Source organism: Orcinus orca, chromosome 3 (genome assembly GCF_937001465.1).
Source record: "Orcinus orca chromosome 3, mOrcOrc1.1, whole genome shotgun sequence".
NCBI lineage: Eukaryota > Metazoa > Chordata > Mammalia > Artiodactyla > Delphinidae > Orcinus > Orcinus orca.
Window position 1 is genome coordinate 144,403,917 of NC_064561.1, and position 72,089 is coordinate 144,476,005.

The 72,089-nt window shown below is 39.9% G+C and overlaps 1 protein-coding gene and 1 pseudogene across 2 annotated transcripts; one reads left to right on the forward strand and one right to left on the reverse strand.

The window, feature by feature from the left end:
* LOC101276604 (serine/threonine-protein kinase PAK 1-like) overlaps positions 1-1,281 on the forward strand; it is a 6,142-nt pseudogene extending 4,861 nt beyond the window's left edge.
* A 21,167-nt stretch (positions 1,282-22,448) lies between these two features.
* On the reverse strand, positions 22,449-29,077 carry FST (follistatin). 2 transcript variants are annotated; one of them, XM_004275129.4, is made up of 6 exons: positions 28,612-29,077; positions 26,508-26,699; positions 25,863-26,081; positions 25,319-25,543; positions 24,377-24,607; positions 22,449-23,633 (listed from the first exon to the last, which is right to left on the reverse strand). In XM_004275129.4, the coding sequence occupies exons 1-6, from the start codon at positions 28,694-28,696 to the stop codon at positions 23,551-23,553; spliced, it is 1,035 nt and encodes a 344-aa protein (XP_004275177.1). In that variant the 5' UTR covers positions 28,697-29,077; the 3' UTR covers positions 22,449-23,550. The 2 variants fall into 2 exon arrangements, with proteins under 2 accessions (XP_004275177.1, XP_004275178.1); XM_004275130.3 differs by having other exon boundaries at positions 22,449-23,910; positions 28,612-29,059.
* Between the last annotated feature and the right edge of the window lie 43,012 nt (positions 29,078-72,089).

Here is a 72,089-nt window from a genome sequence, read left to right on the forward strand (position 1 = left end):
AGCAACAATCTTGGCAAGGAAGAGCGGGGAGAGGAGACCCCTCTGGCTGTAAGAAATGTCTTTGATAGGAAGTTAAAATTATGGATTGATTAAGAGACTTTTAACTGGAGGTAACCGTTAATTTTTTTTTTTTTAATAAACAAGAGAATTTTATTTCTCACAGTTCTAGAGGATGAGAAGTCCAAGATTAAGGCCCTGTCTGGTGTGAGCCCACTGCCTGGTTCATAAATGGCCAACTCTTTGCTGTGTCCTCACATGGTGAAAGGAGCAGGGAGCTCTCTGGGGTCTCTTTTTTATTTATTTTTTTAATTGGGGTATAGCTATTTTACAATGTTGTGTTAGTTTCTACTGTACAGTGAAGTATACAGCAGGCTTTTATTAGTTATCTATTTTATACATATTAGTATATATATGTCAATCCCAATCTCCCAGTTCATCCCAACACCCCCTCCCCCCACCTCCTGTTTCCCCCCTTGGTGTCCATACATTTGTTCTCTCCATCTGTGTCTCTATTTCTGCCCTGCAAACCAGTTCATCTGTACCATTTTTCTAGATTCCACATATATGCGTTAATATATGATTTGTTTTGCTCTTTCTGACTTACTTTACTCTGTATGACCCTCTCGAGGTCCATCCACATCTCTACAAATGACCCAATTCCGTTCCTTTTTATGGCCGAGTAATATTGCATTGTCCTTTGACAGACATGGTAACAGAAACCTGCATGGATGAAGGCCAGATTGCAGCTGTGGGCCGTGAGTGCCTGCAGGCTTTGGAGTTTCTGCATTCGAACCAAGTTATTCACAGAGACATCAAGAGCGACAACATCCTGTTGGGAATGGATGGCTCTGTCAAGCTAACTGATTTTGGATTCTGTGCCCAGATCACCCCAGAGCAGAGCAAACGGAGCACCATGGTGGGAACACCATACTGGATGGCACCAGAGGTTGTGACACGGAAGGCCTATGGGCCTAAGGTTGACATTGGTCCCTGGGCATCATGGCCATCGAAATGATTGAAGGGGAGCCCCCATACCTCAGTGAAAGTCCTCTGAGAGCCTTGCACCTCATCGCCACCAATGGGACCCCGGAGCTTCAGAACCCAGAGAAGCTGTCAGCTATCTTCCGAGACTTTCTGAACCGCTGTCTTGAAATGGATGTGGAGAAGAGAGGTTCAGCTAAAGAGATGCTGCAGCATCAGTTCCTGAAGATTGCCAAGCCCCCCTCCAGCCTCACTCCACTGATTGCTGCAGTAAAGGAGGCAACCAAGAACAATCACTAAAACCACATTCACCCCAGCCTCTTTGTGCCAAGGCTTCTGTGAAATAAATGCTCATTTTGAAGAAAAAAGATGTGGTATATGTACCACATCTTCTTTATCCATTCTTCTGTTGATGGACATTTAGGTTGCTTCCATAACCTGGCTGTTGTAAATAGTGCTGAAGTGAACATTGGAGTGCATGTGCCTTTTTGAATTATGGTTTTCTAACTTTATCTAGAGACTAAGTTTTTCTTCAATTATCAGTGGCAGTGGGGACTCAAAGACAAGATGAGATTATTTGAAATAAAGAAATGTATAATCTGCTGTACATCTAAGTAGTATTGGGTACATTTCAACCCATATTACAAAAGTTTGGAGAATTGTTTTTACTGTCTGGGAACCTAGACCTTATTAAGCATATTGAAAAAGTAAGTCACTATTCATCTCACTGGATTTAGGCATGGTTCTACAGCAAGTAAGGAAGTATTGCTTGAACCCTCCAGATGCTTGTAACCTAAAGCCAAGACTACATAACACTGGTCATTACAAGCAAGTCATGATCTTTGGGAATGGGGTTCCTTGCAGGACAGAAGTTTCATAACTAATATGCTTTCAAACAGCACTAATGCAATGCTTTAGAAAAGCTCTTCTCTAAGCCTTTTTTACTACGGTGTTGTACCCACCAGGCTGGCTCTCTCTTCTCTGCCTTTACTTTCCATGTTCCCTGTCTCAAATACCTCTACCCTCCACTCTGATACCTGATTCTATCCACACTTCACAAACCAATGTATGTTCTCTCCTTGCTATGAATCATGCTGGGACTTGTTCAATTTAAATAAAATTTATTGTGTGGTTCACATTAAGTGGCTTAGCTCTTAATTATATACTCTTTTGTATTATTTTCTAGTTGTTTTCTTTGTGAATTTCTCATCTCACCATTAAATTCTTGATCTACTATGGGAAGAAACTTACCTTTCTTTTATATATCTGATGCATTCAAAAAGTGCTGGGCTTGAGATTAATCCTCAAAATATACTTGTTGCTTGAATTGAATCAACTAAATAGTCTATGATGATTCAATTTGAAAATTAAAGTAGCCAAATATAGTCATACTGTCTTAGCATAGAGATGCATTTACAGAATGAGGAGTGCTAACTGCAAACAGATAATTATATGGAATTAATATTCTGGGCATTGCAGAGACAATTTTGATTCTATCTTCTTTGAATATCCCGAGTTGAGAAAAGCTCCTGACTTATATTCTTCCAACCATTGTTCATAAAACTGTTGATCATTTCTTCTTAGCTGCAGTGAGAAAAAAAAATGATCACTATCCGTAAATGATTCTGCTCTTTGTCATTTATTTCTTCCACTAGTTCCTAAAATGTGCCCTTCCTCCTCAAGTATTTTAATATCCAAATGAGTACAGCTCTGGTAGGTATATTTCTCCTGATGAGTCAATGGGATCACTTCCAGTACTACAATGTGCACATCTTTTATCAATGACAATGGGCTGAAACTATTCACCAGAATATGAAATAAAGGCTCACTCCCAATTTTTGGCTTCACTTTTCTTTTGGCCACACCACAGAGCTTGCAAGATCTTAATTCCCCAACCAGGGATTGAACCTGGGCCAAGGCAGTGAAAGCACCAAGTCCTAACCACTGGACCGCCAGGGAATTCCTGTCTTCACTTTTACCATGCTCAAGAAAAGAAAGAGTTTGTCATGCCCACGCAAATGGAGGCAAAGTAAGTAGGGCATATGATGATGTATTACAACTGACTCATTAGGAGAAATATGCCTACCAAAGCAATATTCCATGTGTTTTACACACACACACACACACACACACACACACACACACACACGTTTTAATATGAAATACTTCAGAGACAACAGTGCTATAATACATCAGTGCTACTCAAAGCAGTGCTCAAGGAAGTATGCGTCTAATACTCTGGGGAGTCGTTTAAGTCCTTCTGGCACATTGTAAGATAATAAAGATATCTAAATAAGTTTATAGCCTCAGTTCTGATTTTGGATGACTTCACAAAACCTTGAGTTTATCATTTGTTTTTAATCATAGCCCTTTAACATTTGTCAGGCACATGGCTTTTTCTCGTTTCATCTTGAGAATTTTGATGTTGATATTCTGTCATTTAAAATCATCTTTATGCTGTTTATTTTTGTGTGTGTGCTGAAATAATAATTCTTTGACTAGAAAGGCTTGTACACTTTAGATGGGGAATTCAGTTCAAAGGGAACTGGGCTTGGTCAAAGAAATAGATACTTTAGTAATTGTGATATCTATAGATCCACAGAGTTAGAACTTCTCAGAGGCTTCAAGGAATTATTTCAAAGCTGAGTAATTCTTTTAAATGTGTTTAGTTTTTTTAAAAAAGGAATTTTGCCTTTTTAAAAAAAATTTATTTATTTATTTATGGTTGTGTTGGGTCTTCGTTTCTGTGCAAGGGCTTTCTCTAGTTGCGGCAAGTGGGGGCCACTCCTCATTGCGGTGCGCGGGCCTCTCACTACCGCGGCCTCTGTTGTTGCAGAGCACAGGCTCCAGACGCGCAGGCTCAGTAATTGTGGCTCACGGGGCTAGCTGCTCCGCGGCATGTGGGATCTTCCCAGACCAGGGCTCGAACCCGTGTCCCCTGCATTGGCAGGCAGATTCTCAACCACTTCACCACCAGGGAAGCCCTTAAACGTGTTTTTTAAAATATGTATTTCTTTATTTTGACTGCGCTGGGTCTTAGTTGTGGCATTCGGACTTCTTAGTTGCGGCATGCATGCAGGATCTAGTTCCCTGACCAGGGATCAAACCCGGGCCCCCTGCATTGGGAGCGTGGAGTCTTACTCACTGGGCCACTAGAAAAGTCCCTAAAAGCTGAATAATTTCTTTATGTGGGTTCAACAATGGGGAATAATATGGGCTAGTAGATTAGGCAGGTAGATGGCAATGTTTTGGAGTGAAGAACTATATACAAAAAAATAGGGCTTCCCTGGTGGCATGTGAGCCATGGCCACTGAGCCTGCACGTCCGGAGCCTGTGCTCCGCAACGGGAGAGGCCACAACAGTGAGAGGCCCGCGTGCCGAAAAAAAAAAAAAATATATATATATATATATATATAATGGAGTATGTTAAAACTATTAACATAATAGCTAATTATGTTATGTTATGCAGCTATTCATTTCACAAATATCTCTTGAGGGTTTCCTATGTGCCAGCAGTTTCTTAAATGGTAGGTAAGCTGTGACGAACAAGACAGACGTTGTTCCTAGGGAATTACCTGGTAGTCCAGTGGTTAGGACTCTACGTTTCCACTGCAGGGGGCAGGGGTTGGATCCCTGGTCAGGGAACTAAAATCCCCACATGCTACGTGGCAAGGCCAAAAAAAGACAGACATTGTTCCTAAACTTGGGAGTTGAGAATTTAGCAGATACTTGATAATTGAATGGAGAAATAAAGTTCTTACTCTTATCTTAGGTGACCGGAGGTTTGCTGGTACATGCAATGTTCCTTAGAGTGCGGCAAATAAAACATCAATTTAGTTTCCTTTTTCAAATTCCATGTAAATGGAAATGAAGGTTTGAGTCAGGTACATTACATCCTATAATATTACATCCCATAATATTTAGCTTCATAACAAAGGAAGCATAAAATCTCAAGTCCTTGGCTAGTTTAGGGGTTTAAAGTGCAGACTGATGGCTTGAAGGTTTGTTTAGATTCCTTTTCAGTCTAAATAATGTTTCATAAGAGACGCTTCTTTTTTTAAGCTGTCAAAATTAGGCTTGGGGAAAGTGCATACTCCTTTTCATATCTCATCCTTCACACATTTCTAGAAACTTAGATAAACTTTTAAGTATTGAGAAAACATGAGATTTTTTTTTTAAGTCTTGATTCTTTGATACCCTCGGACAACTAAGATATTGACTAGGATCAAATATGAGGTTGAGGGAGCATGTTATGTCCATACAGCAAATAGATAACAAGTATCTCTTAAGAGTGTTGCTAGTTTTATAATCTTCTTTATAGTCCAGATAAACTGTGGATATGACCTTCATTTGAATCTGAAGCATGTTGCAAGTCAGCACAGAGAACAAATGTAAACGTTTAGAATTTTTTTAAAGAAAAATTGCCACGTTTGCAAAAGTTATTGCTTTGAAGTTTTTTGTTTTTAGATAATGCTCTATGTAGAATCAAATCTTTTTTTTCTTTTTTTAAAAGATTTATTTATTTATTTTTGACTTCATTGGGTCTTCCTTGCTGCACTCGGGCATTCTTTAGTTGCATCAAGTGGGGGCTACTCTTCGTCACGGTGAGCAGGCTTCTAACTGCGGTGGCTTCTCTTGCTGTGGAGCACGGGCTCTAGGCACGTGGGCTTCAGTAGTTGTGGCACGCGGGCTCAGTAGTTGTGGCTCACAGGGTCTAGAGCGCAGGCTCAGTAGTTGTGTCGCACGGGCTTAGTTGCTCCACGGCATGTGGGATCTTCCTGGACCGGGGCTCGAACACGTGTCCCCTGCATTGGCAGGTGGATTCTTAACCACTGTGCCACCAGAGAAGCCCCTAGAATCAAATCTTGAAAAAAATAAAGAAGGCAAATGGAAGGAACATCAGTAAGTGTATAAGGGTATAATAAAAAATAAATGAACATCAACTGTTTGTCCTTACCAAAGGCAACTAGATCTGAGTCTAATAAGCAATGTTCTCCAGTCAATGAAAATGAAATGGCATAAATCATGACCTAGGTGTGGAAAGGAAACACAAAGGAGAATAAGGAGACTTTACAAGAAAGATCTCACTCTTTAATATATTTTCCTTGTTTTTACTTTCTCCAAAGAGAACAAGCAAGGAGTTTCTTCAGCATCTTAGAGTATGGCTGGCATGGGAAGCAGCAATCCCTATGTAGGCAGAACACAAGTAGGCTGTGGGGTTTCCTCAAATAACCTAAAGCAGAAGCCAACAGTGGTCATGTCCCTCCTCTCCCCTCTTTCTCTTCCCTCTTCCTCTATCCCTCTTCCCCAATTCTGTGGACAATAGAATTTTTAAAATTGAAATTTGATGGTATCCTTGACCTGCTTGAATTCCTTAATGGTTTGCGATTGCTCTTCAGATAAAATTTAAAATCCTACAAATTTCTGCATGATCTGGCACTCACCTCTCCAGCTTCATTTTCTACCTTTCTCTGCCTTCCCCACTGAGTTTCAAACTCAATGACCTGCTTGCTGTTTGTCAAATAAACAAAGCTCTGTGATCCTTCAGAGTATCACTGTTTCCGTCTGTGTGGGAAAATCATTACCACCTCCAGCCCTCCCCAGGCTACCACTGCCAGCTAGTTCCTCCTCAACCTTCAAGTCTCAGCTTTAGCGGCTCGCCAGCCTAGGTTAGACTACATATTATTATCCTTATTATTTTAATTAATTAATTTATTTTTGGCTGCGTGGGGTCTTAGTTGCGGCACGCAGGATCTTTCATTGCGGGGCACAGGCTCTTCATTGTGGTGCACAGGCTTCTCTCTAGTTGTGGTGCACGGGCTCCAGAGCACGTGGGCTCTGTAGTTGTGGTGCGTGGGCTTACTTGCCCCATAGCATGTGGGATCTTAGTTCCAAGACCAGGGATCGAACTGTCGTCCCCTGCATTGCAAGATGGATTCTTAACCAATGGACCACAAGGGAAGTCCCTAGGCCACATATTATTACAGTATCCTATACTTTGCCTATACACATACTACTTGTATAAGTGAAACTACTCAAACCAATAGTAATTTTAATAGAAACATGATGAATTATTTATTGTCTATCTTTTTTTTTTTTTTAATGTTTTGGCTGCACAGTACAGCATGTAAGATCTTAGTTCCCCAACCAGGGATTGAACCTGTGCCCCCTGCATTGGAAGCACAGAGTCTTAACCACTAGACCGCCAGGGAAATCCCTATTGTCTCTTTCTCACTAGATTTTAAGCTCCTTGAGGGCAGGGATTGTGCCTCTCTTGTTTATTACCGAATTCTAAATACCTGCACTGTGTCTGACAGAGTTGGTGCTTAATCAATATCTCTGAAATGAATGAGGCTCTGTTGTATGAGAGGGCTCAGTGGGAAACCTCGTCATTGACTGTTCACCTTGAACCAGGTGAACATGGTTTTTGCTTCATCTAAAAGTTCAAATCTAAATCACCTAAGAATGTGAATAATGTAGATTTTACTGAATGCTTTCGGGGGAGCTGAAGAAGAGAATGACATCACACACCACACAGCAAAGTTTTACTGAACATTCCTATTAGACTTTTCTATTCTTCCCCTCAAAGTTCCTTTTTAGGGTGTTGTCTCCCCCTTTACCTTTCAAGAAACCTGTCCAGCTTTACAGACTCAGCCTTCACCACTCTGATTTCACCAAGCCAACAGAGATCTTTCGCTATTCCTTTTCTAATGTGGAACATTATAGCCTTCATCCTTCTATAAGCTTGTAAGAACTGACATAAATACCACAAACTTGGTGGTTTAAAGAACAGAAATTTAGGGCTTCCCTGGTGGTGCAGTGGTTGAGAGTCCGTCTGCCAATGCAGGGGACACGGGTTCGTGTCCCGGTCCGGGAAGATCCCACATGCCGCGGAGCGGCTGTGCCCGTGAGCCATGGCCACTGAGCCTGCGCGTCCGGAGCCTGTGCTCCGCAACCGGAGAGGCCACAACAGTGAGAGGCCCGCGTACCGCAAAAAAAAAAAAAAAAAAAAAAAAGAACAGAAATGTATTGTCTCACAGTTCTAGAGGCTAGAACTCCAAGATCAAGGTATGGGTAGGACTGGTTCCTTCTCAGGGCTGTGGTGGGGAATCTGTTCCATGGATTTAGCTTCTGGTGGTTTGCTGGCGATCTTTGACATTCCTTGTCTTGTAGAAGCATTACCCTAATCTCAGCTTTCACCTTCACATGGCGTTCTCCCGGTGTGCATCTCCATCCAAATTTCCCTTTTTATGAGGACACAAGTCATATTGAATTAGGGTCCACCCTAAATGGACTCATCTTAACTAATTACATTTGCAGTGACCCTATTTCCAAATAAGGTCACATTCTGAGGTGCTAAGAGCAGAACTTCTACATATTAGTTTTCAGAGGACACAATTCAACTCATAACAAGCTTCCTGCTCCTCATTCCTCTCTATAAGAAAAAACTCTTCTTTTGACTCTATCTTCCCTATAAAAGGGGTTGGAGGGAATTACAGATGAGGGGAATTGTTTATAGTGAATATATTTTATCTGTCCAAAATAATTTCCCTTACAAGTGACTGAAAAACTAAGAAATTAGTCAATCTTTTCTGTGGATTTATCTTCCAAAAATATAGATCAGGTGACATCATTCTCTTGCTCAAAGACTGAGGGTAGACAATATCTTATCTCTCTTGGTGGCCACTGCATCTCTAGTACCTGGCTCATGGCTAGTTGCATATTAGGTACTTATAGATATTTGTTGAATGCAATTGAAAAACTTTAATGGCTGCTTTTCACTTGCAGAACAAAGACCAGATTCATCAGCCTAGCCCACAGCAATCTGATTACAACTTATCTTTCTAGCTTATCCTACCATTCCACGCCTTACAACTATATACCTTTAGCCATAAAAACCATTCTACAGGGCTTCTCTGAGTACACTCTTCACTTTCATGCCCATTCTTTAACTCAACCTTTTCCCTTTGCCTGGAATGTGTTTCTACCTTCTAGCTAGCCAGCCTATAAGGCCCAGCTCAGACTGTCTCCACCTCTTTTGATGATAAGCCTTTTTCCTCTAGGTAGAATTGATCTCTTTTTCAGATAGCCTCCTAGTACTTTGTATTCTTTTCACAGTAGAACTCATGGTAGAATTATTTTGAATTGTGTCTATCTCCCAAGTAGATTAAAATTCTTATAGGACCAAGAATATGTCCTATTCATGTTGTTATCATTCACAAAGTCAGGCATACCTCTTTGTACTATAAGTATCACCCAGCACAATTTTTATTAGTGAGTTTTAAAATTAAATGCAATTGATTTTGGACTTCTTCCCCTAGGTTAGCTTTTTCTTTTTCTTTTTTTCCAGTACAAGGACTCCTTTGTAATCATAATTTTGGGATTTTTCTGAAAAACTGTATAATGACAAAAAAGCTACGATAAATTTAATAGTATTTTAAAATAGATTTGTGTTCTACTTACCACCAAAGCATCTACAGACATAGGGAAAAAATGGATGTTCGTCTGTTAGCAGACATATTATAATGTTCGGTGCGTATGTGGATCTGTGAAAAGTCAGTGGCTTACAAATTGCAGTTTTCTAGAAAATAAGGGCCCATTGCAGATTTTTGATTGGGTAATGACAAAGGAAAGTTAAACCACATAAAAATGAGATTACTTTTTTTCAAAATATTCTGCCTTGCATTCATACCTTTATTCATTCAATGAATATTTGTTCAGTTCTAGTTATGTGCTAGACAACATCCTAGGTGTTGGCATACAAGAGGGACCAAGGTGGTGTCAGTGGAGGTGATGAGAAGTGGTTGGATACTGGACATTATTGTGAAAGTAGAGCCAACAGGATTTACAGACAGATTAGATGTAGTGTGTATGAAAGAAAAGAGTAAAGGATGATTCCAAGGTTTCTGACTGGAGCAATTGGAAGAAAGGGGTTTGAGCATAGGGGGTAATCAGGATTTTGCTTTTGGACATATTAAATTTGAGATGATTATGAGTCAAGAGAAGATATCTTTAGACATATGCTAATGTAGGTACCTGCTCAATGAGGATAAACACAATTAGAGGCATGCCAGAGCTGGTGCATACCAGCTCACGAGAGCTGATTGTAATATTTTCAGGAATTTTGTAAGCCAATTGTTAGAAGTTAACAAGCTGTTATTCAAAATTAAGCTATGTAAGTATACGTGTATTAGTTAAATTATACCAAAACAAAAGTAATACATATTTTAAAACCCATCACTTCCTAATCATTTTACTATTATCTATAATGATGTGGTTAATTCTCTTGTATCTGTTCAGAAAAAATACTATAGAATCGTACATATCTCTTTCCAACTCTGGGTTCAGTGGCATCACATTGGTAGCTTGAAACTGACTATGATACAATGATCAGCAAATGCCACCAAGCAAGGCTTTTTCTCCCTGGAAAACTTATTGTTAAATCACACTTCCCAGTACACCACTGAAAAATCCTCATGAAAGCAAATTGTCTCTTCACCCTCCTATATCCTTATGTCATCATCATCATCACATTTGTTCTTACCTTTTCTGCTATATAAGTGAAAACGAACAAATAAATCAAGAAGGTGACTAGGAAATAAAAGGCGAAGGAAAAATAAAGTGTTGATGAGTAGCTAGCACAGGATACCCAAAACAAGAAAGGTCTTAAAAAATAGCCTAAGTTATGGTATATCTATGTCTTTTTTTTTTTTTTTTTTGCCACCAGGGAAGCCCACATCTATGTCTTTTAACACTTTATCTTCTTTTTTAAAAAAATGAGCCAGCTCTATACCGATATGGAACAATCTATATCCCATAAGATATAAGAAGTGGACAAGCAAACTGCACAAAAATACAGTACATGCTTGCTTATGCACTGAGTATTTTTGAAAAATATACAGGAAACTGGTACCATTCATTGCTTCAGAGGAGGGGAACTTGGTGACCAGGATATAGGGGTGGGAGAGAAACATTCAATTCCCTAGATATCCTTTTGTTCCCTTTGAATTTACTAACACGTGTATGCATTTCTTATTCGAATCAAACACACATGACTTTTTTTTAAAAAAAGTGCTTAAGTGGTTTTAAGAACATGAGGTACAAATAACCTTCAACCTAGTGTGGGTGGGAGGAGACGCAAAGCTCTTCCACTTTAAGTTTGTACCAATTTTGTCTCTTTTAAGCACAATTATATTTCTTTATAAATGTCATTAACATTTATAAGGAAATCTTCTGTGATATGCAGCTTCCAAATATGAAAGATTTTTGGTTAACAATTGTAACCTATAAACTACAGGTTATGTTAATCTCCAGGCATGTTTAAGAAACTGTATGTGTTAGAATATTTGTTATACAAAATTACATTTATTCACTTAAAGAAATAAATACGTTTGTCTTAGTAATTTGAATTTATTTAACCTACTTGTGGTAATTAATACATTGACTATGACCTCACTGGTTTTATTATAATGATTCTTTCCATTATTTAAATAAGATAAGCTCCTTTGTTAATCCAAAAATGTAACAGATTCTGAGTCTAGGCTTTTCTCCTCAGTTGAGCAAGGAAATAAAGCAGTGCTTATAGCAGACTCATTATCAAAAACACAACTGAAAAACTTGTGCTTTCAAACAGATTGGTGCCATGGTCCTGGACACAAGTCTGGACAGAGAGGGTGGTGGAATAGATTGCTTTAGCCCTGAAACTGGAGTGTGCTGATATAACAAGTGAAGAGGACTCAGGAAACCTCTTTTGGTTTTCAGTGGAAGTTGCCTGTCTTTGCTGCTATTCCAATTTGAGAGTGTCAAATTGCTGTATTCACTGAATTATGTACCCTAAAAATGCACACGTTCACGTGTATTGAGTAAGGATCCGAAGTTTAGAAGCAGTGTTAGCAAAAGCAGTGTTTTTCAATGAAATGAGGCAGATCAAACTGAGAAGCAGTCATATCAGGCTGTGGTAGAGAAACTCTTCTCTTCCTGAATGTTTTCTTCCCCCCTTTTCCTATATGAATTCAGGATTGATCAACCAAAAATCAGGTCTGAATAGGAAGTCTTAGAAGACTCCTGTGTCTGTCAGGTTGAGGCAGGAAGAGAGAATGCCCGGTCCCTGGCCCGAGAGTTTGATCAGAAGCTTCACACAGGATAGGACTCGTCACAGTGGTGTTGCAGGGGTAAGGGAATAAGCAAGCAATGGCACCTAGACAAGTAAAAATAGGAAGACCTTACTTTCCTTAGAGAAGAATGAGGGCAAGAAATAGAGTTTCTGGACTGAAAGGGAACTGGAAATGTATAGATTGGGCCGTCCTCCTTCTCCTGGATGGTAATGGAGGGAAGCAGCAACTACCAGAGAGTTGGTGCTGAAACAGGGAGCGAGCAGGGAACCAGTACCCCACATCTCTTTCCTCTGCTTTCTTCTCATTGACCTGGCCAGACCTAGAGGTAAACCAGCCCCCACAGGGGCATTCTGTAGGGCTCAGCCTTCCAGGACACAGAGCAGGAGAGAAAAGGATGGAGAATGGGTGGGAGTGGAAGTGCAAAAAGAATAATCAGCATACTTAGTGTTTCCTGCCTTAAAACCCTCTGGGCAAATTCCAAGATAGAGCAAAAAGTGTAAGTGTTTCTCTTGACAGGTAAGCTATTAGTAACCTTTGTCTGGCCAAACCCCAACTAGCTTTGGGTGATTATGGGAACCCTATGTGAATTGAAGTAGAGTTTTAAGGGAAGAGTCTCTCATTATATATGCATAAGCATCATTGCCATAGTATGTTGTATATCATACTTTGAGATATATAATTAATATTCTAGATAAACAAGAAAGTGTTTGCATAAAGTCTCAAGTCCCTCTCCCCAAAGGAATCGAATGATCAAATTAAAATCTTTAAAAAAAAAAGCACACACCAACTTTAACTAAAGAATAAGAATCTGAGTTAAGATTGGAGGATTTTATGAAAGATCAAGATCGTATAAAGGAGAAAAGACATAGTTAACTCTTTCCTTCTTTCACATTCTGAAAGGGAAAGCTGCAATTTTAAAACCGTAATTAGTGAAAAACAATTTAATTTAATTTAATTAAAGAAAACTAGCATTCAGATGGTAGAGTCTAATTTTCCACTGAATTTCTAAGTGGAAAATAAAGCATATTTATTTGCGGAGTGAAAATTTTTCTTAAGGAACAATTTGCTCTAATCGGAAAGAATGAGTGTGCATAAATATATTTGCCAAAAAAGTTGCAAGCTTTTCATTTCCAAGATGAAGTATAATAAGCAACACTAAAATATGACTACAGATTAAACTCTTGTATACTAGTAATTCTCTTTTCTAGCATCACTTTACACCCAAAAGGGGAAAAAATTAACTTCTGTGCTTATAGAAATTGGCAGCACATCAATAAAAACATGTGATAACATAATTATTTGCCTTAAGACTGTTTGACTGTGTTAGTAGCCAGGTGGAACCAAAATTATTCTCTCTTTGGGTAAAGTTTTTATATAAATTTATTAATTATTGTTCTTTTAATTTTATCTTAAATGTTTTCAGTGAAAAGTAGGATATGATAAGACTGGGATTTTTATCATTTACCAAGTCTAGAATTTTCGTAGTAATGTTAAAAGAAACTTGCATTGGTAAATTAAGTCTTTTTTTCCCATAGAATTCTGACTCCATTTCTCACCATCTCTATGGCAATAAAACTGGGATGAAAGTATGGAGTATTATTAATTCATGAAAAGATTTCTACTGAAGCTAAAATGACTAAATTTTCTAGAGTTATAATTTCAATACTTGGTTTATATTTACCACCATCAAAACTGATATTTAAGGGCATAGAAATCTAGAGTAAATATGAGTACACAACTAGAATGTGTAAAGATGTAATAATGTGTATCTTTTAAAATCGATTCTTGTAAAACTAAAACAATTTTATTTTATTTACTTTTTAATTTTATTTATTTATTTTTGGTTGTGCCGGGTCTTAGTTGTGGCTCGTGGGCTCCTTAGTTGTGGCTCGCAGGCTCCTTAGTTGTGGCATGCATGTGGGATCTAGTTCCCTGACCAGGGATCGAACCCGAGTCCCCTGCGTTGGGAGGCAGATTCTTAACCACTGCACCACCAGGGAAGTCCCTAAAACAATTTTAAAAGTAAGCCAAACTATGAAATTCTTCCATTTAAATTATCTTGGAAGTTATTAAAAAAAAAATCCAGCTTCATTGAGATAAAATTCATATACCATACAATTCATTTATTTAAAGTGTACAATTCAGTGGTGTTTATATATTCACAGAGTTTTGCAATCATCACCACAATCAATTTTAGCACATGTTCATCCCTTCAAAAAAATCCTGTACCAACTAGTAGTCACCCCCTGCCCCCCCAATTTATGTCCCATTCCCCCAGTCCTGGACAACCACTAATCCTTCTGTCTCTACATATTTATCTATTCTGGACATCTTGGCTAATTTCTATATATTTATCTATTCTGGACATCTTGGTGCAATATTTCTCTGACAAATTCTGAATTTTATATTGATTTATTACGTATAGATATAAATCTGTTTCTGTTTTCTTTCTAATTAATTACTGGAACTTTGTGTTAATTTAATACTGAGGTCATATATAAGATTTTTGAAAAAATTATAGTTGATTCCCAACTATAAATAAATGATACCTGTGGGTTTTTGTTGAGGTGTAATTTTGGCCCATAAAATGGAAAGCACTTCAGGAGAATTTTAACAGATTAAAAAATCAGTAAATCAAATAAAACAACTTTCAAAATGTTGATTTAGTTTATATTCATTCCCTCTGCCCCTAGATATTGGTGAAGGGAAATGTGTATCTTGATCTGGTCCTTTTTCTTTTGTCACCTAGATCTCTGTCCCATGTCATCCGTGCTGGAGATCGGACATTCCCATATAAGGATCTTTGCTAATGTCAGAGAATTCTTAGTTTTCTACCAGTCTTTGCTTGAGGTTGAGTTCAGACTCCTCAGTCACATATTTCTAAGTATGAGCTTCTGCTCTGGTCCACTAGAGGCTGGAGGACAGAAAGCTTTCCCTTGCAAAACATTCTGCTAAATGCTGACTGCTGTTCATTATTTGGGAAATCGCTTCTCTGTCTGATGTTGTTGTTCTCTGGTCTATTTCTCTGCCCTCCCATGTTCCTCCCAATTGTGTTGGTATAACGCAGAGTGTTTGGCAGCAGCCATTTTATTGGGTGGAGTATTTGACTGGTAGTAGATTGGGAACAGCTTCCTGGTTGTTGAGTGCTTCTGAGAAAATACTCTTGAACCTTGCTGATGTTGATGAATTCTATACTCTCTCTCTGGCTTCAGCCACTTGCAGTTCTACTTTTAACAACTTTATAACTATCTTTGTTTAGATTATCTCGTGGTATTTACCTGTCATTGTGGCTGCCAAGATCTCTGGGACACTCCCTCTACTTTATGCTGAATTATACTTTCCCAATTTAAAATTTAACCCTGCATTTCCCAGCTTCCCTGTTGGGGACTTAGTTTCACAAATCAGATTTATTCCTATAAGATTCTGATTTGGAAGGAATCTGTGTGAGGAAACAAGCAGAGTGAGGGGCATCCCTTTGTTAGGGGCAGTAGGTAAAGGGGCAATTTCCTGACTGTAGAAGAAAAGGAATGATCTGAAGCTCAATCAAATGTCAGGGCTGGTCATAGCAATCTTCAGTCACCAGCATTTGGATTGCAGTGAAAACCATGACAATCTGATGATATTGGAATATTGTGGAATACATAGAAGACTGTGCAGACTGAAAGGCGAGGGGACGGAGGATGGAACTCTTGGCCAACAAAGGGCAGTCAGATCAGGTAGATGAGTGAAACAAACCAGGTGAAGGACAACAGGCGACATGGGAGGTGCAGTGAACTAGGGGGCATGTACCCATCTAAAGAAAGTGTTGCTAAAAAAAAAAAAGAAAGAAAGAGTTGCTGATGTCTGCTCTGCTCCTGGTGATTGTGTGGGATCACAGGCCCAGTGATATCTGGTTCTCAGATTTTTCAAGAGAAAGTAGAAATCCAGATTTTGGGGTGGGATTTCCTAATTTTAAAATATTGTTAACTAATTCAAAATTATTTTACAGGTGTGGGTGATCAAATAAAATATAAATTGGATACAGTCCATAGGTTGCCAGCTTTTGATCCTACTTTACTGGTGAGAAGAACACGGCGCGTGAGGAAGTCCCATAAGAATGGTGTGATAACGGGTGGGGGAAATTAAAAAACCAGGGGAATTGAGAAGAGCAGAGTCCGGTTGACAATGTGCAAATCAAAGAGTGATTCATTAGGTAAGGACGGAGTTAACCATTGTGTCCATTGTACTGGGAGCTTGGAAGTCATGGATAATGTTTGCCAAACATATTTAGATGAAGAATAGGAGGAAAGACCACATTGCAGAAGGTTGAGGAATGAGGGAGAGGTGAGCTAGTGGAGATAGAATGGAGATTATGCCACAGGTTGTGTCTAGAGGAAGACATAAGAAGGCTTTTTTTTTTTAAAGGGCTAGCCAAGGCTGAAGCATTTATGTGTGTGTGTGTGTGTGTGTGTGTGTGTGTGTGTATGTGTGTGTGTGTGGCTTGAATTAGGCAAACTTTACTAATTATTTCAATTTTCCTATCCTTATTTAGAAACATTTTTATGAAACATATTTATAGGCTCAGGTTAATAAAACCACCATAGAGGGAAAAATTTTAAATGATGGAGGGAAAGTTCTGTTCATAGAGTGAATTTCTGGAAGAGATGGGAGGGGGGTGGTGGAAAACACAGAAATGAAAATGAGATTCTTTGAGGTTGGAGGGAAGGTTGTTACAAATTGTATGGAATAGGGCAAACTTATGGCAGTGGAGGAAGCTGACGTAATTCTTTCCTGATGGCAGCAATTATCTAGTTGAGTAGATGAGATAAAGTTCACTGAAAGTGAGGAGAGTGGGCGTGGTTTGGAAGTGCCAGAGAGGGAAATGGGAAAAGACAGATGTATAAAATATTGCTCTTAAAGAACCCAACTGAGATTAGATTCCATACTTGTGTAAGGGCACCCAGTGGTACTTTTTGAGGATTTCATCTTTGCTCAGCAGCATAGGTATAGTTGTAGAGAAGGTGGATTTCACTGATCCATAGTTAGGATTTTGGCCAAAGAGTGTGGGGAAATGGACAGGAGTTCATAGAACCGAGGTTCTAGTGAGAGAATCATTGAGGTGATTGAGGTAGGAAAAGATATGAGGCCAGGAGGAATAGAATGTCAAAACATTGTGAGAGAGGCCCTTTCAATCTTGGTTCAGCCTATGGACCTTGGGAAGTTGTTGTCTCTGGATACATTCCTAGGAGGATATCACTTATTATAGTTTTGAGCCTGCACGTCTATTTCATCTGGTTGCTTAGAGCTCCCTGTTCTTAGAAGAGGTGGATGAGATTAGTAGCAGTTTTGGCTTCCTGACCAGTGGATGAAGTTGGAAGTTCTACTCTCTAAGAAGATGATGTAGAACTGCTGGAAGAAGTTGTAGGCAAGTGCTAGGGAAGGGAAGTGGAACAAATGTCAATTTAAGGGAGGACCAGGGTTGGAATGTCACTATCTTCATTTAAAATTCATGTCTCTTCTTGATAACTTACCACTCAATACATATGCCTGGAAGGGATGGTAAAGGCAAGTCCACAACTCCTAGCCAGTCCATCTTAAGTCTCATTGGGAAGATCTCCCATAAGATAGTGAAGGCTGAGAATATTCTTAGGAAAAATGTGCTTTGTGATGTCTATGGCCAAGTACCTTTACCACCAGCAGGTACACTCCTGAAAATAAGGCCAATTATGCGTGGGAATTCTGGCCAGGTGAGGCTGGCAGAACAGAGTTGAACACGGTTTCTGTGTAGCCCTACCAGAGACCCATGTACGGGTATTCTGGCTGCCTTTGGAACATCAGGGAGCCAGGGCTCACTCAGAGCTTGAATTGATTCTAGGGCAGTAGTTCTCAAACTTTAGCATGCACAAGAATCACCTGGAAAGCTTGTTAAACCACAGATTCTTGGACCCCAGGTGAATTTTGTTCAGTGGTTCTGGGGTAGTGCTCGAAAAGTTGTATTTCTAACAAGCTCCCAGGTCATTCTGATGCTGCTGGTCTAGGCACTACACCCTGAGTAGCACTGTTTATATTTGGGAATTTTATTGACTGGGTCCTGATTCCGCATAGCTAATAAATAAAGTGCTCTCAATCTATTTTGATAACTTTTCCTCGGTCACTGGGTCTATAAAAGACTCTAGGAGTTTCAAGTATTGGTAGCCTTTTGAGTAATCCAATTCTTCCCTTGTCATTGGCCCATAAGTCCACAGCAATCTCAAGAAACTATAGAGATTGGCCAGTGCCTTGGTCTTTCACTGCCACCACTGTTTATGGGATGCATCATGACCAGGAAATCATCCCATCAATTTTTTTTTTTCGTGTCAGAAAAGATAGAGATATATGAAGATCTCTTAGAACTCGAATAGATGTACAGCTACTCTGATTCACCAGGATTGTGACTTTGCTTCTGATTTCTTGCTTGCCCAAAATCACTGAGAAAAGCTTATACGTGTTCTTTAGCCAGAGACCTGAGTCCTTAGGGAATTAATACAAGAGAATTTTGGTGGCAGTATATCTGGCTCCTGACTGTACCAGCTGGTTCCCGGGCCATATTCTTAAAATAGAAAAATAAATGATAGCTCTGCCAGGACTACATTTGGTATAATCCAGAGAATATGTGTTTAAGTGTCTGAAGGAATCAGCCACAGGAATCTTGATGGTACCAGCCAAGATATCTGAGGTCCAAGGGTGGCAAAACCCAGGGACCATCCAGTACTCATGGGGGGATTCCAGCTAAACAGAAGCTGGGATTTGGACATGTCCGGGCAGGTCTGCTGAATACTCAGGGCAGGCATGCCTGGAGTCTATTTACATGACAACTTTTGGCTGAAGAATGATTGTTTGTTGATCTGAATGGAAAGTGGAATGGGAAGAAGAGAAATGTGTCTGTCTTAGGATGCAGGTTTTGAAAAATGTTTTTTAATAAATGAGTTTATAAATTAAATAATATATCACCTTTTTGTATCTGGTAATTGTACAATTTACATTAGGATTTTTGCTAGTTTGGAAATAATTTATTACTATCTTTAGAAACCTATAGCCCTCATGTAGGAAATCCTATCAAAATTAAAGACAGATTTAATCTAGTTTACTACCAGGGATTGTGTTGGGTGTGTGAATGAAAAGACAAAATGCATGTCTTATGGCTTTGGAAATGTTGGGTGACTGATTTTTTTCTAAATTTCCATGAAATATAATGTATCTCAATTTGTTATTTGAACTGTGAACTTTTGCTATAGCACCTAGATCTTCCTGAAGCTCTGTTAAATATTAACATGGCTAAAATAGTTTAAAATTTAAAATAAATTGTTTACACTTGTGCTTCTGGTCTTGATTGGTGCCACTCCTTATTCATTGCATTTTCAAGGTAGAGGCTGGTTGATGAGCTACAATTTCACTCTTTCTTTTTCTTTCTTTCTTTTTTTTTGTTTTTTTGTTCAGGCCATGCAGCCTGCAGTGGAGGAGCAGAGTCTTAACCACTTGATCACCAGGGAAGTCCCTCTTTTTTCTTTAATTAATAACAATTATTACAGTCCTAGAGGACACTTATTCACTGGCTGTTTTTCATGTGCAAGGCACAGATCTAAGCACTTTACACATTTTATTTCTTTTAATCTTCAGAACACTGTTATGAAGGAGACACTTTTATTATCCTGGTTATATACCTGGGAAAACTGAGGCCTAGAGAGGTTAAATTCCTTGTCTAATTAATATATAGCAAGCAGTGGGGAGAACTGGGGTTTTGGTGTTTGAAGTGTTTTATCAAAACTACTAATTACTCTAAATTTTAAGATGGTTATGGAAAGGAAAAGGCTGTTTCTCAGTTCAGGTATGGTTTCGGTGTCAGAAATTCTCTCATTGCCAATTTTGATTCTTTAGCCCTTGCGAACTCACCGGAATTATTTTCCAGTCTTTTGGTCATACAAAATGATTTTTTAAATGACTCTATTTCAGTTGCTTTCCTAGAGATTGGGAAAAGCAGTCTACTGTGCACCTCTCCTTGAGAATGACTTTTTAAATCTTTAAACTTTTTATTTGGATATTATTTCAAACTTACAGAAAAGTTGCAAAAATAAAGATAGTATTAAAGATACCCATACACCTTTTACTCAAATTCACTTATTGTTAATTAACATTAACATTAACATTAACAAACTTCTTTTATCATTTGTGTGCTCTCTCTGATTACATATGGGGGAAAAAAACCTATATAAAACTATATTTTTTCTTTCTAAATCACTTAAGGGTAAATTACATACATTTTGTTCTTTCCCCCTAAATACTTCAGTGTATCTTTCCTAAGTATAGGAATATTCTCTTACTTGTATATTTCAGTAGTCAATTTCAGTAAATTTGGTTTGATACAATGCTTTAATCTATGGACAGTGTTCTAATTTTGTCAGTTGGACAATAATATTATATACAGGGCTTTCCCCCTTGGGTACAGGATCCAGTCTAAGGCCAGGTACTACACTGAGCTGCATTGTTTGAGAATGATTCTAATTACGCCAGATTTTATTTTTGCTGTACCCATACAGCATGTAAAAATCTTAATTGAAGTGGACCTCTTATGAAAATTAGACCCCTGATAGATTTTTCATTATTACTTGATATTTTGCAATTCCTAATGATGACTAGGATGAACTCATACTAATTAAAGCTAGTTACTAGCAACTGTTTCTATTAATTACTTTATATACCTAAACGAATTAGATTCTTTTGAGTCATAGCTGAAATTCTAACAGTAGCCTAATGGTATTAATCTAATTTTAATTTTAAAAGAGACTTCTATTTTTTGGTACTAATTAGCCTAATGCAGGATTACTGGAAAAGTCGGAAACCCCAAGAAGGAAAATGAGATACTGTCTGGTGTTTGAGAGGAATGATTGATGCTGACAAGTATGAAATAAAAATTATAAATAAATAATCCGGATGTTGTTTAAAAGGCAAGCTGTTGATTTTATCACTCCCCCTTGCCAAGACACACATTGGTGCCTGTTAAATTTGACGTTTTTACTCTGATGTCAATGGCAGCTTTAAAGCATCAGTAGCATCCCAGGATGAGGTAATAAATCTGTCCCAGGAAGAGATGTGAAACCATGTCTGCCTGCTGTTTCCTTACCTAAGAGCCCAACCCTAGTGGCAAGCCAGCAGCTCCTGGGCACTACAGAATTTACCATCCTTGTCTTTCCTCGGTTAATGGTGGCCTGTTTGTCTTCTGCACCTCTTTTCCCCTTTTCTCTGGGAACCGGGAGTAGAGGGCTAATGAACCCAACAGGCTCCTAATCATTATACAAACTCTGCCCACCCAAGAGGCCCCTCTGCCTTCACCAAATTTCTCATTTGGTGACCACAGTTGAGAGCCAACAGTCTCCTACAGTCATTTTTAATAATTATTTATATTAAAGAGGGTTTTCACAAAAGGGATAAACTTTTGAAAAGAACTTGGGTCACAGTCTTTGAAAGAAAGAACATATTTGCTTAGCAATGTTTGCAATATTGACTGTTGTTTGCACTTGCCCTCCTACAGTCCCAATCCTCACTTCTTTGCATCTCGTACTTGATATTTTCTAATATACTTAGGCAATGAATTAGCACACGAGTTGGAAACTTGTGATTATATAGTTAAGTATCACTATGTAGTACAATGTGTTACAGGGACAAACAATTGATGCCCCAGATGCCAATCTGAGACTCTGATAGTGTGACTTGGCTGTCTAATGTAAACTGCAAAATATTAATACATGTCCTCTTACCTTGAAAGTGTCATTATTTACTCTCCATGAACCATGGACATCATTGTGGAAATCCACCCCTGCCCCACCCTTACTTCACCAAGTCTCTAGAATTCCAACACTATACTGCCTTTATTTCTGTAGTTGATATTCTGACTTCTAGGATGTGCTGTCATATATTAGTCCATTTTCACTTTTCCTTGTGATGTGCTTTGTTTTTTAAAGCTCTAAGATCCACTGTATTTAGATGAGGAAAGATAAAGGGCACCTCTGGCTATGGAGATGAGTTTGGAACAAGGATAGCTAAGATGGTGTTTTTAAAGAGGAAACTTTAGGCTTGGTACATTGCAGGGAAGAACATCTACACTGTCCTCCAGGGCTGAGTGGTAGGTATGCCATCACTCCTACAAAGGGGTGGCTGGACCTCAGATTCCTTTCTCTTTTGAGCTCCACTGAGGTGATCTGTAATTTACCTTGGAGTTCCTACTGCCCTGGCCACTTAATTTCAGTGATAACTCTATTTCTCAGCAAATGTATCATATACATTTTTACTCAAAAGCCCACATAACTTCTTTTACATCATCAGCAATTGAGACCATTGGCTTTTTAAAATTTTTTTTATTTTTTCACTCATCATTTATTTACAAATACACATTATAACTTTTATATACATTGCACATTTACATGGTAGAAAAGTACAAAACTATATATTTAAATGAATTTATATTTAACTTGCCATGTTTGAAAATATAAAATTGCATCAGAAAAAAGTATTATGAAAAGCAAGAAACTTGAACTGATAAAGCTTTGATATAACTTTTCATGACACATTGGGTGAAAAGGACTAATTTAAAAGGTACAGCAGACTAGCTTAAAGGAAACACCTAACAAAAGGTTGAATGTGTAGCATTCCCCTTCCTTCAGGCTCCTGACACCCATATCACTCAACTTCTTTGGATCTGTAACATCTTAAAAGTACATTATTAGAAACCCAACATTGCTATCAGCCCCTCTCACAAATGTCTTCATCACAACAAGAGAACGGAAGTAGGAATTTCCTCAAAGATGTATCCTCTGTACCTTCTATCTGAGTCAGAGTTATAATGCCTTTTGGTCAGTCAAGATTCCTTGTAAACAAAACCCGAGGGATCACGTATGTACAGAACAGGCAGCAGAGAATCCAATAAATAAACATGACAGAAACTGACATGCAAGTTTGTTATAATGGAAAAGAGTCTAACAACAGTGAAATGAAGGAAGACAGATGAGTGAGTGAATAGTAAGGAATGGACTTAAATGGTTTACAAGGAAAAAAAAAAGCTTTTACTTTACAAGCAAGAGACCTCACAATAAATAACAACTGCTCTTCCTTTCACGAATAAATTTCTTCAAAAACAAGGTGTACAGTCAACCAGACATTTTATGTATAAATTATAAAACATGACACAGTATAAATAAATGTCTACAAGTCTCAACTATGGGCCTCATCCAGTAGACCTCACAATGACTGCCTCTCCGGGTCCAATGAGTAACAAGGTGGCCTGGGAGAGAGCTTTAGGACAAAGGTCCTTTATGTATAGTTTTCCCCCCAAATAAATAAGCATACACTTATTTACAGTATGGACAATATATTTTTTCTTTTTCTTTTTCTTTCTTTTTTTTTTTTTGCCCAAAGGCTATGTCAACACTGAACATTGGTGGAGGGTTTACCACTCTAGAATGGAAGATATAGGAAAGCTGTAGTCCTGGTCTTCATCTTCCTCCTCTTCCTCAGTGTCTTCCGAAATGGCTAGATGGGGGAATACAGGGGAGCTGCTGTTTAAATATGGACAACAACAGCGCAGAAGCAGCTCAGTGTACGTTTTCAAAGCCCTCTGAAACAGCCATATTACAGCGTTGCATTTTTATGTGACTTGCAGTAAGATGCTTTTTTTTGTTTTGTTTTTGGCATCTGCTGTTATGCAATAAGTTTAAAAAAAAACTTAAAAAAAAACACCATTATCTATGAAGTCAAAAACTGCAGAAAGTTCTGAAGAATCAATGGCTCAGGTTTTACGGGCAGATTCCTGAAATTAGATAAAAAGCGCTCTTGTGTTCTAGGTATAACTGCTTTGGGTCCTTAATTCAGAGTTAGTAGAGGCAGCTGCACAAAGCAGCAGCCCCTGTGTGATAATAGAAAGCTGTCTTTGAAAAAGAAAAAAAAAACAACCTTTGAAGCAGTTAGTTTAGATTCAAGTGTTAATAAAGCAAACAGCAAAGCACACTACTAAAGCAAAAGAAATTAGGGGCAAATGACTGGAAATAGGTTTTTAGAGGCGACCCCCTTGATGATCATCAGACAAATCCTAAAAGCCCAGAAACATTCCAGGCAGTTTTTCTGTGGATCGCCGAACTGCTGTTAAAATTTAGCAGCTACCTAACTTAAACAGAAGTGGGCTTATATGGGGAGGTTTTCGTGCTTTTTACGTCTCCATTCCCTAGGGCTTGCCTGGGAAAGCCTTAAATTGCAGCAAGGTTAGAAATTGCACTTACAGTTGCAAGATCCGGAGTGCTTCACTTCCAGCAGCACGCCTGAAGAGCAGGCCGCTTCCTTCATGGCACACTCGCTGGCGTAGGTGGCATTGTCACTGGCACAGACAGGCTCCTCAGACTTACTCTCAGGGCACAGCTCATCGCAGAGGGAACACCGGCCTCTGCCAACCTTGAAATCCCATAAACACTTTTTTCCACCAGTGCACTGGATATCCTCACAGGACTTTGCTTCTAGGATATAATACACCTGTGATGAGTAAATCCATTTCCCCCTTGCCCCCTTTCTCTAGTCTCCTATCCATAAATGTAAACATATAACATATCTTATTACTCACTCATGGGGGTAATGGAGATATTGTGCAAAAATGCTCTATAAATAAGACCAAAACACACACACACACACACACACACACACACACACACACACACACCCCAGTTTCCTACATACTATATTAGTACATGAAAATACTGTAGCATTTTTTTGGAACAGAATTTCACAGTATCCTTGAGTTAAATATGTATTTGATTATTTCCCACAAGTGGGATCTTTTAAAAAAAGAAAGAATTCTATCAGTTATCAGAATCTGATAACAGATCTTAGGAACTGTTAAGTAATTATTTCTTGCTTCCAGCAAGTCTAGCACTTAAAAAAAAATGTGTAAAATTGAGTGAGTTCTTTGGTTTCTAAGGAGGAAAATTGTTTCCTGTGTCTTGCTGGCATTTCAATATATATGCCAATGTTTCCGGAAGACAATGGTTTTCTTAAGGAATGCTGTGGTCATGACAGTTTACCCAAACTGGAGAGTATTTCTCTCTTTGGTGAAGCTATGTGTTTGGGGAGGCTTTGGCCTTATTTATTGGTTAACCTCAGTTTTAACACCAGTTCTAGCCTCTTTCTCTTTTTGTATTTTTTCTTTTCCTTCCTCAATCCAGAATACCTACTGATACACTTTCCCTCATAGGCCAATCCAATAGACCTGCCCAGTAGGCAGGTAGCCTTTCTCAGGTGACAGGCACTGGAGTAGGTTACTCCATCATTCCCACAGAGATACTGTTCAGAGGAGGTGGGCTCTGGGCAAATGCGGTTACATGTCACACAGTAGGCATTATTAGTCTGGTCCACCACGCATGTGGAGCTGCCTGGACAGAAAACATCCCGACAGGTCTCTGAAACAAAGAGGGAAACACACATTAATAGGCATCTTCTGGTCCTTAGGGACTGAGCATTTGATAGTATCAAGGAAATCATGAAGCATCCAGCTTTCAGAAACGTACTCTGGGAGCCCTGTGGTTTTCAAAAGAAAACTATGATTCTAGGTTGGTCCTTCAGTGTTTTAAGGAGTCTTCAGAAGTTAGAAAGGGTTCCTTTATTTGGTATCATCCTTATTATTATTAGGCTATTACTGCAGACTACACCATCCCCCGGGGGTCTTGCAGTGGGTCTATCTCAGGTAGAAAGCTGGGGGAGGGGCCGGGTAAGACCTACTTTTACATTTGCCCTGGTACTGGACTTCCAGTTCCGGCTGCTCTTTACATCTGGCCTTGAGAAGTGCACATTCGTTGCGGTAGGTTTTTCCGTCCAGCCCACAGACTGGGCCTTTCCAGGTGATGTTAGAACAATCTGGGGCGCAGACGCAGCGGGGTTTGTTCTTCTTGTTCATTCGGCATTTTTTCCCGGGCCCACAGTCCACGTTCTCGCACGTTTCTAGCAGTTGGAAAGATGCAGGGGTTAAAACCGGGGCCAGGCACCATGCAGGTCAGCCAGGAGGGCTGCGGGTGCCTCGCGCAATCGTGCTTGCCAGCAGTCCGAGCCCGGGGGCTCTCACCCAGAAGTTGAGGAGGGGCAGGTGTGGGGGACAGTGGGCTGCATCCCATACCCAGATCTCTCTCAAAGTGCACGGGTTGGCTGGCTTCACCACCACATTTGGCTAAGAAGTCCGAGAACCTCTGTCGACCTTGTTTTGCCTGTAGTATGTGACACCCAAGATTAAACCCGGATGGCTTACCAGGGCTGGGGGTGGTTAGGTGGATCCCACGAACAAAGGTCTCCCAGTCCCAAACCCCAGCTGGGCACTGGGAGGGTAAGACGCCCTCTACTGAGGGCCTACAAATTGGGGAGGAAGAGCCCTACCTTTACAGGGGATGCAGTTGGGGGCGCCCCCATTGAAAATCATCCACTTGAAGAGCGTGTTGTCATTTACGTCCTCTTCGGTCCATGAGGTGCTCAGGCGGCCGGTGCTGCAGCACTCCTCCTTGGTCAATTCTGTCTTGTACAGGACCTGGCAGCGGCCGTTCTTTGCTTGGCGGAGCCAGCAGTTCCCAGCTGCGGGGAGACAGGGGCGGGGAGGTGGGCGAGTGAGCAGTGGCGGGGTAGGGGGAGAGAGGCGACGAGCCGGCAAGGGAAGGAGACCCGGCGGGGATGGGGAGGGAGTGAGCGTGGAGGAGGAGAGACGGGAGAGAAAAGCAGAAAAGCAGGAAACAAATCGGAGGGAGTGAAGGGGTGGAGAAAGAGGGGGAAAAAGCCAGATTGAAGAGGTGGGAGGTGGGCGAGGGGGAGGGAAGGCGAGAGCGAGAAGCCAGAGCGCCCCAGCCATATCAATGTCAGTTACCAGTGACCCAGACACAACACGTGCAGCTTGCATTGACTTTTACTAGACTGTTTACTTTTATTCGTCCCATTTCATAACCTGCAGCGACTCGAAGAGCAGATTAAAGAACCTGACAAAAACAGGATGCGACGGGTGTTTTTACATGTTGCATTCATGTAGGCGGTACGAGTATTATTTGTGACAGGGGTTAAGAAAGTAGGAGAACTTGAGAGAGAGAAAGAAAAAGAAAGGGGGAGACAGAGACCGAGACAGACAGACAGACAGACAGACACACACACACACACACACACGCACACACACACACGAACAGATCAAGCAAAAGGCACTTGTGAAAAATGAAAGCAAAAAAGCAACCGGGCCCTGCCCGGCGCTGCCCCGCGCGGCCTCGAGGCGCAGCCCGCCCGACGGGCCGTTTTGCAATCCGCCAGACCCAGAGGACGCCCGCGGCCACCGCGATCTTTCGAAATCTCCCAGGGCTGCTTTCCCCGGCACCCCGGCAGCGCCTCGTCCCGAAAGGCGGGCAACTCAGAGTAGCGCGTCGCAGACGGCTAGGGACAGTGCCCGGGGGACAGTTTACAACACACACAAAATGTTAACGCTAAAGCCAGGAAAGTTACAAGTCTGCCTCAAGAAAAGAGTAGGGGGGGAAACAAAAGGCGGGGGGGAACTTCCTACTGTTTCATGGTTTTATATAACATGTATGTGTGTATACACACACCCCTATCTCATACCTACCAAGAAATCTTTGCAAGTAATTTCTCCCCCTTCCTCCTTTTTAATGTTCGGATTTTGGTCAGGAAGATTTCTCATGAATCATCCATATAACTTTAACAATAATTGGATCGCAAGCTGCTATTATTATTTTAAAAAATTCTGCCCAAAGACTAATTGAAAGAAACAAATCTAATTTTTAAAAGCTTTAGAAATTTGCATCTCAGAATTTAAATCAATTGTGGGCTCCTCACTGTTCTACAGAAAGTTAACAGTCAGAAGAACGAGGCAAAGGGGAAAAAACTGTAAACTACTCAAAAGAGTCCGGGGCAATAATTTTTTTTTTTTTTGCAGGGTTGGGGGGAGGGGGTTGGAAGAAGCATCCACTAGGCAGAAAGCTACTTCCCTCTAAAATTTTCGGCACCCACATTTCCAAGTTTGGGCAAAGTTTCTGAAACCACGTCCCCCAGCCACCGAAGAAATTTCAGTATCTCCCCCTCCCCACCCAGTCATTTTTTTAAGGTATCCACAAGACGTAGGAGGGAGGGAGGTTAGACTGCAAATGGGTCGACTGAAATCTCCAGGCTACTGATGCTTGTCCCCTTCCTCAGAGCCAAACAGGGGAGATAACATCTGAACTCATTATGTTCAGAACTTGGAGCATCTAACCCTACCTACTGAGAGAGACTCCAGCTCACCCCCTTTCCTTTTAAAGGATAACCGCGCTCCAAACTCGGCTTCAGGTCCTAAAGTGTCACTGCCTTTAGTTTTCCCACTCCTCTCCATCCCGGACTCGCTAAGTTGGTCCAACATCTTCCGAGAGCAGCGTTGCTCAGAACAGACCCAGTGGAGACGACCGAAAAGTACAAACCCCTGCCCTGTGCCGAACCTCCCAGCGCATCCCCCCTTGCTTACCCTGGGCACTGCGGTCCTCCATGAACTGGCAGAGCAGCAGCAGCAGGAGGCAGAGCCCGCCGGGCTGGTGCCTGGGACGGACCATCCTGGGGGCAGGCGCGGGGCGAGGAGCGCGGCGGCGCGGGGAGCCGGCGCGGCGGCGGGTGGCTCGGGCAAGCGGCGCGCGTCACAGAGGCGAGCGGCGAAGGGCGCAGCGATCCCGGCGCAGCCCCGCGCTCGCCGCCGGCCGCCCGCGCGATTCAATGGACGTCAGAAGCCGGGCGCAGCCGCGCTTTAAATCTAGACGGGGGTCTCCGCGGTTTGCGGTGGGCGGTCTCCCAGTGTGTGGGGCAGTGGGAGGGCGGCCGCGAGCGAGGGTGTGCGCGGCTCCTTGGGGGTGGGGAGCTTCTAAAAGTTCAGTGTGAATCAGGTGACATTTCCCACCTTCTGGAAACCCTTCCCAATTATCTGGTGGAGGTGCCCGAAATCAAAGCTGCAGGAGGGGAATCGCCGAGTTCTTATTTGCGTAGGAGCGAGAGGGAGGGGGCAGGCGACCGGGGCGGGGGAGTGGGGAAGAACACCCACTTCAAGTCCTGCACGCCGCCGCTCGCTGGTAGCGCCGGCGCGCCGGGGGTGGCGTGTGTGTGTGTGTGTGTGTGTGTGTGTGTGTGAGAGAGAGAGAGAGAGTGAGAGAGAGAGTGAGTGTGTGTGTGTGTGTGTGTGTGTGTGTGTGTGTGTGTCTGGTGGGGGCGCGCTGGGGGCTCTGGAGGCGGCGGCGGGCGGAGCGGAGCTGGGCGGCTGGGCGGGAGTTGGTCTCCGCACCGGCGCTCCTTCGCTCCAGGAAGACTTTGCAAAACGCCCGAAGAGCCCTGAGCTGCTGAAATATCCCGCTTGAGGTCGGGTCGCTGCCGTTTTAGGCCCCCGCAGTCTGGGCGCGGGACCCCGAGACGTTTTGTCTCTGGGTCTGCGCGTGCCGAGCGCTGCGGCCACCCGGAGCCCAGAGGTGTGGCTGGGAACCCCGGCCCCGGCACCTCCCACCCCGGCTGAGCCGGGCCGAAACGCGGCCCTGGGTCTCGACGAGTCAGAAGCGAACAAAAATGTTGAACACCTCAGCCCCGGCTTCTCCCCCCGCGTCACAGTCTCGACCCTCTCGTTTTCTTTTCTCCCCTTTCACTTCGCCGCTTCTGGAGTCGGAACCCGGAGCGGGGGCGCCGACGCAGGCGGTCTACCCCCCTTCCCCGGCTTGGAGGCTCCCCAGTTTCCGTCCTGTGTGTCTCCGTCTCTCCCAGTCTCCTTCTCAGCATCCCCCCCCCTTTCCCTCTTTCCCTCTTTCCCTCTTTCCCTCTCTCTCCGTTCGCGGAATAAAAAAGATTGCAACATCGATAATGAACTTCTGTAGCCTCAGTTTATTAAGCACAGTGCCTGGCATTCTTCGCTGAAAGTTGGCGGGTCTCTCATTTATAACATTTTTGGCACCGCTGAATGAAACTGAGGAGGCGATATTTCCTTTTATATAAAACGATTACTTCACGGAAAATGCTATATTGTTTATTCCAAAGCTGCCTTTTAAATTTCTATTCTTTTCGCTTCTGGAGCCCGAAGGACAACAGACAGCGAAGTATGCAGACAAAATTCTTGGACATTCGCAGGTCACTGGGATTTGTTCTCCTACGGATTTCAAATCCGCCCCTCTTCACGCCCCCAACCTCCCCCCGCCAGATCGCCGCCCCCCACGCCTTCTCTCGTCCTCCCACCCCCCATCTTCCACCACCCCCTCCCACCCCCTCCACAACTGCAAATAACTCAGTGATAACAGATTTTTTTCCACCAACTGCAGGAGATAGTGCTAATCTTTTAATAAAAGATCCCATTACAATGGGATCTGTCTGGACAGACTATAATAGATCCCGAAATACAGCCGTGCTAATATTAGAAGACAGTTGTTTGGGTGCCTCTCAGACGGGCCCAAGCCCCCCTTTGAAAGTGGGCATGAATCACAAAGCCCCGCGGCCGCCGCACCTGCACCGCGCGCATTCGGTGCAGCAGGCTGGTAAAAACGGGTGACCTCGCCGCTGCTTTTCGCTTTATAATTACCGTCCTGAGGACGGGAGGGGAGGGGCGCGGGCGGTCGGGGCGGGGTGGCGCTGGCTTTTTGCTCACTTCAGACGGCTCTGGGGGCTCCACATCCTTCTTAATCTTTCGGATTTATTCTTCCTCTCTCTCTCTGTGTCTTCCCTCTTCTCTCTTTCCCTCCCGTCCGCCCAGCCCTTCTCCTCTTTTCTCTTTGCCTCCCTCTTCCCCGACTCTGCTCGTACTCTCCCCCCTTCTCCCTCCCCTCTTGCTTTTCCACTCTTCCCTCCAATGCAGCATTAATGTAGAGTTGTTTAGTGCCCTCTAATGGCCGACGACATTAACAATTAATAGCAAACTGTCCCCTTTGCAGGAGCCGACACTCCACGGCAGAGTTCCAAAGTTGAATTTATTTCTTCTTTATTCAGGCAGATGGATATAGTGCTTATATAGTAATGTGCTGAGGGAAAGTTTGTTTTCTCCCTTTCAAATCCTCTTTCCCAGGGAAAACTTAGTTGAAGGAAAGGGGAAAGCTAACAATTATTGTTACTCGACCATTTTTTTGGTGGGGGGGGCGGTATAGATTTGTCTTTTAATAGCAGCAAGAGACACAGCTTCTGTTTTATCAAAGTTTATCAAACGTGTATCTAGGGTTGGAAAATAAATTCAATATTCTAAATACACAAATTATCTTAGATGGTAGGTGGTTGGATTTCGTGGCAGTGTTACCAATAGCCATTAAACATTTTAAGACCCAAATGTGATTATATGATTTTATATTGTCCCCAGTTTAAATACATTTATTGGTCCTGAGTCTTCTGTAGCCTCTGGAAGCTGAAATTTCTCACTTTAGGACCATACAAAACATTTAAATTTTGCTCATGCCTGGTTGTATATGAAGTCATCTTGCCTAGAGGAACGGGGGGTCATATATTAATGCATAGTTTATTTTCTCAATACTTTTGGGAAGATTGTTTTAAAGACCATAAAGTCCTCATATTTTATAACCATATAGCAATGAAAATAGTGATGTAACCTGCATGTTCTCATTATGGTTTAACTTATTCATTTGCATGTGCACTTAGAATATATTGATATAAGAAGAGCATACCCGATATGACTTTGAGGGGCGTGGGGGGAGAGCGGTCCATGTGGCTAAATGAAAATTAGAATAAAGGCTATTTTGAGGGTTTAATCAAAAGAATATTTTATCTGGACTTTTGAGTTTTTGGTTTATTCAGATAGTTATTTTAGTTTGTGTATATAGAAACAACTCATGTCACAGAACTTTCTGAATTAACTTAATCCAAGGTATGACCACACAATTCCAGGATGATGGGTAAAAAGTAAAAATTCTGTTGCTATTTTATTATCTGTCTACATAATGCCAAGTGCTCAGACCAGTCATTTGACTAAATTGACTGCATTGACTAGGTGCTTTGGCATCATGTGATTTTCTAGGCTAGGCCAAAGCAGACACAGTAGCTCTCATTGTAAAAATGCCACCACTCACAGGAGTGACCCAGAGTACCAGAGGAGTACCAGAGGCAGACCCAATACAGGATTACTTTTCTCTGCAGAGAGGGTGGCTCTAAGGGGTCAGGGTTGAGGTCACAGGCAAACACAATGTGGAAAACATAAGTGCTGTGTTGCTTTTGCCTTTGTGAATAAGCAGTTTGGTGTTTGTTTAGTGATACAAGCTCATCCTGTTTTTCAGCTGCACCTTGGATAGTATTGATCTGTTTGGGAAAATGTCTGCCCTGAATCGGCACAGATCAGTCATCAGGATTCTTGTTGGCCTGGCTTGTTTTCTGACCAATTGGAGGAAGTGAGACACAGGTCAATATTGGTCTCATATGGGCCTCCTGTGAGCATCAGCAAGAGATCCATCCCATTTCTGGGGTATGAAATGGTATCACACCTGTTCAGTGACATCACAGAAAAACAGCTGCTATTTCTTTTACTGTTTTATCTCCTGTAAATGTTAAATATTGGGTTTGTAGATGTATAAATGTCAAGGGGACATTTTAAAATAAAAATGCCTTCTTTCATTTTTGTTGTATGCTTCCAAGTTGGACTTCTTATTTTTTTCTTTCTGCTCTGCCAAAAAAGTAAATGTAAATTATGAGAAACACAATAGGACCACTTTGTAACTGACTTTCTGGGCAGCACACAAAAGGACTGCTGTTCTCTGATTGTTTTTTTGTCAGCTTCAAAAGCTATCTTCCTTCTAAAGTTTATAAATTTAAAATATTAGAGTTTAGCAAATGATTCAATCTAGCTCCCAAGATACCTATTTGAAATCATATGAAATTGTTGTTTGAACCAGAACTGACCTGGTTAAATTTTAGTCCCTAAAAAAAGAATATGGAAAGGGTGGGTGAGGTTACATATGGACAATTTGGAAGTCAGGAAGTGAGTAGCTTTTACTTTTTTGCCTTAAAATTAAATGTCAAACTTTTTTGAAGTTAGGTATTTTCCAAAATGATACTAAGATTTCAAATGCAAACAATCTTGATTAAGCGACAGAATTTAAGCACTGGAGAAATATGCTGAAGTGTTTTTAAAATCAGATTTTGTTATTCTAGGTACAAAACCGGTTACTTAATGCGTCATAGTCTTTGGTGTTGTGTAACTTCATGGGCTAGATGAGGATTGTGTGGGGGGTAATAGTTCTGTATTGGCTGAATTGTTGCAGAACTAAAAAGTTAAGAAATGTGAGTACATAAAAGCAATGTTTATCCAAGAGGTCCAAACCATCAGGTAATTACGTTTTTAAAAATGTCATTAGAATATATGTCTTTTTTAAATATAGTACTAAGAAAACAATCAATTGATTACCTGAACTTTTCTCATTTCAATGGTGCTTTTATGTTATATAGAGTCAGTCAATCATGGACAGCCCTTTTCTTTTTCTTTTTTAAAAATTTATTTATTTGTTTTTGGCTGTATTGGGTCTCTGTTGCTGCGCGTGGGCTTTCTCTAGTTGCAGTGAGTGGGGGCTACTCTTAGTTGAGGTGCACAGGCTTCTCGTTGTGGTGTCTTCTCTTGTTGAGGAGCACGGGCTCTAGGCACATGGGCTTCAGTAGTTGTGGCACATGGGCTTAGTTGCTCCACGGCATGTGGGATCCTCCTGGACCAGGGATCGAACCCATGTCCCCTGCATTGGCAGGTGATTCTTAACTACTGTGCCACCAGGGAAGTCCCTATAGATTTTTAATTAATCATCTTTCCTGAAAGGGGAATTCATTCCAAATCTAATTTGTACTTTGCCTTTGCACTTTATAAGTGTGGATCTATTTCTGGGTTCTCTGCTTTGTTCCACTGATCTATTTGTTGATCCTATGTCAGTCTCACATTGTCTTGACTACTGGGACTTTATAGTAAGTAAGGAAGTCAGGTAGTGTAATTCCTCCAACTTTATTCTTTTTCAAGATTGCTTTGGATATTCTAGTTGCATTTCCATGTAAATTTTAGAATCCACTTGTTGAATTCTATAAATACACACAAAAAGCTTGATTGGATTATGATTGGGATAGATCAATTTGGGGATAATTGAACTTTTAAGGATACTGAGTCTTCAAAACCATGAACATGGTATATCTTTCCATTTACTTAGGTTTTCTTTAATTTCTCTCAACTGTGGTGTGTAGATCCATTTTGTATTTTAACTGTCATTGAAAAACTTGCTGAAGTAGGATAATAAATGCAGTTTCCAGCTCTTTATCTCAGAGGAACTCGATGAGTTATAAAGATTTCCTGGTGCAGGATTATGTTTTCATACTTCCTAAGGCTGATTATCTATGGTCAGTCAAAAAGAATGTATTGAGCACACTTTTCAGGAGTGGTGTGCTAACTCATCAAAATCTCTTGCATGCATTCTTTTGTTGTTTCTTTCAGACCACAGATAGTCCTTTGAATGAATAATTTCTGTCACCATGAAATTTATACCCAGTGAGAGTTTAAAATTATCCTTTATTGGTTAGTGTTTTGTTGAGTAGTATTTCATAATTTTCATGTGACTAGATTCCTACTCAAAACAATCCATCATCATGCTTAAGTTTGGAGAGGTAGAAATATGCAGTTCCCATTGTGCCAACATTTAGGTGGCAGTTACTTTCTGCTTGTGTTCTTTACTGGAGAGTTATGTCATCTTTTCGTTTGTCATTGCTCTCCCTGATTCATTCATCCTCCCTGTGGTTTCCTTTCCTCTTATAACTCATTTTCCATCCACCAGAAGGATTAGCACTATAACCCAAAACTGTACCTTTTGCAGCATATATTGGCTTATTTTTTTCATGTAAATGCTACATTCAAAAGTAAACTATACTTTGTATTGTTTATCCAACAGTACTATTAAATATTTAACAATGGGTTGAGGTCAAATGATGATGACACAACATGTGGAAATACAGAACAGATGATGCATTAAGTGTTGAAATAAATTATTTCAACACATGGCGAGCCTTGCTCTTTTTTTGGACTAGAATAGGAATATGTATATTATGAAGACTAGTAGATGAATGACTTAGAGGTAGTTTTGGTCAGTGTGTGCTTAATCTCCAATAAATAGTCATTCTTTTAGCAATATAAAATTGTTAGTATGTATAGGAGGCTCATTTATTTGGTTTTCCAATACATTAGTTAAATGATTCTTCTGAACTGGCCTCAGTGTGATTTCCTCGCAAATAAGTATATGAAAATCATCAAGAGGAACCATGTGTTAATGGCTCACGTGCTGGGCAGATGGAAACATACTGGAGAAGAACTATTTAGTTGAGATCATTTTGGCCCCAAGACTTCTAATCTTTGCTTTAATAGAAAACATTGCTTTGGCCAGCCAAATGACACAACCATCACACTGTCAACATTTTCATCTTTGCCAGAGCACCAGATTTCCTGAAGAAACCTTTAGGCAATGATTCCTAACTTTTTCTTATTTGCAGTCCATCTGAGAAGCTGTTGAAAGATATGAACCATCTCCCCAGAATAGTGCACAGACATAAATACATATACACCTGCACAAAGTTTTACATCCATTTTTAGGAAGGTCTTAAGCATTTTGAAATCCATGCATAGATCCCTGATCAAGACCCCTGATTCTGAAAGATACAATTGCTAGGTGTTCCGATTATTCTGCCAATACACTCCAATCTGTCTACTTGCTTTGTAAGAACCATTCAGATCTCAGTTAGAGTGTCCTCCCTGGAATAATTCCATATATTAGTGTGTTTTACAAAATTAACCAGTGTCACCAATAGAGCAGTTGTCTTGAGAGAGTTCAAAACACACACCCACACCCACACCCACATACACACACACATACACTGGTATGCATCTAGCTATTATTTTGTCCTTTAATAATAGCTACCATGTATTGAGTACGTATTCCATGCCAGGAGCATGAAATATATCATCTCTATTTTCTTAGCTTCTTTTCCAGATAGATATTATTATCACCATTTCCTAGATCTCTCCACAAAACTGGACAATGCTGAGCCAGGAAAACTTTATAGCCTAGCATTTAGGAAGGGATTGTACTTTAGGCATTCCAGGGGGTAATGAGCAAAAGAAACAGCTCTGTAATTACTACTATATTCTAAACAACATAACATACTTTTACAGATAATGTTTTTCTACTGTTATGCATAAAATCTGCAGTTTTGGGGCACACAAAATATGCTAGCACAAATAGCCCGTAGTCTTTCTGTGGCTTAATTTTCAACGTAATTTCAATAAATATTTATTAAATATCTATGCTATTCTCCAGACTCTGTGATAGAGATAGAGAAGGAAACAAGGCAAATCTAATTGCAGCTTTCTTAGAACTTTTGAGATAACAGAGAAGGCAGATATTAAATAAGTCCATATTATAAACTGTGATGAGGATGGCCAGGTAAGGTCTTCCTAATGAAGTGACATTTAGCTGAGACCTTATGTTTGAGAGTTAGCCAGAAGAAGGTGGTGCTTGGAGAGATGGTAGAAGAGTATTTGTGAAGCCCAGGAGGCAAAAGAGAAATCATTTGAGGAACCAAAAGATGTTTAGTAATGACCAAAGCACTTACTTTGAGAGGGAAAGTGGAAACTGAGTAATGGGAGAAGTTGATGGTGCAGATTATATAAGCTCTTATAAAAACCATGGGTTCATTGGTTTTCCAGAGGAAATCCATGGGAATATTATAATTGGGGGGGGCATGAGCCATTTTTCACTTAGAAATTCTCTCTTTGCCTGAACTGTGGAGATAGATTTGCAAGGCGCTAGCATTGGTGAAAGGCTATCTTTTAGGATGCCATCCCAGTAGCAGAACTCTAGCGGGGGTGACACCTGGGTTGAAGAGGAGGATAGATTCAAGAGACAAGAGGTAGAATTGATAGGTTCTGTTGATTGATTGAATGAGGGGGATGAGGGAAAAGGAGGAGAGGAGGATGACTCTTGGGTTTCTGGTATGAATAAGTGAGTGGGTGGTGGTATCTTTTCCTGAGGTAAACAATAACAGAGGAAGAGCAGGTTTCTGTTTGGGACTTGTCTTTAAGGAGCCTGTGGGAATTCAAGAAATTCTGAATGCCTTGAATTGCCAGGGTCATCTTTATGAATAAATCTATTACAGTTAACACAAGACAGTCTTCTTTTCTGACCCTGGAAGCAGGCACATCTACCTAGATATGACCAGTTACAACCAAGAATACAAAACACTTTGGGATGAACTAACCAAACAAATGAATGAGAATGGGTGGTTGTTTCATAAACCAGTTCCAAGAAAATATTCCCCTATGTACTTTCTAAGCACTAACTTTAAAGTATAGCAGCAACTCAATATATAAAACTTACATGAGGATAGGATGAAAGGGGCCCAAGCACTCTCTTAAGATATACAACCATGTGGGAATCTTTGTCTTGTGTAAAGCGATTCCAGTCTCTAGAAGGCATTGCCATTCAGGATCTAGTTCCTGGAGAGGGGAAGGAATGAGTAGAAGATGAGCAATCCATCTTCAGCTACCTTGGACGTTTATTCATACATTAAACAATATTTATTTCGTAAACAGAATTAATTGAGTACAGCTGAGTAACAATTGACAGCAAAACCATTAGATGAATGACTGATGGGGAATTGACATTTATGTCAATATGTGTATATCCTCACCAATATTTGGGTTGTTTCCAGTCTAGCTATTATAATACTGCTGTGAACATACTCATACAAGTTTTTGTGTGTCATATGTTTTCATTTACCTTGAGTACCTAGGAATATCACATATAAATATACTTAGAAGTGGGACTTTCCTGGAGGTCCAGTGTTTAAGAATCCATGCTTCCACTGCAGGGGACACTGGTGTGGCCAAAACAAAACAAAACAAACAAAATGTATACATAGAAGTGAAATTACCGGATCATAAGATAACTGCATGTTAAACTTTTTGAGATACTACCAAATTGTTTTCCAAACAGTACTTTGTCATATCATTTTATATTTCACCAGCAAAGTATGAGTGTTCTAATTTCTCCACATTTTTGCCAATACTTGTTATTAACTGTCTTTTTGATTATAGCCATCTTAATAGATGTGAAGTGGTAGCTCATGTTTTTTTTTTTCCAAAAGTAATAAATTCTACTTGAAGCTAAATCATATAAAGAGATTTTGTAATAAGGAAACAAATGACAGAAGCCTGTACATTTCAAGTAAAGAAATTCAAACGCACAGCAGAGAACTTTTGTAATCATGCATGCAACTGAGGAAAGTAGCTTATAGAACCTGCAGCACAACATAAATGATCAATTAAGGAAGAGAACACATTTCCCAGGTAGGGTGAAAAACTGTGAGATTACAAGAAGACAGCTCCCCATCAACACAGAAAGATCTAAGTCTTGCTACTAAAGCACTGGGTGGAATGGGGGGAGAGAGGGGAAGAGTAAATTTCCAAAGCTGAAGGTCATTTGATTTTGTGTCTAAGGCATAATTCCTCATGTCCTGCTTCTCTCTCTTTGTGGCTTTGAGTCACGCTTTCCAATTCAGTTTTAACATTACGTTAATTTAATTTTTTATTTTGTGATTTTTAACTTAAATTTTTATTTTATAATTTTCATGGTGCCATGAAAATCTTGATTTCTTATATCATTAGTAAATCACTTAATCTCCTTTTTCTATGTTTTAAAGGATATGGTTTCAAAACCTTGCTTTTTAATGTTATAAAAGATTTTAAAACCTTTTTAAAAAATGTTTTCTCTCAGAATTTGTTCTTTAGATTTTGGCCTTCTTTGTGGAGAGAAAGTTCTTTTTCATCAGGCTGCATTTGGAAAAAAGAAGAGAGAATTTACTGAAGCAGAAACACAAGGGAAGGGTAATGGTATGTCTTGGTAACTTAGCAAAACACAAAACTTTTTTTTTTCCCTGAGTACAAAAGTAATAAAGAACATTTGGAAAATACAGTAAAGGAGAAAATTGAAATCATGTGTTTCCTTACCATCCAGATAATGATTATTAATGCTTTGGTGTATATTCATCCAGATTTTTTTCTATGTATAAAAGCAACGATTCAGAGGAGCACCAATACCAGTCCATTTGGGCAATCAGAACCGCGCCAACAAAGATGTAGGTATTCTGGAAATATTTCTTACTTTTCAGGATTCCTGCCAACATGCAGAGTCTATCTCTGGGAAGGAAGACTGGTAGGATGTAGACAGGGTTCAGGGTTCTCAGCTTGCAGATTGAGTTTCAAGCAAGGTTCCAGATCTCTTTGCCAAGGAAGAAGATAAAGGGGACTGGATGCAAGGCTCCTGGGTCCAGGGAAACTGACCTGTTGCCAAGCTTTTTAAGAATGGTAGGGTTATGGCTACTCTGTACCTCTTTTTCCTGTTAGGACTATCTCAGGAAAGGGGATAGACTTGGCTTCTATTGAAGGAGCTCATCAGAGGCTCTGACACCTTGGGTTCTGAGGAAGACAAAGGCAGGCAACGAAGGCAAAGACTAACATTGTACAGGTTGAAAATGAGTCTTATTTCTCATTATAATACACATTTTCTGAAAGAAGAAGTCTTTAAAAATATGTTTGGTATCTTTTTTCTTGGCTCAAGCCACTAGTGGGCTTAGTTGAATATTTAAAATTATCATAGAGCTTGCTCATAGAGTATATTATGTTAATGAAAAATTTAATGGAAGAAGCAGAAAATTGTATTGCGTTATGGAAAGCAATTAGGGATATTCGAGAAATGTGTATTCTTGTTGCCCTTACAATAGCTAGACAGCTTTTAGCTTTCAGCCAAAGTTTTTTTTTTTTTCCTAGAAAGTTTTAATAAGATACAAGCTATACATCAGTAGAGTGCTTGGTCCAATCGTGCGTTTTCAATAAATATTAAACACTAACAACAACTGTGAAGTTTCCTGTGTTATGTCCATCCCAGAAAGGACTTCTTCAGCAGAGCTACAGTTTAAGGATAGTCTGGGGCTGCAAGAAAGAGAGACGTAGAAACTTTGCCCACAGCCCAATCCCACACACCAATGTGTCAGAACAAAAAGATCAGTATACGGTGGTAACTTCTGCGGTCCTCCCAGCACACTGCGATGCCTTTTCTTGCTATTGGCCCTTTATGAATAAGGAGTTGAATCAGCCTGTGATAAGGCAACTGAGAAGCGCTGGCATTTTGAAAAGGATAACCTGTGAGTATGGTCTTGGGTTTTACTTACATATTTACATCTCCCCAGGTCTAGCTGCAACTTGAGAAGAAGCTGGAAATAAGGAGATAAGTATTCTTTGGCCCAAATGAAGGGCAGAAGTCAGTTTCCCCTCTGATCTGCAGTCTGGATCTCATATCTGTGAGCTGAATCTCTATTGCATGAGGGACGAGTGCAGATTGTGCAACAGAGGGTGCCTGTGTGCATCTGACAGGAGAAGTTTGTTCTGAGTGTCATAGTGTTGTTTTCATCTTGATAGACTAGTACAGTCTGGGTGAAATGGTAGGGGAGGGTGCTGGGGAAAGGAGAAATGCCCAGGTAGCTGAACAATGAAAGCTTATATGCTACACGGACAGAAAGGAAAGGGAGAACACAGATGGCTCAGTGAAACCACTGGTTAGCAGAGGCAACGAGAATGCAGAGTGCGGATTTCAGGAAGGATAACATTTGTGAAGGCTGAATATAATCAAGGGGATCAGAGCCATATACTGGGAAAGTGATGGGAAATACAGTAATACGTCCATTAACCGCAGCACCATCACCATCAATCATCTTTAGTCTATGATGAGAATTCAAAACTCAAGAGAGGCTTGTCTTGGCCTGTGCCTATACTTCACATTAAGTATTTATTTTTGTCCTTGGTATTAGGAGATACTGCCACTGACAGCATTACTATTAATGTGTGTGAGTGGGGCTCAAAACGGACCAATTAATGATGCACAGTTCAATCCTGTCTAAGTACACATGTAGACAGGGTGTCTGTCACCATTGGTGGCTTTCCCTCTTCACCTCTGGGGCTGCATGAAGTCTCAGTTAACAAAGAGCTTCTCCAGGTTTGAAGAATGCAGCACCGATCTGCTGACTGCTATGGTTTCCCAGAGTCAGAGGATATGCTGCATGGCTAACTGTTGAGCTTCTACACATTCTTCCCACTTTTCTTCTGTTGACCCTCCTTCTAATCAAGCCCCTTTGGCTTGTGGTGGGTGCAGCTGCTGTGGTTTAGTGCACATGTCCAGAGGCAGAGATTCAGTGAGCAGAGCTAAGATGCTGATGGAGTGACTATACTTTGGATCTTTGTTTTCGGCACTCTTGAGTTTCCACTGATGTTAATTATGGCCCATGGGTGATGCTGTGGAGACTGCTGGAGGAAGCAGGTGGGAATCCAAGTTACTGTCGTTCTTCCTCTGGAGAGATATATACAGTGCAGAGGTTTACTTTGGCTGATTGCCTGACGCCATGTCTTGGTCTTTTGGGGGGATGGCCACCAGAAGAGAGCTTTTTTGAACAAGCACCCTGAATTTTTTTTTTAAAATAAATTTATTTTATTTATTTATTTTGGCTGCGTTGGGTCTTTGTTGCTGCATCCAGGCTTTCTCTAGTGGCAGCGAGTGGGGGCTACTCTTCATTGCAGTGCACGGGCTTCTCATTGCGGTGGCTTCTCTTGTTGCGGAGCTCGGGCTCTAGGTGCACAGGCTTCAGTAGTTGTGGCTCACGGGCTCTAGAGCACAGGCTCAGTTGTTGTGCTGCATGGGCTTAGTTGCTCCGTGGCATGTGGGATCTTCCCGGACCAGGGCTCTAACCCGTGTCCCCTGCATTGGCAGGTTGATTCTTAACCACTGCGCCACCAGGGAAGCCCCTGATTTTTTTTAAGGCTGCCCTTGCATCTCTGAACAACAAGTTGCCTAGGAGATAGCATTTGCATTTAGCTCTCCCCACTGGATTTCTAGAAGTTTCCTCAGTGAGGATGGCAACACCACCTCAGGCTTTGGATTACAGTTTTGCATTGATATTATTTTTGCATCACCTAGGACATAATTCCATGGAATCACATGTATTTTTTTGTGCTTTGGGCTTAGAAGTACAGTCAATGAATATAGAGAAGCTCCTGAATGATTGCACCAATGTTGCATGATCCTGCCTTCTGTGCTGGCTTGATTTTTAAGAGGATGCTGGGCATAGTCTGATTCTGGCTTTTAGAATCACGGTTTTGTCTAGCACACTGCACAAATAGATGTACCCAAATTCAACTGGTGGTGAAGAGCAGATTTCATAGCTTTAGTAAAGTCTGCCACCAAATCTAACATGCTGGGTTCATCATTATTTTAGTAGTTCATGGAAATCTTCTTGTCAAGATACCTACTTGTTAAGACTCTGGTGTAAGTGTCCAAGTTAGGCTCACAAATACATTGAACCAATAGTATCAAAGATGCAGAAATGAAGTGGGTCAGGATTAAGTTCAAATTCAGGAATTAAGTTCTGTGCTTTTTGAGGATCATCTCTGATATCACAGAACTTGACTCTTTTGCTTCACTGACAAAAAAAGCCTCTCTGTATACAGGTGTGACATTTGGACTCTTGTTTTCATTTCCATATTCTATATTTTGATTCTTATCGAAACTACTCTTTTTAAAATAGGTTTATATGGCTTGGTCAAAATAAAAATAAAAGAGATGAAGTATAGATATATACTTCCTATATAGATATAGGAAGATTTCTATTATTTATTAAGTAGAGTGGTTGATATAAAATGATTTATGGGTGTAAAAATTAGAGAAAGTATATATTTAACATACAAAGCATTTAGTGGAGACAGAAATGAGTGTTTTATACATTATGAAATAAATTGAAATATTGGGGGATTAAGGAAGGATTTGCCTTTTTACTTTTAGGTATTTAAATTTTTGTAATCAATATATTAATTTTGCAAAGAAAAATATACATATGCTTATCGGTCAACTCTGGTTACTTTGAGGAGAACCCCAGCCTTCTCTAAAGTGAAGCAGCACGGACACTTAGGTGCCTTATGATAAAAGATATATGCAGGCAGACTCTTGGTCAGATGTGAGAACTCTGAGTATTGGGGTTCAGCAATCCTCAGAGATAAAATTGAAGAGAATAAACACTGAGTTAAATTATTTGGATAACGAATGAAGGTTGCCCGTGCCCATAAATATGGGGCTATTCACTTTATTATACACAGCTACTGTGACTGATGTTTTTGACAAACAAGGGAACAAAAGAAAAGATAGATGTGATCTCGTTTCTTAAAGATTGTCTAATTAAGGTAGAGAGTGAAGACCTGATCAGCAATGGACTAATCCCAAAGCAACCTAAAAGCAAGTTAATGACCATGTGGTACACATGGTATACATAATTTCTAAAGGAATTCAAGATAGGAAAATACTTTGTGTGGATCTGTTTAGCCGATAACAATCATTATGTTTCCAGGAAAGGATCATTTGAAATAAATCCAATTCAAAAAATAAATATAAAGATTAATAAATCATACTTAGTGTTCCCCAGAAGATAATAATTTTTATAAACTTTATAGATAAAATGCTACTGAAGGATGGAGGAATCAGTAATTAAATTTTCTGAAGACGTCAGAGAAGTGATCATAATATATGGAAAATACCTCAAAAGAGAATTATTTTATTACGAGAAGAATGGAGACATGGATATTCCAGGTAAAAGCAGAAGAAATAGCACAAATTTATGAGACGTCTAGGATTGTGAGGCAGGTACTGTAGCTGATGAGTCTGGAAAGATTAAATTGTGCGGGTCCTAGAATGACATATTAAGGCATTTAAACTTGATCCTGTAAACAATGTAGAGCCATTAAAGGCCGTATGTCAGGACTAGATCTGTAATTGTTACTATGACACACATAAAAAAACGTAATTCAGGGCTTCCCTGATGGCGCAGTGGTTGAGAGTCCGCCTGCCGATGCAGGGGACGCGGGTTCGTGCCGGGAAGATCACACATGCCGCGCAGTGGGTGGGCCCGTGAGCCATGGCCGCTGAGCCTGCGCGTCCGGAGCCTGTGCTCCGCAACCGGAGAGGCCACAACCATGAGAGGCCCGCGTACCGCAAAAAAAAAAAAAAAAAAAAAAAAAAAAAAATATATATATATATATATATATATACACACACTTATAATTCAGAAATTAAAACAAGTTGCGCCTGCGCAGGTGCACTCTTGCCTCAAGGCAGAGCATGCGCGCGCAGTGACTCCCCACTTCCGCCCTCAGCGGAAGTTTCTGCGGCGCAGCGGGGGAGGACGCTAAGGTGGAATTTCCAGCCCGCTGGATCTGAGGGCCGGGGTGTGGCCCGGTAAAGCATGATACCCTCTGTCCAGACCATGGCAGAAATATCGAAGCGTTCAAATTCTGCTCCGACTGTGGAGAACCTTTGCCTACAGAGGAGCGTGAGGCGTCCCAGACCTTTGTGTCAGACCGCTCGGAGCATGCTTCTGAGGCTCAAGGAGAGCCGAATGCCAGTTCTGAAAACCTCTTGCAAGAAAGTGAGATGGGCCAGCTCTGTTACCTTTCCCCCGTTAACCACCTTCTCAGACCGTGACAGTTCTGGGTCTGAAAACACCTGCAGTCCCAATGAGAGACTCAAACCTGCATACGACCAGGTGAAGCCCTCAGACGCTGAAGTGGAGCCCGGTAGCCGCCACGCTTTTAGGCCTTGCCCACGGTGACGGTGCTGACACACAAAAGTGGGCAGCACTGGAAGCTGGGATCCCTCCGGACCAGGGATGACCAGGGCTTTCTCTGTGAAGGTACACTGTTCACAAGCGGCAAGGGCTGGGCTGGGCGGGGCCGTCTTCGAGCCAGGGCAAGGGGAGGGGGACCCCTTTCTGAGAATGGGAATGAAAACCATATCCCAGTTGCGCACCCGCCTCTAGGCAACCTCTTAGACTCGGGACTGCAAACCTACCCACCTACAGGGGCCAGGAAGATAGAGTAAATGATGGCTGGAGTCTGAGAGTGGGCCATTGCGAGTGGTGGGGACTGTGGCCAAATGGAGAGCATGTGCCCTGTATAAGGAGGGCACGTTTCTTCAGTTCCACCTACTGTTGTCGTGTTGGAGTGCAGGCCCCAGTGTGGCTGGTTGATAACGGGTGATGATGATCGTTGTAGCCACCCTGCAGAGATAGGATGGACCCGCATCCCACCCCAAATTTGGTTTGGATGTAAAGACCGATGATTTCAAACACAGAACAAGAGGGTGTGAAATATTTATTGCTCGCAAAATTGAGGTCTCTGGGGAGAGCAGTCCTGAAATGCCTTGAGAGAACAGGGAAGGAACCCGGTCTGGTTTTTATTGTGGTTAAGGGCTGGGGCTGAGGTGAGGGTTCCAGCACATGGGCCAGGGCCTCACATAGTTTGAATCTTCCACAGGCACCAAAGAAGGGAACACCCAGGCTTTCTTACCAGCTTGCCCAGATGTGGGTGGGTGGGGAAGAGGGAGGGCCAGGCTTAAAAGCTGTCAGTAGTCAGACATTAAAAAAAAAGGAGTCATTTTATTACAACGAAGAAAATAATAACTGTGCTGGAAGTTTTAGTATTAATCATACCTAACATTTATTGAGTGCTTACTCAAGGCCAGGCCCTGTTCTAAGCGTTTTACGTGTGCTTTTTCTCTTTTAAGCAATTTTTAAATTGAGATAAAATTCATATAACATGAAATGCACCATTTTAAAGTGCCTAATTCAGTGGGTTTTCAAGTATTCACAGTGTTGTGCAACTATCACCACTATCTAATTCCGGAACATTTCCATCATCTTAAAAGGAAGCCCTGTGACTTTTAGCAGGTACTTCCTATTCCCCCTTCTCCTTAGCCCTGGGCAACCACTAATCTACTTTCTGTCTCCATTTGCCTGTTCTAGACATTTCATGTAAATGGAATTAGACAATAAAAACAAACAAACAAAAAACCCCAACAGTTCAGATGGCAAGCCTATGAAATAAGTTCATAGCTTCTCAAGCAGGTGCTGTTGACATTTCAGGCCTGTCTGTTTAGTCACACAACATATGATTATGACCAAAAGACATTATAATGTATACAGTCTTTGGCACACTAAACCCTTTCCTATACAGTGCTAAAACAATAAAATAGAAAAATTAAATAATAATTTTCTTTACAGTTATAGCTTTTTTGTAAATGTTGTATGAAAAAGAAAACCCCCAAAGCAGTAACAAAAAACAAAACAAAAAGCATAAGGAATAAGAAATTCACAGTTTTACTTAAAAGCTTTTGTGGGCTTCCCACTACTATTATTACTGCTGCTACACACAATTGCTACTTACCTTTTTTTTTTTTTTTTTTTTGCGGTATGCGGGCCTCTCACTGTTGTGGCCTCTCCCGTTGCGGAGCATAGGCTCTGGACGCGCAGGCTCAGTGGCCATGGCTCATGGGTCCAGCCGCTCCGCGGCATGTGGGATCTTTCCAGACCGGGGCACGAACCCGTGTCCCCTGCATCAGCAGGCGGACTCTCAACCACTGCGCCACCAGGGAAGCCCTCCGCTACTTACCTTTTATTGAGTGCCTGCTATGGGCCAGATGGTTTTGTTCTGTTTCAGGGGTTTTTAAGAAATTTTTTATTCTGGAAAGAACACTTAACATGAGATTTACCCTTTTAACGAATTTTAAAGTGTATAGTATATTATTGCTGACTATAGGTACAGTGTTGTACGGTAGATCTCTAGGGCTTATTCATCCTGCCTGACTGAAACTTTATGCCCATTGATTAGTTAACTCCCTGTTTCCCCCTCACCCTTACCCCTGGCAACCACTGTTCTGCTCTTTGATTTTATGAATTTGACTATTTTAGATACCTCATATAAGTGGGATCACATAGTATTTGTCCTTTCGTGACTGGTTTATTATACTTAGTATAATGTCCTTAAGTTTCATTCATGTTGTTGTATACTGTAGAATTTCCTTCTTTTATTAAGGCTGAATAGTATTCCATACCACAGTTTCTTTATCCATTCATCTGCCTTGAGGACATTTAGGTTGTTTTCACATCTTGACTATTGTGAATAGTGCTGCAGTGAACATAAGAGTGCTAATATCTCTTTGAGATCCTGATTTCAGTTCTTTTGGAAAAATACCCAGAAGTGGGATTGTTGGATCCTATGGTAGTTTTATTTTTAATTTTTTGAGGAACTTCTATACTGTTTTCCATAGCGGCTGCGCTATTTTACATTACCACCGATAGTGTGCAAGGGCTCCAATTTCTCCACATCCTCCAACGCTTCTATTTATTTATGTGTATATGTAATAGTCATCCTGAGAGGTATGAGGTTTTATCTCCTTATGGTTTTGATTTGCAATTCCCAGATGATTAGTGATGTTGAACATTATTTCATATACCTGTTGACTATCTGTATGTCTTTGGAGAAATATCTATGCAAGATCTTAGGCCTTTTTTTTTTTTTTTTTGGGCCACGCTGCATGGCATGTGAGATCTTAGTTCCCCAAGTAGGGAACGAACCCGCACCGCCTGCTGTGGAAGCTCGGAGTCTTAACCGCTGGACTGCTGGGGAAGTCCCTCTTAGCCCTTTTTTTTTTTTTTTTTTAATTGCATTATTATTTTTTTAAATTATTGAGCTGTAGAAGCTCCTTGTATAATTTGGATATTAACCCCTTATCAGATAGATGGTTTGCAAATATTTTTTCCTATCCTGTAGGTTACCTTTTCACTCTGTTGATTATTTACTGTGTAGAATCTTTTTAGTTTGATGTAGTCCCACTTGTTCATTTATTTATTTACTTATTTTTGTTGCCTGTGCTTTTGCTGTCAAATCATTGCCAAGACCAATGTCATGAAGCTTTTCTCCTATGTTTTCTTTTAGGAATTTTACAGTTTTGGGTCTTATGTTGAAGTCTTTAATCTGTTTTGAGTTGATTTTTTGTGTATGGTGTAAGATAAGCATCCAATTTCAGTCTTTTACATGTAGATATTCAGTTTTCCCAACACCATTTGTTGAAGAGACTGTTCTTTCGCCATTGTGTATTCTTGACTTCCTTATTGAATATCAGTTGACCATACGTGTGTGGATTTATTTCTGGGCTCTCTCTATTTTGTGCTATTTGTTTACATGTCTGTCTTTATGCCACTACCATTACTGTACTTTATAATACATTCTGAAATCAGGAAATGTGGTACTTCCAGTTTTGTTGTTCTTTCTCAAGATTGATTTGGCTATTTGTAGTCTTTTGTGGTTCCATATGAATTGTAGAACATTTTTCTATTTCTTTAAAACATGCCATTGGGATTTTGATAGGGATTGCATTGAATCTGTAGATCGCTTTGAATAGTATGGACATTTTGACCATATTAAGTCTATATATTATTCTTAATGCTTTACGTATAGTAACATTTGAAACTTTTTCTAATTCTAGTTTTTACTTTTTAAAAACTTTATTTTAGAGTAGATTTAGATTAATAGAAAAGTTGCAAAGGTAGTATAGAAAGTTCCATATACCCCACACTCAATTTCTTCTATTATTAACATCTTACATTAGTATTACATTTGCATAATTAAGGAATCTATATTAAACCTTATTATTAACAAAAGTCTATACTTTGTTTGAATTTCCTTAGTTTCTACCTAATTTTTTTTGTTTGTTCTAGAATCCATCCAGTATACCATATTACCACTAGGCTCCTACTTGCTGTGACAGTTCATAGTAGTGTTCTTACTCATCACAATAATTCCATGTGGTAGGACTATTATTATTTATTTATTTTAAAAATAAATAAATATTTATTTATTTATTTAGCTGCGTTGGGTCTTAGTTGCGGCACGCAGGATCTAGTTCCCTGACCAGGGATCAAACCTGGGCCCCCTGCATTGGGAGCATGGAGTCTCAGCCACTGGACCACCAGGGAAGTCCCTATCATTTATTTTATTATTATTTTATTTATATATTTTTTTCTATCATTTATTTTTAAAGATGAGAAAACTAAGACTAGGGTCACACAGAAAAGGGAGTCAGCTCTGGAAATCTGGGTCAGAGTCCTCACTCTCAACCACTGCACTGCATTGCTTCAAACATATTAGGTACTCAGTAAAAGGTAAACAAATGCACAACTGCACACCTGGATCATGATCTAAGGGAGCATGTGGTAAATGCTTTAGAGCTCCCAAGGGTAAAGGTTATTTGTAAGAGTTTAGTGAAATTTGTGTAAGATTTCAACAATGAGATGAAGTTTGAGCTCGGCCCTGAGAATTGGGAGAAATAATTGTATAATACGTTATAGTTCCTTTCAAATATATTAGAATCCCTGTCACAGTTCATTTTTATAACATCTCCAAGGATAGATGAATGGTTTTGCCTTGGAGTAAAAAGCTTGGGTATAAAAAGTGTGGGGTCGTGGTTTAAACTTTCAGTGTCTAACCAAAGTCATGTTATAGAATTTCATTTTACTTCCAAGAGGACAAAACATTTTAAAAGTACAATGTTTTTTAACCTATGAACGTTTAGTTTCAGAATTAGTTTGATCACAGTCCCAAACTCTTTCTCAACCAGTTTAAGGTGAGGATGGAGTCAATTTTGTTTGATTAATGCATTGTGGATTCTTTTACATCATTCTGGCACATAGGAAGTAATGAACAAATATTTGTTGAATGAGTGAATGAACCCTGATTCAATTCAAAGAGATATTAAAGATTTCTTGATTTTCTGTTGACACAGTGTTTCCTTTCTCAAATGAATACACTATTAGAGAATCTTAGCATCTTTTAAGACTTGCACTCATTCAGACTCCCTGGAGTCTGTAAAAAGGGGGAACAGAAATGTCCCAGAGTCTTTGCTCTTCCTACCAGCTCCCCTAAGCAGAACCGTAAGTCCCTGAATTTGTAAAGAATAATGTTCTAGGAGTATGTTTTATTAATGTTTACAGCTTTTCTAAAAAGTAAAGAGTAGGTCTTAGAATATCAAGTTTATTTATTTGAAATGAACTCTATTGAGAAATTATTTTAAAATGATAACCGTCAGCTTTCCTTTGTATTAATTGTGTTCAATTAAATGATTCATGATTGGCTTTATAAAGTATTGACTTTTTAAAAAAAGGGCATTCTGCTTCAGAGGAGAATGTGATACATATGTCACATATTTGATCTTTAGAGATTTTTGGATAATAACCAGAATTTTCAAATTTGGAACATGGTACTTATATCAATGACTGGTAGGCCTGAAAATGCTTCCTTTGGAATTATGACCCCTTCCCTGCTATGGTCTCTTTACTCCCAACTCTGGGAAATGTTTATAAAGGGGTAACTAGTCAATTAGAAATAGTTCTGGCAGATTAAATCTAACCCTGCAGGAACCTGTAAAACTGCCCTCTAATGGAGCTTATTGAAATTTAGGACTGGAGGGTTCCAATAGAGAAGTGTCTTAGGGTTAAGGGTTGTATGAAATTCCATATTGTTTCTCACATTTCTCGAAAGCATTGATGGAAATGGCAGTTTAGAATGGAAAGAGTAAAGGTCAAATGTGACCTATAGAATATGCATTTATTATTTTTCTTTCTTTTTGATTATCAGCTCATGTTAGTAAGGCCTGTGTTTTCAAGGTAGTTATAAATGCATAAAAAAGATGTTGTAACCCAAAATAAAATTGAAAAAATCAAAATTAAAAGGTGTGGGCAGAATAATTAACCCTATGAAGAATAGAGGTGTGGTCATTTACTTTGTGGTGACTGGTTTTCACGTTTGATTTTGACTGTGACTTTGAGGAAAAAGGCAACATCTTTAAATTTAAACTTAATATATTCCATTTTCTGTATAATTATGTTTCTCTGTGGGTAGCTTGGAAATGTTCAGATGTTCTGTGAATTTATCCTGGCGATCAAGGCAAGTATGTATCGGTCATGAGAGGGAAGCTCCAAGGATCCCTACCTTATGTGTAGGGGAATAGTTATCTCTTACAGGGTTTGACTTGAGCCCTGTTTATAAGGTGAATGATGTTGAATGAGAGAGCACCAAAGATGATCTTCTGCATTTCAAATATCCGTTGTCTTGCCAGCATTCCACCATTGGAGATACATATCTTTAGCTCTAAATACTTCTAGTCGGGAGTTCTTTGTTAAAACCTAAGCCATTATCAATGAATACTTTAATTACCAATAAACACCATAATGCAGTATTTCTCCATTGGTGGACCATCTGCTTCAGAATCACCTGGAGGGTCTGTTAAAAACACTGATTTAGGGGTCCCACTCCAGACCAGTTTGGTCAGAATTACTGGGTGGGAAGATGGATGAGCCCGGTGAATCTTATACCTAGTGAAGTTCTAGAATCAATGAAATAAGTTGAAAGCCCTCTGAGAGCAAAACTCTTTAGAGTACAGGGTAGGCATCTGAGGAGAAGGAAAGAATATGCCAAGATGAAGGAGAGAGCAGAGATGGGGCAAATGGGAGACACCAAAGCTGAGCTTTGGGCTCTTCATGATTCTGTCCAAGGCCAGTCCCCAGAAGAGTTAGTATTGCCATTGTCAGTGGCTCTATGACTAATCTCCCTCATCAGGAAAATGGGAGACATGAAAACCTTCTTTTGGCAAAGGTAGGACTAGCCCACAAGAAAGCCTGAAATACAAAGAATTCTCAGAGATAAACTTCCTCAACTTAACTGAGCCCCTCGGGGTAGAGGCTTTTCATTTGTGCTGGCCCCAGTGACATGTGGTGCAGATCCAGATACATCCTGGGTCTTGTGATCACAGTCTTTCTTTTGAAAACAGTTGCTGACAATCTGTCACTCCTTTGTGTTAGAGCTCAGCCTGTTTGAAAATGCAGGGTATCAGCTGCTGTTGCTGTAGGTCCATTTCTATTTTCCAGCAGGTGGGTGTGCCTGTTTCTTTCCTTTCATCTCCATCCAGGCTTTCTTCTTTCAGGCACTTTCCGGTTTGTCAAGCCAAGTATGCCTGTCATGTTGGAACCCAGCCCTGGGACACTCACCAACTTCTCTTTGTGTTAGTATCTCCCTTGACTATGTTTCTACTCTTTCTTATCTTCCTAAAGCCCATCAGTCCATTCACATGTTCACCTATACATCCTATTCTCTTTATTGTGGGTACTCAAAAACTGCCAGTTAACCTTGTAGTCTCACCTTTTCTGTGTTTTTGCTTCATCTAGACTTGCCTTGTGCTTTTCCCCAGGGTCATTTTGGTCTATCCTTATCTCTTCTTCCCGTTATTTTCTATATCAAGTCATACTAAGTACTTAAGTAGCTTTCCTGAACAGAAATATTAGGGTTCAGTAGGAAGAGAATGGGTTTCAGACTCAAGGCTAGTATTGGAATCCTCTCTTAGCTACTTATTGGTAGCTCTGAAAACAATAATTTTCTCGTAGAGTTCTGAAAATTTAATTAGAAATATGCCAAGCACAGCACCTATAACAATAAGCGTTCAATTCATGGTAGCTATTATTATTTATACATTACTATTTTTTTATTGAAGTATAGTTGATTTATCGTATTTCAGGTATATAGCAAAATGATTCAGTTATATATATATATTTATATATGTATTCGTTTTCAGATTTTTTCCATTATAGGTTATTATAAGATATTGAATATAGTTCCCTGTGTTATATAAGTAGGTCCTTGTTGTCTATGCATATTATTTTTGTATGAAAACTTTCCATTCTACTGTAGTACAGTGCTTTTTCTTCCTTTGTGTTTGTGTAGATTTTCTTGGGTTTGGGGTTCCAAGAGAAGCAGGAGATTAGGATATATAGCCTTTAACCACATGAAGCAAGAATAAAGGGACTCATGAGCAGGAGGAAGCTATCATTTGCCCACTCACAGGCAGAGGTTTCTCTTAGGACCAGGCCCCTGGTTGTCTTTGCCTGAGTGTTCAAGATGTTCTCTCTTTAATTAAGCACAAGCCATCCCCAGAGGTCCTTGACTGGAGGGCACATGGTTTCCTCCTGTTGAGTTAAAGCCTTGGAGTCCCAACAGGACCTGTCCAGTGGGGCCATGGAGCCCCCACCATATTCTGGGTTTTTGTTGTGTCCTGGCTCTGGTGCCAACACAATTCTCCAGCCTCCTAGTATGCTTTCCCATTGCTGTTAATTTCTGTTTTTCTCCCCTTCTGTAGGCTGTCTTTTCATTTTATTGATTGTTTCTTTTGCTAAGCAGAAGCTGTTTAGTTTTTTTAAATTGAAATATAGTTGATTTATAGTATTAGTTTCAGGTGTACAACATAGTGATTCAATATTTTTGTAGATTATACTCCATTTAAAGTTATTACAAAACAATGGCTATCTTTCCCTGTGCTGTACAATATATCCTTGATGCTTATTTGTTTTATACATAGTAGTTTGTATCTGTTAATCCTCTAGCCTTATCTTGCTCTTCCCCCTTTCCCTCACCCCACTGATAACAAGTAGCTTGTTTTCTGTATCTGTGAGACTGTTTCTGTTTTGTTATATACGTTCGTTTTATTTTTTAGGTTCCACATATAAATGATAACAGAGTATTTGTCTTTCTCTGTCTGACTTATTTCACTAAGCCTAATACTCTCTAGGTCCATCCAGAAGCTGTTTAGTTTGATGTAGTCCCATTTGTTGAAATAAACCAATGCATATACAGTCAATTAATATCTGACAAGAGAGCCAAGAATACTCAGCGGGGTAAGGATAGTCTCTTTAATACATGGTATTGAAAAACCAGATAATCACATGCAGAAGAATGAAATTTCACTTCTGTCTCACACCCCTTGCAAAAATTAACTCAAAATGTATCAAAAACTTAAACATAAGACCTGAAATTGTAGAACTCCTAACTAAAAGAAATCATAGTATAAAAGCTCCTTAACTTTGGTTTTAGCAATGATGTTTTGGATATGACACCAAAAGCACAAGCAACAAAAGCAAAAATAAATAAGAAAAATATTTCTTAAAATGCTTAAGTTTTCTACCAGAGTAGACAGTACAGGCCTTTCCTTTCTACTTCTTACTTCTCCCCCAAACATCCCAGTAAAGCTGAAATAAGTATATCTGAAAGCCAATCAACCAACCAACCAACCAAAGAAACAAAATATCCAACCTCCTCTTCAAATTCCTAAAACTGTCCAAAAGCCAAAAAGCACCCCCCGCCATCCCACTTTTTGCTCTGCTAGACTCTATTCATCCATTCTTGGACTGTGCTTGAATTTCCCTTTTACATCATCTTGCCCAGCACTGACAGTTCTGTCCCTGTGTTTCTAGCCACTGTCCCAAACACTACTTCTCCTCAGGACACTCAAAGACTTATTGTTTGTGCTTCATTTGATGCAGATCACATACTGCTTAGTAGCTGGGTTTTTTTTGTTGTTGTTGTTAGCAAGATTGTATGCTTCTTGAAGGCGCAGCCCCATGTACCCTCTATAGAAGGCACAATGATTTCCAAAAAGCAGCTGCTCAATAAAAATTTATTGACTGGTTATTGATTTTTGCTTTAGTTATATTTCACAGTTTTCTTGCTTGCCAAGTCCTGCTTCTAGCCAACATGGGATTATGTGTGGCACCTGAGGACAAAGGTGGCACGGAGAATTAAAAATCTAGAGATAATCATACAAGCTCACTTAGAACAAAGGGTTTAATTATTCCCCTATCAACTGAGCCTTTTATCTGAGCTGAGTTGCCATAAGCAACAAATTGGTGAGTTTCATTCACTCTGCTTGCTTTGGCTACCGTGAATAGCATAAGGAACACAAGTCAGAGTGAAGGAGAAGCAGAGGATCCGCACAGGATAGGTAGCTTTCATCTGGTTATGTTGGCCAGAGAGCAACACGTGTTAAGTGCATCACTGAACAAGTGTTTGACCTTTCTGTGCGGGGAAATAAGCATCTGACAATTTGTTTCATGATAAACTAGAACTAGTCTGGGAACGATACTTTCTAATGCCCACTTTTCCTTATTTATGAACCAAAAGGCTAAGTGGTGCTGTCCCTGGAGATGGAGATGGCCAAGGGAATAGAGATAAAAAAGGGGATGGGGACTTCCCTGTGTGGTTTTTTATTGCTGCCAAATAGGGGCTCTTTCTCCTTCCTGTACTCTCAATATCTCCTACCTCTGGAGGGTCAACGGCCAGAGGAAGCTGGTGACCAGCGGTAAAATAAAGCCTGCTGGCATGCTGAAAGGGTATCATTTCCACGTCGCGGAAACTTCTTGAATCCATCCATCTCTTTCCATCTCCACCATCACCTCCATAGCAGGGTTTATATTCAAAATATTTAATAACTAATATGGCACAAGGCACTGACCTATCAGGATGGAGCCTGACTGCTTATAAATAACCAAAAATAGTCATACTGGTCACCCTTCCTCTTGCGAATCTAAGGTCCAATTGCCTCTGGCCTGGGCCCTGTAAAGGCCTCCTAAGTGGACCCTCTGGTGTACCCTAATCTACTGCACAATAGCCAGAGTGATGTTTTTCAAGTGCAAATTGTACTCCTTCCTCCCCTCACTTCTTAAAACCCTTCCGTGGCCCTCCATAGCTCTTAAGATAAAGAGAACTTCTTTAACTTGGCTTTTTAAGCCTCACATAATTTGTCCCCCGTCTCTCTGTAATATGATTGATAGCCTATTTCCTACACAAAACTGTAAACTCAATGAGATTAGGGACTATGATTGTTTTTTCCCTGCAGTTATTTCCCCAGTGACTAACTGGTATAGTTAGTCACTAACACAGAGCAGGAGCTCATTAAATATTCTTTGAATGAATAAGTAGATCATGAAACAATACCAACTTTTCCAACGTGTATCTTCATATCTAGTCCACGATTTTTATTGTATATATATGTGAATACGTTTTTAATAAACAGTTTCATAGAAGATACTTGTTCATATTTCTTGTATTGTTGAACAGCAACAGCATTCTCCTAATGGTAGATGTGAGGCATCTGGGAGTTCTCTGAGGCGAGGCTGCCCGCTTTGCCCTCCCTCCTCCTCCCCACTGTCTAAATAGTCATGTGGCACTATAGTTCTGTTTCCCAAATGATTCTCCCAAGTGATCTCTCCTCTCCAACTCCTGGCTATGCCGTGGTCCAGCGCACCATTTCTTGCAGTTACTTCTAACCTGGTTTCTCTACTTTCTTTCTTACTCTCCTTCAGTCCATCTTCTGGAGAGCTGTTAGGGGAAACTTTCTAAAACTCAAACCTAATCATATCCTTCTCTTGCTGTAAAATTCTTTAGGGTATCCCACAGAGGATCAGGTCTTAGCACAACATATAAAACCCTTAGTAATTTGGAACCTGTCTACTCTTTGAGACCTATTCATTTAACAAATAGTTACTGAACACCTGCTGTATGCCAGAGGATCTGTTGGAAATATTATGGTAAATGAGGAGTACTTCCTTTGTCCTTGTCTAATGGTGGATTCACCCCTTGGAACAATCATACATAGCTACTATTTGTGGATCCCAGAATCTACCACACCCTCATATTTCTTTGTCATGGCTGGGGTTCCCTTCTATTCCTCACCTCTACCCACATCCACCAGACATACTCCTATTTATTTTTCAGGACTTAATTTAAGGATCATTTTTTTTGGGGGGGACACTTTGATCACCTTCCATCCCCCAAGAATTACAGTACATTCATTGTCCGCCTTCTATCAGAGTACTGGTTACATTGTTTATGTTTCCTTATCTTTCTCCACACTAGTCTATAAATTCCACATTGCATGACATTTTGTCTTAGTCATTATTGTCTCTCCAGAGAATAGAATGGTACATGTTAAGAGGTAAGCAGGCATTCAGTAATGTTTGTTGACTAAGAAAATGTTTTCTTGGAATGTGAGATCCAAGAAGATATGGTAATATATATTTAATCTGTATCATAAAATTTTGAGATCTTAAGAAATCATAATTTATTATAGTAATTTGTTGATATATTTAAAAATTTATTTAAATTTTATTCAATATCCTTTGTTTAAGTGGAATCCAATTGTAAACTGACCCCTTATAAAGCTTATTATCATCTATAATAATTAAAATATATACCTTGAATGATACACACACAGCTATTGCAAATCTCAGCAGTAAAAATTTTCATTTGACTCTTTCCTGCTTTGACTTATGATGGACTTTGGCATAGTCTGGTAACACAAACATTGATATATTCCCTTCTGGAATTTGCCAGATTTTCTTCCTATTGATGGGGATAGACATTTTAGCAATTCGTTTTCAAGCTAGATTTCCCAGCCATTTCTTTTTCCCCAGGACCTATTTTTATTTCCATCTCTTGGTTATTCTTTTTTTTTTTTTTAATTTTTGTTGGAGTATAGTTGATTTACAATGTTGTGTTAGTTTCAGGTGTAGTTTCAGGTGTACAGCAAAGTGAATCAGTTATACATATACATATATCCACTCTTTTTAAGATTCTTTTCCCATATAGGTCAATATAGAGTATTGAGTAGAGTTCCCTGTGCTATACAGTAGGTCCTAATTAGTTATCTGTTGTATATATAGTAGTGTGTATATGTCAATCCCAATCTGCCAATTTATCCCCCCCCTTTTCCCCCCTGGTAACCATAAGTTTGTTTTCTACATCTGTGACTCTGTTTCTGTTTTGTAAACACTTTCATTTGTACCATTTAAAAAAAATTTATTTATTTGGCTGCGTCGGGTCTTAGTTGCGGCACGTGGGATCTTCGTTGTGGTATGTGGGACCTTTCGTTGCAGCGCGTGGGCTTTTTGTTGTGGCACGCGGGCGGGCTTCTCTCCAGTTGTGGTGTGCGGGCTTAGTAGTGGTGGTGCACGGGCTTAGTTGCCCCACAGCATGTGGGATCTTAGTTCCCTGACCAGGGATCGAACCCGTGTCCCCTACATTGGAAGGCAGATTCTTAACCACTGGACTACCAGGGAAGTCCCTCATTTGTACCATTTATTTTAGATTCCACATATAAGCGATATCATATGATATGTGTGTTTCTTTGTCTGACTTACTTGGTATGACAGTCTCTTTTGGTTATTCTTAAGCATAAAGTTAATATTAACTACTTCCTGTGACAGCAGACCCTGGTTAGAGCTCTCTGGGGTATGACGGTTCCAGTGGAGGGTTGTCTGAGATGAGACTACTAGGGATTGGTCTTGTCAGTGCACAAATATTTATTAAGCACCTGCTCTGTGCTCGACTCTCCAATAAGGTATAATTACTTCTATTCACCACTGTATTTCCAATGCCTAATAAATGTTTGATGAATATTTTTTAAACGAATAAATTTTTGGAAAATATGGAGCCTGTTCTTAGTGGAGTTGAAAAGAAGAATAGGGAAGAACTATCAGTTATGTTCCTACTCTGTACCAGGCCCTATGTTCACACTTTTCACACCTTGTAAGTTTTACAAAAGCCCTTTGAGGTAGCTGGGCTTATTTCATTTTCCATGCATTCCTTGTTTTCCCAATTGGAAGCTAAGGAGTATAATAGTAATCCCATAAATAGTATCATCGTATTCCTAACTCTGTACTTAAGCTGTCTCTATTGACAGACCTTAGTTCTTCCAAAGCCCACTTGATTATTACAGAAAATGTCTGGGGGTGTCCTCTATGTACTCATGAGAATAACTTTTGCATTTACCGCTGCCCTTCCATTTGCCACATTGTGTATACCATTTTCTGCCTCCCCTGGTCTGCTGCTATCTATTTTTCTGCCTGCTGATGTCTTCAGGGATTGAGCTGTGCAAGCCCTTGTGGCACTGCTGCTGCTTCACTGTTACATCATGACCTATTTTGTGTAGCAGTGTCATGGATCTGTGAGAAAAGCAACCTGGTGACCAGACGATCTTTCTCCAGCAGAGGACAAAGAATCTGGAGGGAAGGGCTGACGTGGGCAGGGCACTCATCTGATGTGCTCTTACATGTGGTGTGGCAGTCAGAAGCATGGAAATTGCTGGAGGCATTGTAGCTGGACTTCAGGCTAGAGAGTCCACTGTCTGGCTCAGTCCACCCATAATAGTGTTTTCTGTTAAGACAAATATTCCAACCCTATGAGAGAAGGCGAGAGGTAGGAGAGGTTTGGGATCTGATGAGAAATGCCTCTGGGGAACAAGTAGCATTCCCTGCTTTGTAGAGACCCACCAAGATTTAACTAAGGGGAGGCAAAAAAGAACAAAAAAATTAACCTGGTAAATACTATTAGCCTTTTCTTCTTTCTCTACCTTTGAAGGAGGAAGAGTCCTCTTTGCTTCAATAGTCCCAGGGACTGGGATTTTGTTCTGGTTAATGTCTGGGGTATAATGTTGGAAGGAGCCCCAAAAGTCTAAATTGATATCCAAGAGACAGGGTAGAGAGCTATTCAGGAAGAATAATAGATTGAGAAGGAAGGGAATATGAGAGAAATAAAACAGAAGTATGGGCTAGAGTTTTAAGGGTAGAGAATCTAAGTGAGAGGGAGAGAGAAGAGTGATTACTAAGCAGCTGTTATAAAAGACCTCAGAGATGATGATGGAAAAAGAGGATCTTCATGATATTTCCTGTCTGTGAAAAATCTTGGCAAGTTCCCTGGTGGTCCAGTGTTTAGGACGTGCACTTTGCACTGCCGTGGCCCAGGTTCAGTCCCTGGTCAGGGAACTAAGGTCCCCCACAAGCCATGCGGTGTGGCCAACTACAAAAAACAAAAATGAAAACAGAAGCACTTCAGTAAAAATTTAAGATATTTTAAAGTGTATGTTGGGTTTTGGACTTATGCTTCTGTTGGATACAGCACTGATATAAGACTGGCCATAAGAGTGGTTCAGCTCTGTGTTACTATCTTATTGGAGAGCCAAAATGAAGCCGTGAAACCACTGGCAAACAGAGTGATGGATTGTGAGGTGCAGACAATATGTGTTTCCAGAGATCAGACAAAGCAGGAATCAATGTGGGCTGTGGTTTTTGCTGAAGGTCTCAAAGAGCTTAATGGAACATAGCTGGCACTCAGATCTCAAAAAATATATAGCACTTGAATAGATGGAGAGAAGGAAGGACATTTTAGCCAGTGGGAATATATTTAAGTAAAGGCATGAGGTAGGAATGAACATTGTATTATCTAAGGGGGGTTAGTCAGGATTTCAGCCTAAGGGAAAGAAAAAGAAGAGTGATGAGTAGCAATTGGGAATTAGAATGTATCAGTAAAGTGGGGTCAGTTTATGGAGGATTTTAGAGGCTACACGAAGAGGTTGTTCTTAATTTATAAAGGACAAGAGATATGTTCTGTAGAGTGATGAAAACTAGAGTTTTAAAAAGCCTCATCTGAAGGAAGTGATTGAAATGGAGAAAGCCTGGAGACTTTTTGTTTTAAATCCATGTGTGAAGCATTTAGGTTTGGACTTGGTGGAGAGGAAATGTTGAAAGGACAAATCATAGGGCTCGTAACTGATATTCAGGACAGATGTGAGATCAGAACTGAATATAATTCTAATTTTTCTAGTCTAGAGGTTTTGGAGAATTATGGCTTCATTCATTTCTCCATTTATCTTTTCACTTATTTGAGAAATATTTATTGAGTACCTACTATGTTCTCCATACTGGGATACAGTGAAAAGAGACATTGAAAACTCCCTGACCTCATGGAGTTTACATTCAAGAGAGGGAGAAACCGATAATTAAAAATATGAACAAGTAAAATATATAGCATATTAGCTGCTGATAAGTTCTTTGAAGAAAAATAAAGCAGAGAAGGGGAATAATGAATTAGGGGTAGGTAAAGAGGTTACACCGATAAATAACTGAAGTGGCGGTGTTGGAAAAGGAGCTAGTTGTCAGGGAAAGGTGGGATTTGGACACTTTTGTGGCATTATTTTCTGAGAAACGTAGGTCAATAATTCTTACGGGAGGTATGATTGCGAATGTAGATTTGGAAGGCACTAGCATAGCTGCAGTAATTGAGGCTTTTATATTGGGAGAACTCTTGAAAAAGCAGGATTTGATGAAAGCTTGAGGTCTCAATCCTGGAGGCTGACCATTTTTTAGGAGAATTCCTTGGGAAGAGGAATAAGACCCAGGGAGGGAGGAACAGTACTCACATGTTACCGGGATTAGAAAGAGAGGCAGGAAAGGAAGGGAACTTTTTTTTTTTTTTTTTTTTGCGGTACGCGGGCCTCTCACTGTTGTGGCCTCTCCCATTGCGGAGCACAGGCTCCAGACACGCGGGCTCAGTAGTTGTGGCTCACGGGCCTAGTTGCTCCGCGGCATGTGGAATCTTCCCAGACCAGGGCTCAAACCCATGTCCCCTGCATTGGCAGGCAGATTCTCAACCACTGCGCCACCAGGGAAGCCCCTTTAAGGTTGTTTTTATTGTTCTTATGTGGGTGATAACTGAAAGGTACAAGCTTATCAAAGGTGTGTTCCAATATACACAGTATTCATCACCCTCTGGTAATGTCTTAAGGAAGTTATGCAAGTATCTGGAAGACTGTTGACTGAAAGGGCAATGAACCAGTTTGTTGCCCAGAAATGGATAAATAAGTAAAATTCATTTTTATCTTAACACCAAAATGCACCATTAAAATGACAGTGCCTTGATTAGTGAGTACCTTATGAGTACTAAAGACTTTGTAGATGTGTTTGTTTCACAACTAACCCATCCTCTCATCCTCTGTAAAACTGCTATAATGTGCGTCTCGATGCCATAGCCCCGATCTTGAGATTTGACAATCTAGCGTGAACAGCACCAGTGTGGCAGGACATGAAAGCCTTTTTAGACAGGGAAAACCAGTAAGCAAGTATAATGCATGAAACAGAAAGTAAATAAATAGGTGACTAATACTGAGGTCTGAAGGGAATGGCCTACCAATTAGGCAACAGCTTCTCACCATTTTACGAGGTGATATTACTGATCCCTTCCTATAAAGTCAAGGCTGCTAATGTACCTGTTATTTTTTTCCTCCACGTTAGAATCTTTTTCTTTTTAATTTAAAAGGCTACTAAGAAAGGCAAATGAAGCAAAGAATGCTCTAACTCTGAGGGATTGAGTTATGAGTCTTTATCTGTGAACTGTAAAGGCATCTTCTGCTGACACTCCCGTGTGAACTTGCAGGCTGGTATGATAAACAGCAGTGATGCAAGAACAGCGTAACTCAGGAGACTTTAAATGATTGTGATCTACATCTCACTTTATAAAAAATTTAAATATTAATGATCTGTTTTTAAAATCAGTATGTTTTCAACTGCATGGACATTTAATAAGAAAAAATAAATAACATTTAATATTGATCAAAAGCCCCTAAGCCACGAATTTAAAAATTAATTTACTACCTCTTTGTTCTAGTCATTAACTTGTAGGGGAATTAAAATAATCACAAATGATGGCAGTGATTGCGAGAAAAGTTCCTTATCTTATCATAATGCCACATGAAATTCTTAGAGGCTGAATATATTTGTTTCTATCCTTACGTTACACAGACCGTCTTTCAGAAATGGAAAGAAGTAAGGGATCAACTTTAGTTCTGATGCTCACGAATGATGACTCATCTCCAGTTTGGGAACGTGGAATGGTCGAATAGTATTATCTTTGATTTGCAAGCTCAGGTTTTGCTATTGGAAGCAAATGCTTCCATTCCCCCCTTCTCCTCTGCTCTTTTTTCCTATAAAGTTCAAGACTGAAAGAAAGTAAATATTTTTCCACTTGAACATTTTTTAATTTTTATTTTTCTATAGATAGTAAGCATACTTTCATCATTCTTGAACTAAAAATGACAGTTGTTTGAAGACAGTATGATATCATTGATTTTAGTTGCCTGATTTAGTTTTGTCAGACTAGATATTTCTGTTACTAAAGTTGATTTGGTTGTTTTTTTTTTTTTGAAAGAAAACGTTTTTAATCTTACAGTACAGTACCTTGAAAAGTACAGTAGTACGGTACAACAGCTGGCATACAGGGGTTGGCATCGAGTGAACAGGCAAGAAGGTTACTGACTGGAGGAGGGAGAGGAGGTGGGAGATGGCAGAGCTGAAGGATCATCAGCAGTAGGAGACGGAGGGCAAGCTGCAATTTCACTCATGCCTTACATGATTGGACATGCAGATGCACGTTCGCATCTTTGAAAGTTTGCAACTTGGAGGTTCGTATGTAGGGGACTTACTGTATAGTTCCTTGTGCTATATAGTAGGTCCTTGTTGTTTATCTATTTCATTCCTAGTAGTGTGTATTTGTTAATCCCAAGCTCCTAATTTATCTCCCCCCATCCTCCGCTATCCACTTTGGCAACCATAAGTTTGTTTTCTAGGTCTGTGAGTCTATCTCTGTTGTGTAAATAAGTTCATTTGTATCATTCTTTTAGATTTTACATATAAGTGATGACATAACATTTGTCTTTCTCTCTCTGACACTTCACTTAATATGGTAATCTCTAGGTCCATCCATGTTGCTGCAAATGGCATTATTTCATTTTTTCTTATAGCTGAATAATATTCCATTGTGTGTGTATACGTATGCAAATATATATTACACACACACACACACACACACACACACACACACACAAACACACCATATCTTCTTTATCCATTCATCTGTTGTTGAACATTTGGGTTGCTTCCATTTCTTGGCTATTGTAAATAGTGCTGCTATGAATATTGGGGTGCATGTGTCTTTTCAAATTAGAATTTTCTCCAGATATATGCCTGGGGGTAGGATTGCTGGATGATATGGTAACTTAGTTTCTTAAGGAACCCCCATACTGTTTTCCACAGTGACTGCACCAATTTACATTCCCACCAACAGTGTAGGAGGCTTCCATTTTCTCCATACCCTCTCCTGCATTTATTATTTGTAGACTTTTTAATGATGGCCATTCTGACTGGTGTGAGTTGATACCTTGTTGTAGTTTTGATTTGCATTTTTTCCAATATTTAGTGATGCTGAGCATCTTTTTTTTTTTTTTTGCTTAATAAATATTTTAAATGATTTAATGCATGAATATGGAGGAATGAATATACAAGAAAGTAAACATGACATTTTAATAAAGAAAAACGTGAAGAGACTGAAAAGAAAAACGCACTAAAATAGCTATAAGTAGAATATATTACCCTATTGAAATACAAGGACTTTTATATTAATAGAAAAAAGTTCAGATGTACTGTTTCCAAAACATGGCTCTTCAGACAACACTGGAAAAGCAGTGTTGTAAATATAGGATAGGCCTGCTATCCCATGCCATGAAAATTAACAGAAAAGAGAAAACATTAACTAGGAGAAAAGAATGTTATCTTTTTTTTTTTTTTTTTATACAGTAGGTTCTTATTAGTCATCAGTTTTATACACATCAGTGTATACATGTCAATCCCAATCGCCCAGTTCATCACACCACCACCCCCTCCCCCGCCACAGCTTTCTCCCCTTGGTGTCCATACATTTGTTCTCTACATCTGTGTCTCAATTTCTGCCCTGCAAACCAGTTCATCTGTACCATTTTTCTAGGTTCCACATATATGCATTAATAGATGATACTTGTTTTTCTCTTTCTGAATGACAGTCTATAGATCCATCCACATCTCTACAAATGACACAATTTTGTTCCTTTTTGTGGCTGAGTAATATTCCATTGTATATATGTACCACATCTTCTTTATCCATTCATCTGTCGATGGGCATTTAGGTTGCTTCCATGACCTGGCTATTGTAAATAGTGCTGCAATGAGCATTGGGGTGCATGTGTCTTTTTGAATTGTGGTTTTCTCTGGGTATATGCCCAGTAGTGGGATTGCTGGATAATATGGTAATTCTATTTTTAGTTTTTTAAGGAACCTCCATACTGTTCTCCATAGTGGCTGTATCAGTTTACTTTCCCACCAACAGTGCAAGAGGGTTACCTTTTCACCACACCCTCTCCAGCATTTATTGTTTCTAGATTTTCTGATGATGCCTATTCTAACTGGTGTGAGGTGGTACCTCATTGTAGTTTTGATTTGCATTTCTCTAATAATTAGTGATGTTGACCAGTTTTTCATGTGCTTCTTAGCCATCTGTATGTCTTCTTTAGAGAAATGTCTATTTAGGTTTTCTCCCCATTTTTGGACTGGGTTTTCTTTTTAATATTGAGGTGCATGAGCTGTTTATATATTTTGGAGATTAATCCTTTGTTGATTCGTTTGCAAATATTTTCTCCCATTCAGAGGGTTGTCTTTTCATCTTGTTTATGGTTTCCTTTGCTGTGCAAAAGCTTTTAAGTTTCATTAGGTCCCATTTGTTTATTTTTGTTTTAATTTCCATTACTCTAGGAGGTGGATCAAAAAAGATCTTGCTGTGATTTATGTCAAAGAGTGTTCTTCCTATGTTTTCCTCTAAGACTTTTATAGTGTCCAGTCTTACATTTAGGTTTCTAATCCATTTTGAGTTTATTTTTGTGTATGGTGTTAGGGAGTGTTCTAATTCCATTCTTTTACATGTAGCTGTCCAGTTTTCCCAGCACCACTTATTGAAGAGACTGTCTTTTCTCCATTGTATATCCTTGCCTCCTTTGTCATAGATTAGTTGACCATAGGTGTGTGGGTTTATCTATGGGCTTTCTATCTTGTTCTGTTGATCTGTGTTTCTGCTTTTGTGCCAATACCATATTGTCTTGATTACTGTAGCTTTGTAGTATAGTCTGAAGTCAGGGAATCAGATTCCTCCAGCTCCGTTTTTTTTCCCTCAAGACTGCTTTGGCTATTCGGGGTGTTTTGTGTCTCCATACAAATTTTAGGATTTTTTGTTCTAGTTCCGTAAAAAATGCCATTGGTAATTTGATAGGGATTGCATTGAAGCTGTAGATTGCTTTGGGTAGTATAGTCATTTTCACAATGTTGATTCTTGCAATCCAAGAACATGGTATATCTCTCCATCTGTTGGTATCATCTTTAATTTCTTTGATCAGTGTCTTATAGTTTTCTGCATACAGGTCTTTTGTCTCCTTAGGTAGGTTTATTCCTAGGTATTTTATTCTTTCTGTTGCAGTGGTAAATGGGAGTGTTTCCTTAATTTCTCTTTCAGATATTTCATCATTAGTGTATAGGAATGCAAGAGATTTGTGTGCATTAATTTTTTATCCTGCAACTTTACCTAATTCATTGATTAGCTCTACTAGTTTTCTGGTGGCATCTTTAGGATTCTCTATGTATAGTATGTCATCTGCAAACAGTGACAGTTTTACTTCTTTTCCAATTTGTATTCCTTTTATTTCTTTTTCTTCTCTGATTGCCGAGGCTAGGACTTCCAAAACTATGTTGAATAATAGCAGTGAGAGTGGACATCCTTGTCTTGTTCCTGATCTTAGAGGAAATGGTTTCAGTTTTTCACCATTGAGAATGATGTTTGCTGTGGTATATGGCCTTTATTATGTTGAGGTAGGTTCCCTCTATGCCCACTTTCTGGAGAGTTTTTATCATAAATGAGTGTTGAATTTTGTCAAAACCTTTTTCTGCATCTATTGAGATGATCATATGGTTTTTATTCTTCATTTTGTTAATATGGTCTATCACATTGATTGATTTGCGTATATTGAAGAATCCTTGCATCCCTGGGATAAATCCCACTTGATCGTGGTGTATGATCCTTTTAATGTGTTGTTGTATTCTGTTTGCTAGTATTTTGTTGAGGATTTTTGCATCTATATTCATCAGTGATACGGGTCTGTAATTTTCTTTTTTTGAAGTATCTTTGTCTGGTTTTGCTATCAGGGTGATGGTGGCCTCGTAGAATGAGTTTGGGAGTGTTCCTTCCTCCGCAATTTTTGGGAAGAGTTTGAGAAGGATGGGTGTTAGCTCTTCTCTAAATGTTTGATAGAATTTACCTGTGAAGCTATCTGGTCCTGGACTTTTGTTTGTTGCAAGATTTTTAATCACAGTTTCAAATTCATTATTTGTGATTGGTCTGTTCATTTTTTCTTTTTCTTCCTGGTTCAGTCTTGGAAGGTTATACCTTTCTAAGAATTTGTCCATTTCTTCCAGGTTGTCCATTTTATTGGTCTAGAGTTGCTTGTAGTAGTCTCTTAGGATGCTTTGCATTTCTGCAGTGTCTGTTGTAACTTCGCCTTTTTCATTTCTAATTTTATTGATTTGAGTCCTCTCCTCTTTTTCTTTATGAGTCTGGCTAATGGTTTATCAATTTTGTTTATCTTCTCAAAGAACCAGCTTTTAGTTTTATTGATCTTTGCTATTGTTTTCATTTTTCTATGTCATTTATTTCTGCTCTGATCTTTATGATTTCTTTCCTTCTGCTAACTTTGAGTTTTGTTTGTTCTTCTTTCTCTAGTTCCTTTAGGTGTAAGGTTAGATTATTTATTTGATATTTTTCTTGTTTCTTGAGGTAGCCTTGTATAGCTATAAGCTTCCCTCTTAGAACTGCTTTTGCTGCATCCCATAGGTTTTGGATTGTCGTGTTTTCATTGTCATTTGTCTCTAGATATTACTTTTTTTTTTTTTTGCAGTACGCGGGCCTCTCACTGCTGTGGCCTCTCCCATTGCGGAGCACAGGCTCCGGACGCACAGACTCAGCGGCCATGGCTCATGGGCCCCGGTGCTCCGTGGCATGTGGGGTCTTTCCGGACCGGGGCACGAACCCGTGTCCCGTGCATCGGCAGGCAGACTCTCAACCACTGCGCCACCAGGGAAGCCCTCTAGGTATTTCCTGATTTCCTCTTTGATTTCTTCAGTGATCTGTTGGTTATGTAGTAACGTAGTGATTAGCCTCCATGTGTTTGTGTTTCTTACGTTTTTTCCCCTATAGTTCATTTCTAATCTCACAGCGTTGTGGTCAGAAAAGATACTTGATATGATTTCAATTTTCTTAAATTTACTGAGGCTTGATTTGTTACTCAGGATGTGATATATCCTGGAGAATGTTCTGTGTGCACTTGAGAAGAAAGTGTAATCTGCTGTTTTTGGATGGAATGTCCTATAAATATCAAATAAATTTATCTGATCTATTGTGTCACTTAAAGCTTCTATTTCCTTATTTATTTTCATTTTAGATGATCTGTCCATTGGTGTAAGTGAGGTGTTAAAGTCCCCCACTATTACTGTGCTACTAACAATTTCCTCTTTTACAGCTGTTAGCAGTTGCCTTATGTATTGAGGTGCTCCTATGTTGGGTGCATGTAAATTTATAATTGTTATATCTTCTTGGATTGATCCCTTGATCATTATGTAGTGTCCTTCCTTGTCTCTTGTAACATTCTTTATTTTAAAGTCTATTTTTTCTGATATGAGTATTGCTACTCCAGCTTTCTTTTGATTTCCATTTGCATGGAATATCTTTTTCATCCCCTCACTCTCAGTCTGTATGTGGCCCTAGGTCTGAAGTGGGTCTCTTGTAGACAGCATATATATGGGTCTTGTTTTTGTATCCATTCAGCAAGCCTGTGTCTTTTGGTTGGAGCATTTAATCCATTCACGTTTAAGGTAATTATCGACATGTATGTTCCTATGACCATTTTCTTAATTGTTTTGGGTTTGTTTTTGTAGGTCATTTTCTTCTCTTGTGTTTCCCACTTAGAGAAGTTCCGTTAGCATTTGTTGTAGAGCTGGTTTGGTGGTGCTGAATTCTCTTAGCTTTTGCTTGTCTGTAAAGCTTTTGATTTCTCCATTGAATCTGAATGAGATCCTTGCTGGGTAGAGTAATCTTGGTTGTAGCTTCTTCCCTTTTATCACTTTAAGTATATCATGCCACATGCTTCTGGCTTGTAGAGTTTCTGCTGAGAAATCAGCTTTTAACCTTATGGGAGTTCCCTTGTATGTTATTTGTCATTTTTCCCTTGCTACTTTCAATAAGATTTCTTTGTCTTTAATTTTTGCCAGTTTGATTACTATGTGTCTTGGTGTGTTTCTCCTTGGGTTTATCCTGTATGAGACTCTCTGCACTTCCTGGACTTGGGTGCCCATTTCCTTTTCCATGTTAGGGAAGTTTTGGACTATAATCTCTTCAAATATTTTCTCTGGTCCTTTCTCTCTCGCTTCTCCTTCTGGAACCCCTATAATGCGAATGTTGTTGCATTTTATGTTGTCCCAGTGGGCTTTTAGGCTGTCTTCATTTCTTTTCATTCTTTTTTCTTTATTCTGTTCCGCAGCAGTGAATTCCACCATTTTGTCTTCCAGGTCACGTCTCTGTTCTTCTGCCTCAGTTATTCTGCTATTGATCCCTTCTAGTGTAGTTTTCATTTCAGTTATTGTATTGTTCATCTCTGTTTGTTTGTTCTTTAATTCTTCTAGGTCTTTGTTAAGCATTTCTTACATCTTCTCGATCTTTGCCTCCATTCTTTTTCCAAGGTCCTGGATCATCTTCAGTATCATTATTCTGAATTCTTTTTCTGGAAGTTTGCCTATCTCCACTTCATTTATTTGTTTTTCTGGGGTTTTATCTTGTTCCTTCATCTGGTACATAGCCCTCTGCCTTTTCATCTTGTCTGTCTTTTTGTGAATGTGGTTTTTGTTCCACAGGCTGCAGGATTGTAGTTCTTCTTGCTTCTTCTGTCTGCCCTCTGGTGGATGAGGCTATCTAAGAGGCTTGTGCAAGTTTCCTGATGGGAGGGACTGGTGGTGGGTAGAGCTGACTGTTGCTCTGGTGGGCGGAGCTCAGTAAAACTTTAATCAACTTGACTGCTGATTGGTGGGGCTGGGTTCCCTCCCTGTTGGTTGTTTGGCCTGAGGCACCCGAACACCAGAGCCTACCTGGGCTCTTTGGTGGGGCTAATGGGAGACTCTGGGAGGCCTCACTCCAAGGAGTACTTCCAGAACTTCTGCTGCCAGTGTGCTTGTCCCCACAGTGAGCCACAGCCAGCCCTGCCTCTGTAGGAGACCCTCCAACACTAGCAGGTAGGTCTGGTTCAGTCTCCCCTGGGGTCACTGCTCCTTCCCCTGTGTCCTGATGCACATACCACTTTGTGCATGGCCTCCAAGAGTGGAGTCTCTGTTCCACCCAGTCCTGTCAGTGTCCTGCCATCAAATCCCACTAGCCTTCAAAGTCTGATTCTTTAGGAATTCCTCCTCCCATTGCTGGACCTGCAGGTTGGGAAGCCTGACGTGGGACTCAGAACCTTCACTCCAGTGGGTGGACTTCTGTGGTCTAAGTGTTCTCCAGTCTGTGAGTCACCCACCCAGCAGTTACGGGATTTGATTTTGCTGTGATTGCGCCCCCCCTACCGTCTCATTGTGGCTTCTCCTTTGTCTTTGGATGTGGGGTATCTTATTTGGTGAGTTCTAGTGTCTTCCTGTTGATGATTGTCCAGCAGCTAGTTGTGATTCTGGTGTTCTCACAAGAGGGAGTGAAAGCATGTCCTTCTACTCCGCCATCTTGGTTCAGCAAAAAAAGAATGATTTGGTTTTTTGTTTTTTGTTGTTTTCTGTATTGTGAGAAAGGAATATTTACTTTCATAAAGTATTTAAAAATATTCAAAAATTAACATATACTAATGTTAATCCTGATACAAGTCTTAGCATAATATTTAAAATAGCTTAAATGTTGTTTTAGTTATTAAATTCTGTGCTCCTGTAATTTTTAAACACAACAAAGCAAAGCCAAGGAAACAGTAGTTAAATTGATTTTCATAATCCTTCTTCCATAGGATCATCTGGAATGTATTAAACACATCTTCCCTTTTCCTTACTGTAAAATCTAAGGGGAAATAAATATTTTTACAGAAGTGAGTCAGTCACATTTGAAGTTAGTGAAATTGAGGGCACACTGAGATTTCTTTCTTCATTAAAGTAACCCCAAAGATACTTTACTGCATGGTTTATTCTGGCCAAATAAAAAGAGAAATTGGGACCAAGATGCAAGAAAAGTATGTGTTGTGTACAGTATCTGTTGGGATATGATTTGAAAGACTGAGAAAAAACTTTACATATATTCCAACATATCACATATCTTTACACATTATTAACATCTTAAAAAACTGGACATAAAATAGTGTAAAAGCCAACATTATGTCATGAGGAGCAGAAAAGAGAAAGAGCAGACATTATAAACTTTCTTATATGCTTTATACCAAAATCCTTAAAAAAATAAACTGGAATGTGGCTTGCTGCCATAGGTGCAAAGTAGATTATAAATTAATTTGGAAGCAGGTGTTTCTATGGTTGTCGAAAAAACAATGCCAACTGAGCATTTCCATAGCATTAAAAGAGCAGACTATGGTTATATACTTACAACAGGCAAGAAAGAGAAATAAGGTCATAATGCTGGAACATATTCCTCACTCTCTGAAACAAAACCTGGAGCCATAAATGCTGCAGCTGGAAGAGTTTTGTAGAAGTTTTGATCTTGGTGGGCGAATTTGGCATTAACATCTTTAACTCAGATGCATAGCTTGCAGTAAAATCCATATCCACAAGGTATTTTCTATTCCCAACTGTGAAGTTTCTGCTCTTTCTTTTTCTTTGAAGAAGAAATAAACAAAGACCAAAAATTATTGGATTCGTTAAACTTCAATTTGTCATTTCTTGGAGCAAGTGAAGTTGCAAAACAGAAATTCTCAAGCTAGCCATATATATAGTTATGGTAGTATAATACTTTATACTCACTAGCACAGAATCCCATTCCATTCGTGAGCTGTGTTAAAGAATAACAATGTCTGTGCCTCCATGGGCAATATTTTCCTCTGATAAGAGTTGTGTTTCCAGTTGATCACAGATTCCATCTACCAGTTTTCCTATGCTGAATTCTGGCAGTTCCCACCACCTTATTTTCAGTTTAGGGCAAAGAAAAAGATCTGATATGGGACTCATTTGTTATTTTATTCCCTGGCCTTGGCTGAATGACAATTGTGACATCTCTCCACTCTATCCTCCATAGAACCTGGACATGTTGTGGGATATATATACAAATTACAGAAATTTACCTGGCCCTCCTAATAGCCACTTGCATGATTATTAATGCGATTGTCAGATAGTACATTTGATTTCATAATTAAAATATGCATACACATTTAATATAAAGTATATATTTGAATATATGCATACAAATACTAAAGATGTAAAGAAATAAATACAGTTGATTTTTTCATGCTTTAGTGGTAATTTTAATCT

Coding starts and splice junctions, on each gene's coding strand:
- FST (XM_004275129.4), bottom strand. CDS start 28,696: ATGGTCCGTCCCAGGCACCAGCCCGGCGGGCTCTGCCTCCTGCTGCTG. Junction 25,544..25,862: donor GTACCAGGGCAAATGTAAAA/GTAGGTCTTACC, acceptor TCTTTGTTTCAG/AGACCTGTCGGGATGTTTTC. Junction 24,608..25,318: donor CTATGAGGGAAAGTGTATCA/GTAGGTATTCTG, acceptor ATTATATCCTAG/AAGCAAAGTCCTGTGAGGAT.